A 72,089-nucleotide genomic window follows, 5' to 3' on the forward strand; every position below is an offset into this window, starting at 1 on the left:
TATTCCTAGCAGTATAAACTTCTAATCATTGATTAATACACATCAGCAGTTTCCACTAAATGACTCAACCTGAAGTTAAATAACTAATATTGTTTTCACAGCTCAAGGAAGAGGTGTACAGATTTAACGTATCAGGAAGGATCTCTGCAAGCTTGGAGGAGAGAAGCGGGTGATGGGATGTGACAGCAACTTTTGCACAATAAGAAGTGGTTTATTTCAAAGGAGGAGAAATGTTTGGACAAGAGGTCATAGTCTATAACGTGAGGGTCAGAGGCTCAGATATTATTGTGTCTGAAGTACAAAAAAGGCATGCAGGGCCTTTGAGAAACGAAGCATCGGGATATGATGCGCCTTTTAATGAAGTCTATGGAGGCTGCACTGAGGTGCCACAGCCGCCATAACCTAAATAGGCCGGTTTTGAAGATCAAAGATCTCCCTTGTAACCAACCCATTATGGTGGGACACAGGGGGGGTTGATCACCCAAGAGGGCAAACTGTCTAATACAGTGAATGGAATTGAAACAAGCAATGGATAGGCATAAAAATATACAGAAAGGAGAGCACACAACTTAAAAAGCATAAAGGGCATACAGATTCAGATTCCAGGGTTGCTGCTAGAATAATAATTACCAATGAGCAGTAGCGTACCTAAAGGGACGGGCAGCCTAACGCGGGCCCGCAGCTTATCACCATGGCACCGGCACACTGTGCGACAAAACTCTTTTGGCGAGGGTTTCCTCACACAGCAGTGAGCTGCGAGGCCACATTAGGCTGGCCCCCGAACCAGTGAAATCTGCAAGAGAGGTAAGGGGGTCCGGGAGAGTGAATGGGTGAATGAATGAATGAGTGTGAGTGAGTGTTTAGGAGCAGAAATGAGACAGGTAGGCTGTTTAGGGGGCAGAGGGGGCACAGGCAGATTGCTAAAGGGGCAGAGGTGGCACAGGCAGGCTGCTTAAGGGGCAGAGGCCTACTACGTCAATGTCTGGCTCAGTGTATAGTGATGGGAGTTACGCTGTACCACCATCAATGTCTGGCTCGGTATACAGTGATAGGAGTCATGCTGTACCATATCTGTTCAGTAAATGTTATTTATTTAAACTTATTTAAGTTAATAAGTTATTTTTTTTGTGGAGGGAGCCACATGGTCTGCCCTGGGGGCCAAATACTCTAGGTACGTCCCTGTCAATACAAAAAATAGGCAAGAAATCAGCGCATACCCACAGAATACCTAAGGCATAAATATTAGGGTTTCCAACATTATACCCCAATAGTGTTTTTTGAAATGTTTGAATGCTATTTGCTGAGCATGAGCTAATTCTTGCTTTGTTATGGGACAGGCATAAAGCTACCCTGAATCTAACACAGGACCAATTACTGATTAAGGTCTGAGTCTCTACATCAGGAAAACTGGGCACACTAGACGGGCCGACAGGGTCTTATCTGCCATCAAGTTCTATGTTTAAATGTCCAAGGACACCTCCTAATCGTATCTCCCAACTGGGAGCCACACATAAACGCTGCAACATCTCCAACTTACAAAGCTATACTAAAAGAGTGAATTGACCCCTTTCCTCCAGGTCAGGCGGTATATGTCTGAGGCATAAGTCTATATAGCGTTAATCCTAGTATAACATAGCTTGGTGACCTTAGATGACGTGTATAGCTATCCTAAGCTTACAGAATTAGGCTGTACGCTTAAGGAATGGAAAAGACGTGTATGCTAAATCCTAATTTTGGTGCTTAAACACTAAAATCAGATTTCGTACAGAAATATTTATTAATAACCAAAAAGTATAAAATATTTACTTTTAGAAGTCAAATACAAGCGTTAAGGAAAGAGCCTGGCAAGGAAATAAACAGCGCACACGGAATACATTGTTTCGGTTTGAATCAATAAGTATACGGCAGATGTGGTTACCGTGTAGCAGCAGGCTTTGTCCTCTCATTATCGTGTTCTCTTCAAATAATGAGGAAATAGGGCACAGATTTCTGGCAAGTGGATCTCTCAGAACTCGGACTCCTAATTGGAATCTCACAGCAAATTCACAAATATTTTAACAGACTCCGCTTTGATTTCGCAATTAAATAGTGGGATCTGCGAAGCCGGAAGCGCCGGGGCTCTCTTCATTAGCCGTGTATGTTAGGTTGGAATGTTCTGCTGGATACCCCGGCGGAGTCATGGTAACCTATCAGATAACTCTATTTATTTGCAACATCCACCATGCACTCAAAAACAGGAGAGTGTGTGGCTTTCAATGGACTAGCAGAGAAGAAACACCACTTGCATGGTGAAAATGTCATTTAACCTGTTTAATGCCAAGCCAACGGACAACCAGCCGATCAGAAGAGAGAACTTTTTTTCCCCAAGAAAACAGACACTTTCTCTATTTCTGATCTATCGAGGCAAATATGCTATTAATTTCCACACTGATAAAAAAAAAATAAAAAAAAATCAAGATGTGGGATTTTAAAATATAGTGTACTTTAATCCAAAATAATTATAATAGAATTTATTTTTCTTTGTTAGGGTTTTAATGAAAAATGCAAATTTTTCATTACGTTGAGATAAATAGAGGAAGAACTCATCGAAAAAAGGAGAAAAAAAATAAAAATATCGGGGGGGGGGTCAGGAAAGAAGCTTGATACTGCATACTAGTAACAGGATACATTTAAATAAATATACGTTCCAGAATCACAAAATTGGTAAAAAAAAAAAAAAAAAAAAAAAAAAAAAAGGAGAGACCAAAATAAAAATTTTAAATAAAATAAAAACTCTAAAGATTCAAAACTCTAAAAAAAGACAATCAACAAGAGCTCATATAGCTTCTCTCTTTTGGAGTTTTGTATATGGAATTGTTTAGTTTATTTAGATTTTTTGGAATTTTTAATTTTTTCAAAACATTTGTTTTTTTTACAAATTTTGGGAGTGCCTTTATTTACACATATCTATATGTATATCTATAAATAATTTATCATATCCATAGAACTGATAATATTGTCTTATGTAGCATACTGGGGTATAGCGGGTGACCCAACTGGAAGAAGGAATATGGTATTCCATCAGTCATTCTTCTCGTTTGTATCATATATCATATAATATATCATGTATCATATAAGAAAACTGCAACAACATTTCAAAAACAAACAAATCAACAAATAAAAATCACCATGACAGTAACATTACAGGGACCGGTGATGTGTGGGTGGTTGTATAAGTACACACACACACACACACACATATTTTATATATATATATATATATATATATATATATATATATATATATATTAAACCTTTTTAAATATTCTTTCTCAAGGGGGATCAGCGGGATTCCATTAAAAGATTTTTTGGTGAGAAACAGCAAAGGTTAGTTCATTTAAAAAAAAGGTCACTTAATTCAGCAGCACCTTATCTAATGTCAGTAGGTAGCCGCTGGCTTTGAAGCTAAAGCAGAGATCAGTGGAGACGGAGCCAGAAATCACAGAGGGTTCTCATTAATATTAACAGCTCGGTATCCTACCCGTCTCCATCAGGGCTGAAATACACCCGGGGAGCGGCGCACCGGGATGTCAGCGAGCAAGAAACTTTCAAGATCTGCGTCTCATCCTCATTAACCTCTTCACGCCCAAACAACAGGTGGCCAGGAGGGTCACAGGAAGGCGGTGGGGGGTTAACGGGCCGCTGAAAGGATGTATACCGATAGGATACAGGTATCCCGCATTACGCCCAAAGGGGCCGAGCATGGCAAAGCTGCGGCGGGCACATGTTACATGTTAAGTCATTCGTATATGTCATACATTCCATAAAAGTTTGAAGCGGATTAATGTTTCAGGCGCAGATGGTATGTATTCCATAATGTGAAGACCAGACACACCCAAAGGAAAGAGAACTGTCAACATACTGCCATGTTTTAAGTCTCAGAAGGAGAAAGGACAGATCTTCAATACACTACTATATATATATATATACACGTTTGTATTCATATATATATATATATATATATATATACACACTACACATATATACTTTTTTGTATGTGTATTATAGATGTATAATATAATTTCTATCTAATATATATATATATATATAAAGACAAGCATTACATGTATCGACATATATATATATGTATTTTTATATATATAAAAAGTATGTGTGTTTGTATATAATATTTTATATACATATAATAAACACACATTATATCCATAGGATTCAACACGTTGTATTTACCTTTGAAACAATGCAAAGCACCCCACGGAGAGCGCCTTCCTTACCCTGCGCGTTCTGCCCGCAACTTCTTCTTCTGTGAGGACGGGAGGGAGAGGGTCACAGAGAAGCAAATGATCCCAGAAAGTGACCCTGCAAGGGGGATCCCCGTTTGCGTGGAGCCGGGAAGGAGCCGGGAGAGAGCCGGGAGAGAGCCGGGAGAGAGCCGGGAGGGAGCTGTCCGCAGCCCGCGGTGCTGAAGCGATTCTCTGAGGTGTTTGGCTGAGGTGGAGCCCCGAGAGGTGGAGACAGACACATGTACAGCCACGGAGCTTCTTTATGGCTCGGACTCTTCCATCTGTATACTGGAGGAGGAGAGGGGGGAGTGAATGAAGCCTTCACAACCCTCACAAACTGTTGCTAACAACTTCCCTGCCCCTCTCCCCCCTTCCATGTGGAACGATCCAAATATATATCAGCCTCTTACATTAACCCATTGATGACCTATCATACCCATCCTTCATATAATCCCCTGCTTCACTCCTCATGCAGAGGATTAACCTCATATATTGTATAAGGCCTATTAATAGCTAATATATCAGTCAGTCAAACCCCTCAATGTATGGACTGTAAGAAGCACTGCGGAACTTGTTAGCCCCATATAAGTAAAACTTAATAATAATAACTTAGATCGCCGTAACAGCGCAAGATAAAATGTGAAGTGAAATACCTTTGTGCCTTTTGTTGGGGCAACATAGAAAAAAAAAAGCCTCAGAGGTCTCTTCTTTAAAGAAACGTAAACTTTTGAATGCTTACCCAGGGTCCAATTGATATTAAAGATGGCCCTTCATGAGGTTTATATATATATATTTCATTAAAGATGCATAAGATCAGCGTTAGATAATTTAAAATAAATGCCTCTCATTGGGCCGACACAGAAATACAAAATAAACTTACTAAGTTCTTGAGATCTCAGAGGTCTTTTCTTCAACCAGACGTCAGCTAATGACTCAATTTTCTCTTGAGCTAATACAGCTATATCTTCTCTTTTATTATATATATATATATATATTTTAACACTATATATATATATAGAGAGAGATAAATATAATATATATAATATAAAGATATAAAATATAATATATATATCATAAAGATATAATATATAATATAATAAAGATATAAAATATAATAAATATATATATATCAAAGATATAAAATATAATAAATATATACAATATAATAAAGATATAAAATATAATATATATAATAAATATATAAAATATAATATATATATATATATATATCATAACGATATAAATTATAACATAATAAAGATATACAATATAATAAATATATAAAATATAATATTTGTGAAGTTTTAACTGAATTTCTGTTTCGGACGTGCATTGCATGAAGTTCAGAAGAAGTGAAAACTGGAAATGATAATACAGTACTACACAATACTGATAATATACTAAATAAGAGGTTTTAGTCGGGGGAAAAAAAACGAGAACAGTTGGACTCCCTTTTAAATTACTGTTTCGACATTTTATTAATAAATTACATTCAGTGTACATTGTAATTACTGGGAGGGCCGAACGAAAGATATCCTTACAATTAAAGACGTGACATTTAAATTATAATGGATTCCATGCCCAAGTGTCGGTGCGTCAGGAAGGGGGTGTCCTCCCTCTTCTTCTGAAGCCAGAACAGATCGTACAAAATATAATTTCCTTCTACAGTAAGATGTCTCTATTCTGGAAACGTTTTACGCCGTGAAGATCTTTAGAAAATCTCCAGGTTCATTCAGGAATGTAAGGAAGACTTGCTTTACTGTGAGGGTGGTGGATACATGGAACAGCCTCCCATCAAGAGTGGTAGGGGACAATACAGAGAGGGAAATAAAACAGGCATGGGATAGGCATATGGTTCCGGAATCAAGACCAAACACTGATTAAGATTTGAGTCTTTACATCAGGAAAAATGGTCTCATCTGCTGTCAAATTTCTAGGTTTCAGAAGAAAACCCCCGCTGCTGTGACCACATGGTCCCTTTTAAATAACTCTTTCCATCTGCAGAATTTCGTGACAATCTGAGGCCATCCATTCGTTGGTGATCAGAATTCATTGTAACCAACACCTGATGTATCTAGATAAAAAAAATAAAAATATCATTTGAAGACAGTCCAGACAAACATAGTCACCTTTTCCATATCGAGAACCTTTAGGAGGATCAACAAGTCCAGGAAAAAAATATTTGTATAATGAAATTTGTTATTAGTCTGTGAAGAGGCTCCGTTGTGAGCTAGAATCCTATAATCGAGATATAATTTTGCCTTCTCGATTATGTTCAGACAGCCAGGTGTCCTCCAGGGACAATAGTTCCTAAGGTGATAAGAGCAATGTCTGAGAATTACCATCAGGGATGGGCAGCCTCGGATTCTCCAGCTGCTGTGGAATATACTCCCGCTAGGATCGTCTTGAGTGTTGATGGCCGAATACAGCTTGATAAAAGAAAATACGTTTCTCCGAGTTCTAAGAGCTTCCATAGAACGTGCAACTGAGAATGCAAAGGGACCCTGAAGTCTTCTCCTCAGCCGTGGTAAAAGTAGACCTTCATATAGTACAAGATGATAAATCGTTCCCCCCGTCTTGCTCAGAAAGGTTCTATCACAACCCAAAAAAAAGAACCAATCCAACCTCACGTCAGACTATCAAGCCCAAGACACGTTTTCTACAACCCTGAAAGGCCAAAACCCAAAGCTGAGAGCTCATAGTAGGGCACAAAGAGGTCTTGGACCAAGACAGAGCCTAATTGCTATGTCCAACCCATGCACATGCAGAACTTGTGCTCGTACTTCTGGACCTATTGATGGAAGGACAGAAAGAGCTTTAGCTTCCTCCTTCTGGAATGTCCGACCTTGTCAGGGAAAGAGCAAGAAGAGCATTTGAACACGCCAACTCTATATCTAGTTAGTTAGTGGAGATAGACGAGCTGGTGTGAACCTTCTGGTTCTTCTGCAGCTCACTCTTCTCTCCAGACGGCCCACGTTGGGAGAGCCCGGCCCTGATACAACTAAGAAATCCTAGAAAGCTATTTACTAAAACAGAAGTTTGTTGATGACTTCAGACATTCCATCTGATCAACTTGGCTATGACTGCACCATGCCACGTACACCCAAGATGTAATCATTAAGCCACCTAACTGGGAAGAGGAGGGGGTTCCTCGGTATACGGTCCTTTTAGCCTTTAGACGTTGGTGCCTCTTGAAGGCAATTATTCTTCGTTCTGTCCAAGGTTGTTCTTGCCACGTTTAGAGGCGTTACTGATGTTACCATCAAACTGGAATATTTTACCACCTTTTTTATTACTGGCTTTTAAATGCTTATTGGAAAGGGGGAATAAACAAAGCAGTGCGTTGTGATGCGTTCATTAAGAGTGGAATATTAATCCCTGATTTTTTTGCAGAAAACTGCTTTTTTTTTTTTAGTTAAACAATAGAATGCGTTGCAGCGCCCTCTTCTGGTGAGAAAACATGGCTACAAAAACAATCTTCTGCGGAAGAAGATGATGTTTGAACATATTTGCGAGCTGTCTCCTGTGACTTCTCATAATCATCACATCATCTGGGCAACGTCTCTGATTATTTATAATGCATTTGCGGTTAACAATTTAATTTGGAGACTAATACTTCCTCAGCTCTATAACCCACACATACATAGGGTAAGATTATAATCCCTTGGGACAATGTCATGATACAATATATGCCTATGGGCTATGTATACTATAGATTAGGTGCCGTTTAAGATCACCCCAACGCTCAAACCCATAAACAGCAAAATCTTGGGGAGGAAAAGTATTTTAGGACTAAATTTGAAGGAAACAATAAACAGCGTTATGTTATTTTGTCTCCAATACACACCAAGTGTCCTAAACTAAGGGCAAAATGCATTGTGTGCGTAATTCTACAATTTGTATATAAAGGTAAAATTGTCCTTTGGTCTTTTAGTCTAACAAGCATGTCTGTTTCTTTGCCGCATTTTTCATATCCTTCCTTATTTCATGTTATTCTTCATGCACAGCCGCCATTGTCTGATAATCACTGGACACCGAGCCTGAGTCATGGAAAAGAGCCCCGCCGTATGGGGAAGTCAAATAGAGGAATACGGCAATTTAATACAATTTTCAGACGTAATTATGCATTTGGCTGGAAATAAAAGAGACGTTTTCGGTCCGACGTATCCAGAGGAAATTGCAATCGTGCCACAAAAGAAATGAGGTTACTATAGTTAAGGACGTAGTAAACAAACATGGCGTGTGTTAAAGGCAAGCCGCCACTAAAATGTGCCAGACGTACATCTGGATGGAGTACAAGAGGGGCGTTTATTTCAAAGGAGGAGACGCGTGAGGACGGGGGGTCAGAGGCTTACACGCAATGTAAGGAAGATTTACTTTACTGAGAGGGTGGTGGATAAGTGGAACAGCCTCCCAAGGACTGATTAATGAGCAGACTAGGTGGACCGAAAGGGTCTTATCTGCCATCACATTCTGTGTTTCTACATTTCTATGCAGTCTTCCTGCTTCATGAACTTGGATTACTCAATAATTCTAACATTTACAGAGATGTTACGTAATAGATTTATGTTTAAATGCAACCCCATTGATAATGCATATTGTGCCATTTCATGACAACATGTAGCAGTTTGATATTAGACATAGAATGCCTGGGCTTCAGTACCAGAGGAGGACCGTTTGACCAAGTAAGGAGCATGGGCAGGTGAGAAGCACATTTTAAGCACTGGGGTAACTACAGGCAGCAGCGATGGGCCCCAGTGCGCCCCTGCGCCCTCTCCTCATACCGGTTCACATTAGTTTAGAAAGGGCCCTCCCTGAACCGCACCGATCCAGGACGGAAGGGCCCTTTCTGAACTATTTTGACCCAGCAAGGGGGGACAGGAGAGCATCAGGGGTCACATGACGTCACGTGAACTCGCGGGGAAACCGGATAGCAAGCTGCAGGAGCGGTAAGAGGTAAGCGGGGGCGGGAGGGTGTATGTATTTGTATATATGTATATATATATATATATATATATATATGTGTGTGTGTATGTATGTATGCGAGGAAGCAAGCAAGCATCGGTGTGTACTTGTGTGTGTTTGAGTATGGATGTGTAGTTGTGTTTGTGTGTGAGAGCATGGATCTGTACTTGTGTGTGAGCATGGATGTGTAAGTGGGGTGAGATGGATTGTGTGTTAGTGAGTAAGTGTGTGTAGTTCGTGTGTTGACATATGTTGTATGTTGGAAGGGGGGCAAAGAAGGCACAGACCAGTTGTGTAGGGGCAAGGATGGCACAGATTAGCTGTTGAAGTTGGGGGGCTCGGGGGGAATTTTTGCACCAGGTTACATAGTCCATAATCCTCCCATGCATCTATATCAACCCTGGGCCGGCTATCTGGCACACCATGCAAATGCTGCAGCAGAGACCATAAAAATGTATCATGTGGCCACAATACAATTTACTCACAAAAATAACAGACATCAATCTACTAGACAAACACCTCGACTTGTTATCTTACTGTCTTGAGATAAACAATAGAATCAGTTACCCAGCCAGACTCTCTGACTAATAAAAGTCAATGGAGGAACGGACTTCATTAGCATGGCCATAAAGCATCAGCTCAGTGTGGTGTTTCAACAGGAAAGTCACCCAAAATATGACATGACTGACAACAATGGTGGCCTCCAGATCTGCAGATAAAGAGATATTATTGTACAGAGCGCTGGGGGATTATTACTGTATACAGCATTGGATATTATTATTATTGTACAGAGCGCTGGGGGATTATTACTGTATACAGCATTGGATATTATTATTATTGTATACAGTGCTGGGGGATTATTACTGTATACAGCATTGGATATTATTATTATTGTATACAGCGCTGGGGGATTATTACTGTATACAGCATTGGATATTATTATTATTGTATAGAGCGCTGGGGGATTATTACTGTATACAGCATTGGATATTATTATTATTGTACAGAGCGCTGGGGGATTATTACTGTATACAGCATTGGATATTATTATTATTGTATACAGCGCTGGGGGATTATTACTGTATACAGCATTGGATATTATTATTATTGTATACAGCGCTGGGGGATTATTACTGTATACAGCATTGGATATTATTATTATTGTACAGAGCGCTGGGGGATTATTACTGTATACAGCATTGGATATTATTATTATTGTACAGAGCGCTGGGGGATTATTACTGTATACAGCATTGGATATTATTATTATTGTATACAGCGCTGGGGGATTATTACTGTATACAGCATTGGATATTATTATTATTGTATACAGCGCTGGGGGATTATTACTGTATACAGCATTGGATATTATTATTATTGTATAGAGCGCTGGGGGATTATTACTGTATACAGCATTGGATATTATTATTGTATACAGTGCTGGGGGATTATTACTGTATACAGCATTGGATATTATTATTGTATACAGTGCTGGGAGATTATTACTGTATACAGCATTGGATATTATTATTATTGTATAGAGCGCTGGGAGAATATTACTGTATACAGCATTGGATATTATTATTGTATACAGTGCTGGGGGATTATTACTGTATACAGCATTGGATATTATTATTGTATACAGTGCTGGGAGATTATTACTGTATACAGCATTGGATATTATTATTATTGTATAGAGCGCTGGGAGAATATTACTGTATACAGCATTGGATATTATTATTGTATACAGTGCTGGGGGATTATTACTGTATACAGCATTGGATATTATTATTATTGTATAGAGCGCTGGGAGAATATTACTGTATACAGCATTGGATATTATTATTGTATACAGCGCTGGGGGATTATTACTGTATACAGCATTGGATATTATTATTATTGTATAGAGCGCTGGGAGAATATTACTGTATACAGCATTGGATATTATTATTATTGTATAGAGCGCTGGGAGAATATTACTGTATACAGCATTGGATATTATTATTGTATACAGTGCTGGGGGATTATTACTGTATACAGCATTGGATATTATTATTATTGTATAGAGCGCTGGGAGAATATTACTGTATACAGCATTGGATATTATTATTGTATACAGCGCTGGGGGATTATTACTGTATACAGCATTGGATATTATTATTATTGTATACAGCGCTGGGGGATTATTACTGTATACAGCATTGGATATTATTATTGTATACAGTGCTGGGAGATTATTACTGTATACAGCATTGGATATTATTATTATTGTATACAGTACTGGGGATTTTACTGTATACAGCATTGGATATTATTATTGTATACAGTGCTGGGAGATTATTACTGTATACAGCATTGGATATTATTATTATTGTATACAGTACTGGGGATTTTACTGTATACAGCATTGGATATTATTATTGTATACAGCGCTGGGGGATTATTACTGTATACAGCATTGGATATTATTATTATTGTATACAGCGCTGGGGGATTATTACTGTATACAGCATTGGATATTATTATTGTATACAGTGCTGGGAGATTATTACTATATACAGCATTGGATATTATTATTATTGTATACAGTACTGGGGATTATTACTGTATACAGCATTGGATATTATTATTGTATACAGTGCTGGGGGATTATTACTGTATACAGCATTGGATATTATTATTGTATACAGCGCTGGGGGATTATTACTGTATACAGCATTGGATATTATTATTGCATACAGCACTGGGAGATTATTACTATATAGTATAACTAAATTTAGTAATTTTGGCTTTTTGTTTAAAATCATTATAATTGTTTTGGAAATATGTAATAGAGCCGGCCAAAGGGTGCGGAATGTCAACTAATGAATGCCCCAAGAGATTTTCCATCGCAAACATGTTATAACGTTTTTAATTTAGTCACCGCAAGGAATGCGTTTTACTGGTGGAAATTTCAAAGAGTCATAAAAACCTTGAAAAAAACTGAGTCATAAAATCCTACATCATTTTTCTCGAAACGATCGTCTATAACTAAAGCTAATTACAATATGGATGATCTGCCATAACTTCAGCATCTCAGGTACATTAAATTATGCAAATCTTTTAGCCCATTTTTTATTACAAAATGTAATTGGTGACATTAATGTAACTGAGTCATGGAAGCAGCATTATTGGTGCAATAGTGGGACTGAGCTTTAAATATTACGCCATGCAGAGAAAAAAGTAAGAACACAGATTAATGTATATATATATATACATATATATATATAATACTGTATGTTAGTAATGGGGTAACTCAAGGATCAGTATTGGGCCAGAAACTTTTTAATATTTTAATTAGCATTATTACAAAAGATGGTTAGCGGTAAGTTAAGTCTGTTTGTAGATGACACAAAGGCCGGGAACAGGTTGGAGCAACTCAAATGGCAAGTGATTTAAGTAAGCAAGGAGAATGGACATGAGTGTGGCGGCTGCAGTTTAATGTTGCTAAATGTAAAATAATGCATTTGGGAAGTAAAACTCCCAAAGCAGAATATAGCATATACAATATAGTGACAACAGAAGAGATGGGCTTAGGAGTAATTATTTGTGATGATTTCGAGGTAAGCAGACAATGCAATAAAATTTTCAAAAAAGTAAGTGGGGTGCTTGGGGTGAAAGGCATAGTTTTTTGTAGAAGGATCTAGAAGGAGAGAGGGAGAGTTCAAAAGAAGGGCTACAAATTAAGATTTCAGTCTCTACATCGGGGAAAAATGGGCAAACTAGATTGTCCGAATGGGTCTTCTCTGCCGTCCAATTCTGTCTTTGTAGAAAAAAAATAGCAGGGAAATTGGAGTAAAAATAGAAAAGCACCGCCAACTAAACCACGAGGTGTTTTATGTTTAGAAGTTAGTCCAATGCTGTACATCCAAGTAGATGGTAAAATGAGGTTTTTAGGTGTTTTCACATAAATCACAGGGCGAAAGCATAAATATATGGTGATGTCATATTAGGAAAAGCTTTCTTCTCACTCTAATGTCACTTTCCATCAATCATAGCACTTTATCTTGTAAATAAACTAATCCCCGGGGGTCTGTTTATTCCCATTCAATGTGAGCATTAACCTCATGGAGAATTATGTTGACGTACGGGAAGCTGTGGATTTAGAATATATATCGGAAATAATAGGATTTCTTCTAGCTTCTGGCCGAGCATAAAGGACCCTTAAGGGCAGATGTCACATTTAAAGAGACAGTAGGCTGTCTCTTTAAAAAAAAAGAGTAGTCAAAAATATTTTGGACACGATTCATCGGATGAAGTTGGTTTAACGCCTCAGTCCACGTCAAAGTATTATATTTTAGTTTAACCCCTTAATGACAAAGCCCGTACATGTACAGGCTCAAAATGCATTGGTTTCAATGGGTTTAGGGACCCCCCATTGTCCTTAAGGGGTTAAGAAAGTACAGCTCACTCAGTAGGAAGCAGGTTAGCCTTAGATGTCTACGCTTTCGGGATTGCCTCTGGGTTGGAGCGGTAATTCACCCATCATCCTTCTCGTCTTCGGTACAGTTATTGCTTTGTTTTTATTTTTCTGTCCAAAGCACTTAGCATCCTTTTGTTATCTGTCACATTATCTTTTTTTTTTTTTATTGTTTAGAAATCATACATAACCAGGAGCAAAAATGTGTCTTTTCTGCTTTTCATTGATACTTTTTGATATTTTGATCAAATGTTTTTATTACTAGTATCACATTAGAAAATGTTTTCTTATTGTTTTTTATTCTATTTTCTCATAATGTATTTTTTTTTTTTTTTTAATTGTGTTCTAGTTCTTTGATTGTAGCCCGATCTACCCAACAAAAACACTGTCTTGAGAATGACTTAATCTTAATCACCTAGATAGACCCTCTGTTTAACAGCGGATTCTGAAGAGACTGGCACATGGCAGCGGACTCTGAAGAGACTGGAACATGGCAGCGGACTCTGAAGAGACTGGCACATGGCAGCGGACTCTGAAGAGACTGGCACATGGCAGTGGAGGCTAGGGAGACTGGCAGAAAGCATCAGAGAAGGACAAATGGCAGTAGAGTCTGGGGAGATTGGCAGCGGAGACCGGCAAATGGAGGTGTAGTCTGGGGAGACTGGCAGATGGCGGTGGATTCTGGGGAGACTGGCAGATGGAGGTGGATTCTGGGGAGACTGGCAGATGGAGGTGGAGTCTGAGGAGACTGGCAGTTGGCAGCGGAGTCTGGGGAGACTGACAAAAGACAGCAGATTCTGGAGAGACTGGCAGGAGGCAGTGGAGACGGGGATGACTGGTAGATGGTTGCAGACTATGGGGAGACTGGCAGTTGGCCGCAGACTATAGCAGACAGCAGAGCAGACCGACAGGTGACAGTGGAGTCGGGGGAGACTCGCAGAGGGCAGCGGAGAGGGGCAAATGGCACCTCCTCAGTTTATCCAGGGATTTTCTACTCAAGCGGCAACGCAAGCAATCAGGAGTTCTGTCTCCAAAGGTGGTGGAAGCACGGAATCCGGCTCAGGGAGATCACACGATAACAAATGCTGATAACACAGAAATAATACACAATGCAATGGAAAAGCCTCCCAGCAGAAGTGGTAACGGCTAAAGCAGTGGGGGAATTTAAAAGAGCATGTCAATAGGCATGCGGTCCCTGAATCCTGAACATAAGATCAAAGACTGATTGAGGTTTGGGGTTTTTACTCCAAAAAGTAAATGGGTTGAACGGCTTTCATGTTTTTTTGGGTTTCATTATTTAAGCAGTTGTGGTGCTGCCGGTACTTATCCTGCAGCGCCTTCATGTGGCCATAGCTTGTAATAATATTCATTTTATTGGTAAAGCTGCTCTGGCATTGTCATTTCTTATCCTATAGCACCCTCATGTGGACATACTCTGTAATTGCATCCTGTTTTTAACGCGCAGCTTCACAGGGTGTAGATTTAGTGTTGCTTGTGTCTAGATGGAAGGCTTCTGTGACATTTAATGAGCAGCAATGTCCTGCGCATGTTTATTTAGCTGTTATATGCAATTTTTTGTTTATGTTATGTTTTCCGTTTTTTATCTCATTGCACTGATCTTATCTGTCTCCCGACATTTCCTCATTTGCCAACATTATGTGGGATTTACGATACCGGTACATGTGACTCTGTGTTGTCGAATATATATTGCCATGTGATGTCTGGATAATATTTTGTATATTGTTCTGTTTCTTGCTCTACCCGTCATGTTTACCTAACATCATTGTACTTGCTTTTCCGTGCTGTGTAGCACGATGCGATGTATTTCATCCCTGTGTTCACATCCTTTTTTCTACATTATGGAAATAAACGGAGATTTAACTATTTAGCTGTTATATTATTACCTCACAGACCCAACGAACGAACGAAAATTAATAAATCACATATATTGTTTCTTCATGTGGAAGGCCACACTCCATCTTGAAACCCTTAGTCCCGGTCCGCCCTCTTGGAACACACTGTTCCGGTCCAACGTGTTCCGGCCTGCCGCCTTGGAGCACGCAGTTCCGGTCCGCCGTCTGGGAGCGCGCAGTTCCGGTCCGCCGTCTGGGAGCGCGCAGTTCCGGTCCGCCGCCTTGGAGCACGCAGTTCCGGTCCGCCGCTTTGTAGCGCGCAGTTCCGGTCCGCCGTCTGGGAGCGCGCAGGTCCGGTCCGCCGTCTGGGAGCGTGCAGTTCCGGTCCGCCGTCTGGGAGCGCCCAGTTCCGGTCCGCCGTCTGGGAGCGCACAGTTCCGGTCCGCCGTCTGGGAGCGCACAGTTCCGGTCCGCCGTCTGGGAGCGCTCAGTTCCGGTCCGCCGTCTGGGGGCACTCAACTGAGAGCCGACGTGGAAGGAAAATGAATGAAACACATATGCTCTAGTGAATTAACAAAGCTATTTATCCACTAGGGGAAGATAGTGACAGCATGAGGATAAAGCCGTGAGGGAGGGATTGCAGAATGTGAGAGCATGAGAGGGGACGCAGAGCGTGAGGGAGGGGACACAAAATGCGAGTGAGAGCACGAGAGGGGACACAGGATGTAGCGAGGGGACGCAGAATGTGAGTGAGAGCATTCATTTTTTTTTTAAAAACGTAAGCTCCGCGGTCTAAATTTTTTCAGGTTTTCTGCTAAATCGGTTACCCCAGATAGCGTCCAAAGCAGGCCTCCAATACAAGTCTAAATTTTTTCAGAATACAAAAAAATGACGCGCAATATTCTAATTAAATATAAGTATTACACCTTCTGGAGAGGTGTTGCTGCAAAAACACAGGAACAAACTCCCCAAAATGTTCCAAATTAAATACAATCAAAACATACTGTGTGTGGGAACTCTCGCTGGAAGGGTATCTTTGTACATATTATTTTTGTGTTGCACATATAATTTACTCACTTATTATTTGGGTGCGCTGACACTTGTGTGGTTTTGATTACATTTTTTCAGGTTTTCTGCTAAACGGTTACCCCAGATAGCATCCAAAGCAGGCCTCCAATGCAAGTCCTTTTAACTGGGATGTTATTGGGGGTGCAGGAAGAATGATTTCCTGAAGTTTTTTCTATTTTTCAAATTTTTCATTTTTTGGAAAAAACATGAGGTCCGCGGTCTAAATTTTTTCAGGTTTTCTGCTAAATCGGTTACCCCAGATAGCGTCCAAAGCAGGCCACAAAATACCACTCCTTTTAACTGGAATGTTATTTGGGGTGCAGGAAGAATGATTTCCTGAAGTTTTTTTAGTTTTTAAAAATTTTCATTTTTTTGAAAGAACGTAAGGTCCGCGTTCTAAATTTTTTTAGTTTTTTTGCTAAATCGGTTCTCCCAAATAGCGTCCAAAGCTATGATATTTTTCAAATTTTTCATTTTTTGAAAAAAAAAACAAAAAAAAAACATGAGGTCCGCGGTCTAAATTTTTTCAGGTTTTCTGCTAAATCGGTTACCCCAGATAGCGTCCAAAGCAGGCCTCCAATACCACTCCTTTTAACTGGGATGTTATTTGGGGTTGGAAAGAATGATTTCCTGAAGTTTTTTCTGTTTTTAAAATTCTTAATTTTTTGGAAAAAATGTAAGGTCCGCGGTCTAAATTTTTTCAGGTTTTTTGCTAAATCCGTTACCCCAGATAGCGTCAAAAGCAGGCCTCCAATACCACTCCTTTTAACTAGGATGTTATTTGGGGTTGGGCCTGGGAGAGAGGGGAGAGAGGGGAGAAACAATGGAGACTGGTGAAACTAGAGGATAGAGCAACCCTTAAAACACAACAAGCTAGCGTCACCTAATGGGATAGAAGAGCTGTAGTAACCAGTGAGACTAGTGGAAACTAAGGGATAGAAAGGCATGTTGAAGCCATAGAGATAAGGCCAATTATTTGGATAGAGTGGCCTTGAGAAACCATTGAGACTAGAGAAAGCTAGTGGATAGAAAGTACTAGTGAGATATATGTGGGCCTTGCTGCCCTCTGGTGGGGATGGATGATCATTGCACTGAGAGAAGCTACTGGTAAATGAAGTAAATAGTGAATGTGTTCTTTCTGCAGCATACAGATTATGGAAACAATAACGTCACGGGGTAAAAGGCGATTTAAACCAGACTCCATGAAATATAATTCATAGGGTGTCATGCAGTATATGGTGTAATATTATATCTGACATGTACTTTACTCACGCTCACTCCGCACGATGACGCCAAAGGATAACAAATCACAGCATCACACCATTAAAGCTGATATGTAATTACATAGCATGTCCACACGACGGCGCCAAAGTATAACAAATTCTAACAATACTGTTAAAGGAACTGTCATGTGCACCAGTGACCAGCAGGGGTCAGCATTTTCATGACATACAGTTAAATACAATATATTTGGGCCTTGCTGCCCTCTGGTGGGGGTAGATGATCATTTCACCGAGAGAAGCTCCCGGTCATTTTAAACTTCGCCCCATGTCTTGGGCCGGCCCTGCATACAGATTATAGAAACAATGACGTCACGGGGTAGCAGGCGGTTTAAATCAGACTACATTAAATATACATGTATTCATAGCTTGTCTTATATCATGTTATATAAATGGAACGGTCATGGGAACCAGTGACTAGAAGGGGTCCGCATTTTGTTTGTTCTTGTTAATAGTTTACGCAGACTAAGGGTTGTTATTCTCTGCAGTTCTGAGCATTCCTTCCTCCCCATGAATGTGCCGATGATTTGTATGAAATTGGTTGTGAAGATAAGTAGAATGCCTGTTATCATATCTGGACCAGATGACTGGCCACTTTCTTGCTGTGCATTCTGGGAGGATATGCCGGAGCAATGACTGGCCAGGCTGTTCGTGGCACGGAGCCAAATGTGATTGTAGTTGCCACTAATAAGCCACCTGCACTGTTATCTAGCAGTGAAAAGGTCACATTGTTAGACATTGAATCTTAGGAAACCTTTACTCTCCTGAGATGTTTCTCAAAACGCAGGTGAGAGGAGTGTCCCCGTGACTCACACACAGTTCTGCGTGGCCCCACAGCTTTAAGGGCCACAGTCCGTGTGAAAATCATACAGGGAGGGTCATCCACACCGACGGTAAGATTACACAATGGAGTCTATTCACTGAATGTAAAGGGCAAACCGCAGCGACATCCCCAGCTAGAAGGGTTGAGCTCTCCCTGCATGATGTATAGTTCAACAGGTGAGTAGACTATAATTATAAATTATACAGGCCAACTAAGCTCTCCCTGAAGCAGTTTAGGTGGGGGGTCAGCAGGCATCCTACAAACGCTACTGTCAACCTTTCCTCTCGTCACGTAAAGCAGCCTTTCTCTCCCCAGTTCCTTAGTCGGCGCTTATTGGTGTGAAGATCCTACCCACGATGGGGGCCGCTGCCAGCTGCAGGAAGGGAAACTGGGGGCAGAAGATGAAGCCAAAGAGCACCGGTGCTGCCATTTCCCCCCATAGCTGCCTGAACATTAACCAGGCCACCGAGGAAGAGCTAATGACCCTTCCTGGCATTAACCGGACCTTGGCACAAAGCATCACGGCACACCGGCAGACGATCGGTGGATTTCGCAGAGTGGAGGACCTGGCTCTGGTAACCGGGGTGGGAGCAGAAGGAATGCTGGATCTGCAGCCAGAAATATGTGTGGAAAAGGTGATAGAGAGCAACGCTTCAGGAACAGTATCTGATGCAGCGAGCGCCACAGATGGAGAACGCAACCCGGTCCAGGGATCATTTACAAATGGACGCGTAATCTCATAAGATGTAAACGTCTGCTGCTGGCTTCGGGAGGGAGAGAGAAAGACAATGGGAGTGAGTGTGAGCGAGAGAAAGAGTGTTCCACCAGAAATGCTTCCATATAATAATCATTTTTTTTATGCCAGACACAAAAATGTGAATTTTTTTTATGTAGAAATAAATTAGAAACGGTTTCGCTTCATTGTGTAAAGAATGATTGTCACTAACGTAGAACACGGAACATCAGGTGGTCTTTGGAAAAGATTTTACCCTTTAGAACTTTTAGATGAGGATATGGGGACGGCTGCCAAACAGAGAAGAAACAATGCCATGTATCAAAGAATTTCTGTATTTTTTATGGAGAGAAAGGACTTTAGAAGTTGTGGAAAACCATAAGTTAGAAACCCTTGTGCATAGCTGGGAACTTTCTGAGCCCCCTTGCAGGATTCGAGTTGACGTCAGTGAGCGGTCTCGTTGACGTCAGTAGGTGGTCCTGCCGGTGTCGCGGGCCAAATACAATTTTTAATGTCTCAGCAGAACAAATGCATATTGATTGCCTTTGTTTGAACACAGTTCCATGGAAGTAAATAATTGCCATCTCCCAGATGATTCTCCTCCTTCTCAATCACTACAGCCCCCTTAAGTAGACTTAGGAGTGGTCCAAAAGTTGGTCCAATGCCTCCATCCATCTCTAGAAGTTTAATATATCTTGGAATGGTGTTTGCATTAGTTGGTGACAAGATGTCCACACAGAACTGTATCGTGTCCGTCTCTTTGGGTACTAGAAATAGCTACACCTGTGTAACTCAACAACTTTACTGTAATTAGCGTACCTGGCTGGACATAAATATTGGAGTCATAATAGTTTTTAAAGGTGACGATAGTTATAAGGAAACCACCCATTTCTGTCATCCATGCAATCAGCATTTGATAAGTTCTACATGGATGGTACTTAATGAGGCAACGCAGGATAATTGGTTCATGCATGCTGATTGTGAAATAGGCTGTCAGACTCTGGCTGTAGTGTTTTTTCACATTTATTAAAAGAACAACTTAAAACTGGATCTATAAACTCAGCTCTAACCTTCAGTTAGTGTCCACATGTCTGTCTTGCTCATCAAACAATAACATTCTGCAGACTGCTGTGTGATACCTATTAAACTGGAACCAAAATGGAAGTCACTATCTCTTTAGTTCACGTGAGGCACGGAGAACACCCTGAATAGCCGCTCCCGACCGCCGGTCTTTCCGTGGCACGGCCCCACTGCTACGAGGCAGGCTGCATCCCCAACCTCGCGATCTATTTGTATACACGTTTCCAGTGTTAGATCCACTTGTCTCAGTAGGTGTTCTCTGAGTTTAGAGTCTCTTGTTCCACAAACAATCTGTCTCGTATTAATGAGTCTCAGATAGTTACACGTGGCTGCCATTGTGCGCAGCTCTGTGACATACCGTTTGGGGGCCGAATTTTTTTTAAAAAAAATATTACATAAAGTTATTGTACTGGCTGCCTGGGCATGATATGTGTGTGATTGATGTTAGCTGCTAGCAATTGCTAGCAATCACACTCCTATCATGCTCAGGCAGCCAGTACATGCACATCACTTTCAGCCTCCCTGTGCCCCCTACACATGGATCCATGCTATCACACACACACACATATATTAATTTATTTACTCCCCCACCTTACCTGAACTGCAGATCTTCTGGTGCCGCTCGCAGACTCTCGTGGGGGCCGCTGTTTCCCTCTGCCTTGCTCAAACAGGAACAGGAACTGAGTGGAGTCATGTGATGTGATGCGCATTCACGTGACTCCACTGGGTTCCTGTGTCGCCGCGACCGATCAAGAGACGCTGCTGAGCAAAACAGGTAAGCAGCAGGTCCCCTTTCCAGTAAAAAGAAAAAATGTACCACCACCGTATAAGACGCACCCAATTTTTAGACCCCAAATTTTTCTAAAATTCATTCTAAAAAAATGCGTCTTATACATGGAGAAATACGGTATTATCTATTCCTTCTTCTTCCTTCTGATCATAAGCTCATGGGTGCAAACCTCAAAACAGTACGGTGCCATCTGCATTCAACAAACTTTACTTTTCCTTATCAAAGGTGTATACTCGCTGCTCTCACATGTCCTCTGCGCGGGAGAGCATGTTATGAGATGGAAGGGGTAATAAATGCTAGTTATTCATAAATTGTATTATACTGTCCCCTGCTGGCTACAAAAATACTATTTCTTTCTACATCGAGACGTTAATGGCTGTTATGTATTTTTTTCTGGGTTTCATCCGGACACGAAGCGCCATTAATGCTACAGCATACCGTGACATTTTAGACAATTGTATGCCTCTTGCTTTGTGGGAACAGTTTGGGAAAGGCCCTTTTCTATTCCAGCATGACTGCGCCCCAATGTACAAAGCAAGGCCCATAAAGACATGGTTGGATGAGCTTGGGATGGAATAACTTGACCGGCCACACAGAGCCCTGGCCTCAACCCCATCGAACACCTTTGGAATGAACTGGAACGGAGATTGCGAGCCGGGCATCTCATCCAACAACATTCCCACAGAAACTCTCCAAAATCTTGTGGAAAGCCTTCCCGGAAGAGTGGAAGCCGTTATAGCTTCAAAAGGGGGCAAACGTATTGGGTTAGGAATGGATTGTCCAACAAGCTCCTATAGGCGTGATGGTCAGGTGTACACATACTTTGGGTCATTTAGTGAATATATATATATTTTTATTGTTTATTCATTTTTATTTTGTAACTTTTCATAAGTCTCTGCTTTTTTTTGAGTCACATTGCAATTGAACATTTCCAGAAAAAAAAAAAAAATATCTAAAAAAATTTACACCATTAAACAATTATTTCTAGGAAGATTTCGGCAGGTAGTAGTACAAAGAATGGTGTTCTGTATGGTTACTGTGTTTTACAGTCATCTTGCACCAGAACTAGATTTACAGAGCACATGCACCACTTAACACTAATTTCATAAATTAAATACATGTTACGCTGGCATTTACAACATTAATTTAATATAGAATATAGAACATCAGTATTTTTTTAGTATACATATTTCATGTACATCCAGCACAGATACAAATACTAGAAAAAGCACAAAATTATATATATTTCATTATTGGTTCAGACTTATTGAGAGTGCATCAGAGGTTTTCAAAATCAGTCCAATTTTATACATGTTATATTAAAAAAAAATGCAATATGATTTTCATATAAACACCTTACCCACTTACTAATTTTGTTTCCTTTTGCGGTGTTGAAAATAAAAAAATAATAAATCAGGGCATTTAAATGGGGTATATAAGGTGCACATGCAATTAACAAAACCGTTTCATTATGACAGCATATTTAATTAATAAGGGCCTTGGATGATGGGCGATGCTGTTAATGTATATGAAGAAATACATGCTTGCATTTTAATTACATGGGGAAGAGATACGGAGAAGTAGCAGTGATTATTAATGAATATTCATTTATTGTGGTTATTATTTATTGATTATTTTATGTTACCGACTTGCTGATATAATAATAAACCATTCATTTCCATATGCTTGTAAATACCATACATTGAAGTTATTTACTAAAACCCCAGGGGGATCTTGTTGTGATTTTGGGTTGAATAATACAATTATTGTACAGCAAAGAAAAAAAACAGAATGGATATTACTAAATTAAATTATTATAAGGGTTATTTACTAAACTACTGATCTTTTGCAAGCAGGTCATGGCTCCACATAATGCATGGATTTATATAATTTAGTGAATAGACCCCATCTTATTGAAGCTCAACCTGATTTAACCCAATTATACTTTAAAATGGATAATATTCTGCCGTCTCTGTAGTCAACAGTATATTAAGTTATGATTGTTTCCGAATCAACATCCTTTTTTTTCTGGAATATAATAAATATTATCATGATCGCAAAAAAAGAAAAAAAAATAGTTTTGTATAAACACAGCTGTCAACTACACTAGAACAAAACAAAAATCATTTGAAGGATGATATATAATGAAAATTGTGTACTTATTTGATCCATACATTTGAGAGCACAGGATGTTTTAACTATAGCCAGGTGGATAAAAATAGTCCCCATTTTAGAAAATGGTCAGAAAGTAGCATTTTCCGTCCCAGGGAAATCTTTAACTCACATCTGAGTTTCCGCCAATGTATATGTCACATGACTATACATTTATACTCAACCAGTTACTGCTTTTTACTCCTGCAAACAATATTTTCGCCCGGCTATAATTGTAAGGAAAACACTGAAATGTTATTTAAGGAATGCCATACATATTACTTGTATGACTGTATAAAAATCAAATACTAGGGAGTGATGCATAAAAATAGTTTTTATTAAGAATTTTTAATTTTATCCAGAGTTGGTTAAACTGATGTCAGTTTTCATTTCACAGATTTTTTCCTACTTTCTTACCTGAAATTAAACTTTTATTATTATTCTGCGCAAATAATTATTTGTGATTTACATATATTTCTTTCCATTTTTTTTTTCTTCTTCAAGATTTGGTAGAGTTGCCTCTGTTTAATGATGTGCAACGGCGGTGCTTTTTAGGAGATGGTTAGGACCTTCTCTAGGAGTTTAAGCACTGTAGGCAAACAGTGTCTCCATCGCCCCATAAGAGGAGGCGGTGATGCCCTCTACCAGCTGCTTGGGTCATCTGCATTGTAGGTCCAGCTAGAAACTGAAGGTCTTGCCATCATATCTCTGAATTTGAGCCTTGGGAGGGTCATTGTTTCAAACGAAATAGTTGCTCTTCTAAAATTCAACAGTTATAGTTACCTTTGATAGAGATTGTCATACTGACCGTAGTTTGACTTTACCGGTAGCCCTGAAAATCAATGACTAAATAAAACACTGCAGCAGTAGAGTTTGGACATTACGGTATAACAAACTAAGCACTTTTAAGCCTTTCTGTAGAGGACCTTTAAATACATGGGGATCTAGGCACGAGATTTAGGTGCCATAGGTACAATCCGGTCCTTCTTGTGAGCTTTGTGTAATTGATTGGTTGGCCCAGGGGTCCCTAGCTTCTCAGCACCGTCAGCGTGCATGCACTTGTTACCATATGAAAGAACCTCATGATAGCGCCCCCTATTATCTCGCAGCACTAGGCAGGTACCTGGTTTAACGATACAGTAGGTCAAGCCCTGCGTAACGACCCAAAGTTTTGTGCAGTGCATTAGGAAGCAGCCGTCTTTGACATATCGCCCATATGGAGCATTATGGTGACGTCATCAGGTCTAACCAGAGTTTCGCTATTGTTCATGACGGGAGTTGTGGTCTTTTACCAATGGTGTGAAAATAATCTAACTCTCATCTAAAGAAATCTTTATGTACTTTAAAAAAACCTGTAATGAAATAAAGATCTGAAAACATTCTGATAAAATAACATTTGCACATATTTAAACAACTTTTTAACCGTTTTAACATCTTCTTGCTTCATAACCTACGTTGTTCTCATTACTGCACAATAATCTGAACTGAATAATAATAGAAATCCAGCTTTCCTGAGCTGGGCTTCCCAAATGAGTCCTGTAACTTGTAACTGTAGTTCGAATGGACCAAAAACATCCCATTTTGCCAACAAATCCCACATTGGTTATATTGGTCAAATAAGATTGAAGAGGACACATGTTTGATTCCAGGCGGTATTGCATACACCAGAGAGACACTAAAAAATAATGTCTGAGAAATGCGAGGCCGGGTGAAGGTACGTGGGAAGTGCTTGAGTAAGATAAGTCGCTTGTTCTTGTAAAGTTCATTATTTCAAGTTCGGTTTTGCCAGGTCAGGCGTTTTCTCTCTGGAAATTTCGTACCACGTTGGCATTTTCATATATGAGGTCAGTGATCTGATTCTCATAGATGTTCTCTTCGATGGGTTCTTGGATCAAACTCAACATGCACTTGTTCAGAAATATATATTGCGACTAACGAGCCAAAAAAAGAAAAAAAAAAGAATGTCAAGTCAAGACACCAAAAAGAGTAACCAAGATCCATACCTTCTGAAACCCGTCAAAAGAAACACATTCTAGTAAATCACAGGAAAACTGCAAGCAATGGGTTGCCCGATAATATGAAATACATCACTGCCAATGTTTAAATAAATATCTACATTGAGTGGGATCCCCAGTATGTAAATAAATATCTACGTTGGATTTTATGAAATTTGGCATTATGAGGAATCATTTAAATTGAACACACACTCCAAGTGATACATTCAGCGGAGGATGTGGGTCAGGACTAGACTTGTGCATTCGTCTTCGGGCGAACATGGAAATGAACACGAAGAGTGCGTTTTCGTGTTCGTTCCGAAGACACGCCGAAGAGAAGACGGCGGCGGTAAAACGTAGGCGAAGACGAAGACACACACCACGAAGATCTTCGTGATTGTCTTCGTCTTCGTCTACCATTCCCCCCCTTCATCTTACCTTGTCTTGTCTTCGCGGCTTCGCGGCAGTTCCCGGAAGTGGAAATCCGCAGGTTCGCCGTCACGGGTTACAGGGCAGTGCGAATGAGCCTATTGGTCACCTACAGGGACCTCCTCTGGCATCAACCAATTGGTTGATGCCAGAGAAAGACCCTGCAGGTGACCAATAGGCTCACTCGCACGGTCTTTGTAGCCCCTGACAGCGAACCTATGGATTTCCGCTCCCGTTAACCCCTTCGATGCTGCGTTAACACAGCATCGAAGGGGTTAACGGGAGCAGAAATCCATAGGTTAAAGGGCCGTGCAAGCGACCAATAGGCTCACTTGCACGGCCCCTTAACCCTTTAAAAAAAGTTAACCCCTAACTAATTGAACAGGGAGGGAGACTGGTCTCCCTCCCTGTTCAATTAGTTAAATGTCCGTACGAGCGACTTTATTGGTCGCTCGTACGGACATTTAACCCGGCACAGACTAACTAATTGAACAGGGAGGGAGACCAGTGGCATCGGTCTCCCTCCCTGTTCAATTAGTTAAAGACCAGTGGCATCGGCAGGGCAAGTTGCAGCATTGGGGTTTTAAAACCCCAATGCTGCAACTTACCCTGCCGATGCCACTGGTCTCCCTCCCTGTACAGAGTTAAATGTCCGTACGAGCGACTTTATTGTTCGCTCGTACGGACATTTAATTAATTGAACAGGGAGGGAGACCAGTGGGATGTGCCGGGTAAGTTGTAGCATTGGGGTTTTAAAAGTCTGCACGAGCGACCAACAGAGTCGCTCGTGCAGACTTTTAAAACCCCAATGCTGTAACTTACCCGGCACATCCCACTGGTCTCCCTGTTCTATCAGTTAAATGTCCGTACGAGCGACTCTATTGGTCGCTCGTACGGACATTTAACTCATAGAACAGGGAGACCAGTGGGATGTGCCGGGTAAGTTACAGCACCAGGAGCCTAAAAGTCTGTACGAGCGACCAACAGAGTCGCTTGTACAGACTTTTAAAATCCCAATGCTGCAACTTACCCGGCAGATCCCACTGGTCTCCCTGTTCTATCAGTTAATAAATGATAGAACAGGGAGACCAGCGGGATCTGCCGAACAATTACGGCACCAGGAGTATAACAGTCTGTACGAGCGACCCTATTGGTCGCCAGCAGGGGGCTCGTCTGCCATCAACCAATGGCAGACGAGCCCCCTGCTGACGACCAATAGAGTTGCTCATACGGACATTTAAACTCCTGGCGCCAGAGCGGCTTTAACCCCGTTTTAACCCCTTAACCGGGGAAAACGAAGAAAACCCGAGCACGAAGAATGTCCGCGAATATTCGCCCGAAGAGAAGACAGGACCACGAAGTTTTTTTTTTTGCCGAAGACGAGCACGAAGACGAACACGAAGAGCCCCCTGGTGCCCAAGTCTAGTCAGGACTGTTAATGGAAGTGCATGTGATCCACTCACCTCGGTCTGTACCATTAAGGGTCGGTTTATTCTCATCTTTTCCACAAAACCATAAACTCCGATCCGGTGCTCCCTTTCCATCTGCTGGATTAAGTAATCCAGCGCAATGAGTGTCCCTGTCCTCCCTACACCAGCGCTGCAAAACACAATTCAAATGAACGGGACTGAAGATAAAAGAAATGACATAAATCAAATTATTTATTTCTACGACAGGAGTAAAGATGTTTTCCAGGGATCCAAGACCCATCGGTAGATAGAGACGTAGAGCTAGCAGGGATAAGATTATGGTCTATTCTGGATACAATACAGACGTAAGAAATGAAATTGGGTACTCCTGCTAACCTCTATGAAGGACACAACACTGTGGACCAGGACTGGTGAACTCCAGCCCTCAAGGGCCACGAACAGTCCAGGATTTAAGAAAATCCTTGCTTAGAACACAATTGATTTAATCAGCTCAAACTATTTTGATTGACCACCCGGCACTCATACTGGGAAATCCAGAATATCTGGTTCTGGTCCTCAGGACCTGGAGTTTGATACCCCTACTGTAGACCAATTCAGAATAATACGGTATCATTTTTACCATCTATCGAATATTAAGACCCAAAGGGACATGGACCCGGACCCAAGGTGTGGAATAAAAACAAATAGAATAAAATGTGTTAAATTTAAGGGTAATAGAAAATGTAAGATTTAATTTCTGATTCATGAGAAGGTTTTCTGAAGGTAGAAAGGAGATACTATGTTATTTACTCTCCTGCTGAAGATGCAGAGAACCCGATAAACTGGCTTATTGTCCCTACTGACACAGATAAATAAATTAATGAGCATCTCCTACCTGCAGTGGACAACGGTGGGTCCTTTGCTTCTTCGCTGATCCATGTACTCTCGGACAAGATCGCGGAATTGGATGATGGTTGATGTGTTCTCTGGGACGCCGTGGTCAGGCCAAGCAGTGAAATGAAAGTGGCGCACATAATTAATACCATCTTGGTGAGCCTGTAAAAATTAAACAGTGCAGACTTTAATAGTTTTGTAACTAAATGCTGCATAAGAAACATCTTTTTAATACTATTAAATGTCCAAAGCCTCCGAAGGCTGAAAAATATGTGTTATTCAGACCTCATTCTGCTGTGACTTACATGTTTGAGTGAAAAGTCCCGTATCGTCCATTCCGGCAGGATTGTTTCTGAGCTGACGGTCACGGTAATGTCTCCATAAGTACAAGGGGTATAATCCAGGGGCCAATAATGCTCACATTTTACCTGAACAGACAAAGAGAAATGACCTGAAGCAGACATCACTGATATGTATAGAAATAAGTGTTTTGTACAATATGATTTACTAATATGAAACAGGCAAAGACTGTAAATAGGCAACTAATAGGAACTTCATCTTCAGTAATGAATTTAAACTTTGTACTATAGTTCTACTTTTTACACGACCTCCAATATCTCACGTTAGTACATATATTCATTTTACTCAGTTTATGTTGGTACATGTACCCCCTGTCAGAAAAGGCTTGATAATTTCATGATGATCATTCATTGAAATGGAATCAACAGAGATGTGAGAAGGAGAATGCCGATTAATTCCCAACATGTCTCCTAAACATGAACTCTTTAAGTGGCCGGGACATCTGCAGCATATATATATATATATATATATATATATATATATATATATATATATATATATATATATCCTTCTCTGGTGATTTTAGGCTTATGATGATTCCATTTTATAGATCTGACACAGAAGATCTTAATTGTGCGTAATCGGGCCCTGGGGCTTTAAGCCCCTCAGCCCACAATTGCCTCTATATGGCCACCTGAAGGATGCAATTGGTCACCCACTACACCGTTACATCAGTCCCCTTAGCACAGCCATGTGTATTACATCAGCTTACATGAGCGGCAATAAAGGTATTGAAGACATCTGGAAGGAGATATTAAACATTGGATCAACGATTGGATCAACGTGCGTCACCCTGATGTGGACTGGACATTAGAGGCTTGTATAATGATTTTATTTAACATACTCTGCCGTTCTCCACGCAGTTTGTCAGCATTACAATGGTACTGACGTGATGCTCCCAAATCATCCTCCAGAAGTCTGCAGTCGTGTTCTCTAAAGGTCCTTGAGTGGCTATGAATTCTTTAGTAGAATTATAACCCTACAGGAAAAGAAAGCATATACAAAATAAATTGGTTATTTCGTAAATTCAGCATACCAATACATTTTGGACAATGTTATGCATTCAACTTTGTGGGAATAGTTTTTCTGTTCCATCGTGACTCTGTCCCAGCGCACAAACAAGGTCCATAAAGACATGGTTGGATGAGTTTGATGCGGATGAACCTGACCGGCCGCACAGAGCCCTGACCTCAACCCCATCGAACACCTTTGGGATGAACTGGAATGGAGATGGACCTTCTCCTCCAACATCAGTGCCTGACCTCAAAAATGCTCTGGTGGATGAATGGGAGAAAAATCCCCACAAAAACGCTCTAAAATCTTATTGAAATCCTTCCCAGAAGAGTGGAAGCCGTTATATCTGCAAAGGGGGGACCAACTTCATATTACTGTCTATGTATTTGAAATGGTAAAATGGTCAGGTGTCCCAATACTTTTGTCCATTTAGTGTATATGGTAGTTTTATCTACAATACCCCAAAAATGGACATTTCAAGATAACTTTTTTATCTCAGGTAGTAGGATTTATCTCAGTGTTTTTTATTTATAAACTACATTTTGCGAAATACCCGGGCATCTATGTCTTAGATATCCTATTATTTGAGGCATATACTAAAGCACCAGGCAGATTTAGGCATTGTTTAAAAACCTTAGGGTATCTTTGAAGGCACCAGAATGATGCCATATGGCACATGGTCATACTTACAGGCATGTAGTTGGCATTAATGTAATCCGTGCAGGGATCGTCATCAATGCAGCTCAGTTTAACTCTAGAGTGGTCATCTTAAACAATAAGAAAAAAAACTGTAAATAAACTATGATGGGATCTTAGGAGTTTATTTACAATGTATGAGGAGCATTGACATAACATGAGAGGAGAACGGAATGGATGGTGAATGGTGAACATGGCAGAACTTGGATAGAACCCCTATCACTTTCCACAGCTGTTCTTAATAAATGGTGTTCAAGCAACATGATTTGTACTGAAATATAGCCGTAGTCCTTAAATAGCACCAAACTACAATGTTGGCTTGGGCAACATATTGACAACCAACCTTATATTATACCAATGTGTGCAGATTAACAATGAAGCTACCATATTGAGATGGATCATCTATGTCTATATTACGTATTGTCAGCATAAGCATTGTTTGTGGGAATAATACCCTGAAACCACACACAGGAACAGTTGATTACCAGACCACCACGGCATTGCATTATTCTATGGCTGGTGAGGTCGGAGTGTTGTTTAGTCCTTCCGTCTCCCCTCGTCTTGCGACATTATATTATATGGGTTAGACCGCCTCCCGTGATTTGGGATTTTCCAGAATCTCTTTGCCTGAAAACTACTAAAGTATAAATACAGAATGCAGCTTTATGTTTAATACTCACATGGCAAGACGTTGGTGAATCGGTTCTTCACTTTGTTATCGGGAAAGTCTGCTGCATTTTTGGACTGCTTTATACCAGCAGAGGCGAGCTCCTGTTGACGTATAAATAAACACATAATACAAAACCTAACGGAGAAGGAAGAGAATCGTAGACTATTGGTATATAATGATTAAAGTAATGATATAGGAAAAATATAAAATTCTCATTTAGGGGTGAAGACAATTCGAGCTCCACTGGTTAACAGGGCTGCTTGTACGACTCCATCAACATTCATAAACATTCATTTTTGAAACATTCAAAAGAAAAAGAATTGTCAGAAAATCTCTGTAAGTCAAATTGTTTTGTTACATACTACTTGTTTTGTCCTGTCCACCCATTGTACAGCGCTATGGAATTTGATGGCGCTATACAAAACAATAAATAATAATAAAATGACTAAACAATGAATATTTTATAAATAATGAAATATACCTGATACGCCTCAGCAAATCCAAAGTCGCTGTCTGCGTGTTGCGTCTGGAAATAAGTCGGAAACCTTTCTTTAGATATAGAGTGATATCTGGAAAATAAATCATGGAACAAACGTATTAAATATGAGGATTTTATGGCAAATAATTAAAGAGGGAATTTTTCCCCCGTTTTAAAGCACAATTGGAAATCGCATTAGAAAGGGGAATCCTCTGAGCTACCAGAAACATATTTATGTATATTTTTTATTAATTAAGCTCTAACCGATGTACTTAGCACTTTACAGGTAATTGTACAATAAGGTACAATAAGTGAAGTCATATACAGGCCTTGACTAGGCTGTCTCTGCTTCAGAGGCCAGCAGCTAAATATAATAAAGCATAAAACCGTAGGGTATATTAACGATAGCAGAGGATGCGACAGATTACCTGTTATGACCGGTATCGAAGGCTATCGGCGTTTCTGGACTTTTCGTTCTGTAAAAGAGAAAATGGTTAAAAAAAAAAAAAAACGTAATTCAAGAGAAAACATCACGTTGCCTCAGGATAAAGGGTCATGTGTGCTTCATATGGGCTATTAGGGATCATTGACGCGATCTCTACATTCACTTTATTATTAAAAACTAAACACGCTAAAATAAAATGAACAAGAATCCCTTAAATGGCTCATGAATCGTAGGGGTTGGGTTGAAGAATGAATGTTGCAGTACCTTTAAAAGAAGCTGCAACTCAGAACCTCCTCTGTGGTCTAGTTTTTCAGGCCACTGATTGGCTGCTTGAAGCAGCCAACCAGTGGCAGGGAAGTGCTGCCATTGAAATGGATCAGGATGCTTTCTGTGCATGTAGATGGGTGGTCTCATTAGACCCCCAGGAACTTTTGCTGAGCCAGCGCTAGAGCCGTCAGGCGGTTACTATACCATGTGGTAGCAAACACAACAAACTAAATAGCTGAGGGCCTGAGGAAGAGGCATTCTGCAGATCCCCGATAATTTTTTTTTTCTTTTAATTATGTTTTTATTGTTTTCAAAATACGAAAAAAAGTACAGAAAAGAAAGACAATAAACATATAAACGAAGGTAAAAAAATTACAAATGAGGGATTGGTAATCGCCCATAAGTACTAAATACTGTATGTATTAGTCATTCATTATTTTATACTTAAACTAAAGCATTTCATGCGTAAGTATTCAAGATCGCAAACAATCGTACCTTAATTTGCTTATATATACATCAAATTCAGAACGTCCCATGAGAAAAAAATAAAATAAAAAATAAATAAAAGAATTTTTTTTAAAAAAAAGAAAGCCGGGGATATATGTTGATTAGTATTTGGTTCAGAGATTCTTTAATTTAATAATCAGTTTAGAAGCCGCAATAATGAATAATTATTATATTTTTTTTTTTTAAGGATAATTTAGATGGGAATATGTGGAGGAGAGCTATTTCTAATGTTTTATTAATCTTAATATTGTGTTATATTTTTCCAGAGAAGCCTTACTTCTTCACAAGTCCACCATATATGTAGGAAGTCTCTATATGCACTTATTTTAAGGGAACTTTCAGCTATATTATCCGCTAAAGTGCATTTAATGGCTGAAGTGTCTCTTTAAAGAAAAGGTTGAGATCTCATGTATTTAGCGAGCATTTTCCGAGCGGTAACATCCAGATTTTGCTTACCTTCTCTTTTTTAGGATAAAGAAGGCGATCAGTCCAACAAGAAGCAAGAACAGCAGAACTCCAACTACAGCTCCAACAATAACCCCTAAGCATTAAAAAAAAAAAAATGAATATTTTATGTACATAGAGAAAAGCAGATCTTAGAAAATAAGTGTTTAATCCCAAAATTATGCAGCTTTCTGTGATGATGCCATCGATACTCACCCACATTATCAGTGTTACACGTAATGATGTCAGATTCCGTTGCCCTTACACCTGCCAGTGTTTTTATTTGAATCTTGTACCCAACCGCTGGTTGCAAGCTTGTTACTTGTACCGTTTCAGAAAACGTACAATTTGTTATTTGGTTCCGGAGCTTGTCATTAACCAAAAGTTGGATTTCAGAGAAAAAGCCCGTGGGGCACGTTATGTCCACTTTCAGTGCGTAGCCTCCGCTGACTTTAGAACATGAAAAAGCTGAAACAGGATCTGGGACTGAAACAAACACAATAAATATATGTTAGAAAAAAGGGTGCAACGGGAATAATGGAAGCAATGATAGGGGACAGATAAAATAAAGCAAAGGCAGGAATTAGGAAACGGCAAGATTAAAATTGTGTATTTCCATAATTTATTCTCTTTCTGTACATAATAATCAGGATTTCTGATGACTGCTTTCACCCCTTTAGAGTTTATTCTACCCTTCCTTATTTATATTGTAATAGAAAGATACAGTAAATGGTAAGATCATGTTTATACTTATGGTTTAACCATTCTTGTGTTAATTAGTAACACATTATTATTTTTTAACCCCTTAAGGACAATGGGCGGTCCCTAAAGCATTGAAAACAATGCATTTTGAGCCCGTACATGTACAGGCTTTGTAATTAAGGGGTTAACACATTTTTGGGTCATATGTATACATTACATAGGTTTGAGTCTTTACCACAAGAAAAACAAGCAGAGCAGATTGACCTGAATGGCCCTGGAATCAAATTCTTAGTTCTGCAAGCAGCCAGAACTGAGAAATGGAGAACCTACACTTGGAAAATATAGTTAAAACGTGCTATTGTTTCGTAAATGGTATATATAGCTCTTCATTTTCTGTTTATAGTACAATGGCCCAATTAATTAGCCCACCCAATGGGAAAAACATGGGGGGAAAAAAAACATTTAGTAAACTAGAAAAAAATAGTTGCTACATATGACACAATCATTAAAGGAAGACATCGGAAGGTTTTTCCAACAAGCTATATTGCCGTACACATGCGTTCTGTTTTGGAGATGGGATCACTGTAAGTTGTTATCTCAGGAGTCGATGAAACTTCCCTCCGTTGAATCCTGGAAGACATGGCCATGATCTTACTGACCGTGTAGCTCCGCAGATCAAAATCGTACAAGTTCCCAGGGATCAGACCTTTCAGTTCAAATTCATTAAGTGAAGAATCTGATAAATTTACAACTTTAGGAGTCCCTCCTTGAAAAGAAGCTTTGATCTGAAAGCCACTGAGGACACTATTGGAAGCCGAAGGACGAGTCCATTTGAAAAGAACGCTGGTGCTGGTAATGTTCGATATTGTTAGCTCCGTTGGACTTAATGGGTCTGAAAGACAGAAATTGTCATATTAGCTTTTCTGAAGGACTGCTACGTTGGTTAATATCAATCTCTAGCGCTAGAGGATCTAGCGCTGAAACAATTCTGTTAGAGTTTAGGAAGTGGCTTACAATGACTAGATTTTTTATGAAGGCCTTATCGATGGATTATGGGGAAATAAAAATAAAAATTCAATCAGGCAAAACCATAAATAAATGCATTAAAGTCAGGGATGGTTTTCTTTGGTAGATTTAATTGTGGATTTGCAAACACACCTCTCCAAACGGGGCCCTAAAAACTTAATAGATGTCAGAAATATCATGGACCAAAGATCCACATACATTGATAACCCAGTTATGGATTAAATATTAGACCCCATAAACAACTGTCTAGGGCAGGGGTAGGCAATCTTTGGCTATCCTGATGTTGTGGACTACATCTCCCATAATGCTCTTACAGTCATAATGCTGGCAAAGCATCAAGGGAAATATAGTCCACACATCTGGAAAGCCGAAGGTTGCCTACCCCTGGTCTAGAGCTTTGGGCCACAGAAGGCAGGTGCCAATGCGTTTGTACTTGAGAGCTATGGGCTGGAAGGGAAGACCAGATGATCTTCCCAAGCCTACTTGCCTACAGGCATCATCGCCCTGTTTTCTGTGCACTTCTAGAGATGTATTTTGTCGGGATATGATATATCTTGGCACCTTCTGTCGGGCCACGTACATACATACATCCTCTAGACAACTAGGGATGAAGCATTGTCCACAACAATTGTCTTCTACAACTAGGTAAACCAGTACCAGTCATATAGATAAACACTATCCAAATAGTTAATAATTGTGGTCTTACTTGTCTGGAGCCACTTTTGGGCCATTGCACTAAACGTATCACTGATCACAGAGCTCACTGTCACGTTGTACGTATTGCCTGCATTTAAGTTTGGAATGGAAATGTTTGTTTTGTTAGTAGTTTGCGTGTTGTTACTACTTCCATCTTCTTCGCTCCACGTCACTTTGTACTGATAGTAGTCTTTATTGGGATCATTTGGTGCTTCCCATGTGACGTCTACTGACGATGTACTAACGGGGTTCCCACTGACGTTAGCAGGCTGGTTAGGAACTAGTGACAATAAGGAGAAAATAATTTTTTTTAATAATGTCCGCGGGCATAAAAAAGGTAACACAAAGTTAAGTCAAAATTAATATAGTACTAATACAAAAATAAAATATTCATCTGATGAGGACAAAACTACTTTCTTTTAAATGGGGGTGTTTCCAGTGATGTCAGCGGGAACGACCCCAACATTCCCAGGAACGCCCACCGACATAACGGGACCGCCCCCGCTTACGTCAGTGAGCAGTCCCGCAAAAGGAAGGCAAAGGGAAGGCTCCGAGTAGCCAGAGCTAAGACGTTCCCAGGTATGAATACTCGGGAGTCCATATCCACTGATCCGTTCATTTCATGTGAATTATTTGTCAAGATCTTACTGGCTAGAGTGGAAAATATGGCCGGCCGAATACAGAAAACCTTCTTACCTGAGTAAACTGTGAAGGCAGCACTTTTGCTATTCAGATTATCTATCTCTGAGCGGACTTCAAATGTATATTGGCTTCCGGGCGCCAGTGCGTTTGCTGTAAAGTTACTGTTAAAAGTAGTAATCATTCCCTCTGGTTGATTCATAATAATTAGTTTATACTTATATAATGAAACTCTAACATCATTTGGTGGGGTCCATTTGATGGTTATGGAACTATTAGTCCGACTGACAAGTACTATGTCCGTCACAGCAGAAGGAACTGAAAGAAAGCAGACGTGAATTAAAAACAAATATTTTGCGATTTATCTGCGATATTACCAAACAGCGGTGGTATTAGAGCCTACATGTTTCCCTTTTTCGTAATACATTATTATAATGGATGATAATAAATACAATGAATAATAATAGTTCATTTGCAGCATGCGCCGGATACCAAGAGGCTCGACAGCTCAGCTATTAATGCGCCCACTTTTGACGCAGAAAACAAAAGAACTCCTCTATCTAATCCAAATCTGGACAGTTTTGAAAAGGTGAAGTCACCAATGGCAGAAGGCTTCTTCAATATTTCCTTAAAGGTAACGTATGTAGACAGTTTTGGTTTAGAAGGTCTCTCTCAATGTATGGATTTGAGTTGCTGTCGATCTTCTGTGATCACCAGTCGGGTTGTCTCCTTGGTAAAGGAACACCTTGCCAGAGAGTGTATGAATTATGCCTTAATTTGCTGCCTGGGATTAACATAGTTAACAACAAAAAGCTCCTCTGTAAATCCATTTTAATGATTTAGATAAGTACCCATTAGTCCTACAAGACCTCTTGTCTGTGTATTTATAAGGAGAATCTTTTTAAAGAAGTAACCATCCTGCGCTGGCAATACTCAACTACAGTCTACACTTATGGTCCTGTACAACACGCAGAAACTACAATATCTTGCCCTGCCCAAACACACTTAATATATTGGCCAGAGAAATCAGAAAAATGACCACAGAGAGGATCCAGTAAGGATGTTGCTCCTGACAAATAAAAAACACACAAGCCGTCTCTCGGAAATAACCTCAATTGCTAGGGAATGGATGAATGGACGCAATGGACATTTCTAGGGCTTTTCCGACAGCTCTCCTTATTGGGTTGGGGATAGGCTTAAATGCACATGATGCAGGGCTAACCTTCAACAGGCTAAAAAGGGGGCAGGAATTGGGTGTTCTGTAACCATACGCGAACATTACCCCCTTACACTAGCAAATCAATGGCCACCATGGAGCTGTGGTAACCAGCTGTGATTCCTGGAGCCTTCAAACTGAGAGAACTCCTAGATGGTGTGGTGATGGTGTAGCAGCAGAGTCCTTCCAGGCTACTGTGGCCATGATAAGGGTGCACACCGGGTCATGTAACATTGACCCACAGTGTTACAAAGTAGAGCCAGGCACCTAAAAGGTAAGGATCAGTAAATGAGGGTGTAGAATAGCCTTTATGAGGTGAATGCTTTCTATTGTACAGACTCAATGTGCACAATGATGACCAAAACTCCATTAAGATAGTGAATGTTATAGCATATGTCCCATATAATAACATCCATATTGTATGTGTCCATGAAAAAACGGCTATGGAGTGAACTCATTTCCACATAGTGATGCATTTCTCATTAGGCAAAACACAGTTCTAAGTAAAAGATACTGAGATTTGTATAGATAACTTCTAACAATATAGAGGAGAACTTACTTGTGGTTCCTTCAACAGATTGAGAGGCAGAACTCAACACATTATTTACTGTTTGAGTATAAACAGTAAATGTATAATTTACTCCGGGTAGCAATTTTTCCACTTTTTGACTATTAACACTTTGGTTTGTAGTGACGTTAGAGAAAGAGGTCCCGTTTATCACACTGATTATGTAGGAATATGTTGCTGTGTTTGTGTTGTTCGGTACATTCCACAATAGATCCACTGTGGTGGTTGTCCGGTTAATTACGATCACATTATTAACCGCTGAGGGAACTGAAAAAGAAGAAAAAAGAAGGTGCATGGTCAACATCGACTCAAAAATAATCTTTTCTTCAAGCGTTATACTATATGACCAAATGTGTGTGGACACCCCTCCTAATGATTGAGTTCAGGTGTTTCAACCACACACATTGCTAACAGGTGTATAAAATCAAGCCCATAGGTTGGACCCCCTTTTGCCTTCAGAACTGCCTTCATTCTTTATGGCATACTTTCTACAAGGTGCTGGAAACATTCCTCAGAGATTTTGGTCCATATGGACACGATGGCATCACGCAGTTGCTGTAGATTTGTCGGCTGCACATCCATGATGTAAATCCACCACATCCCAAAGGTGTTCTATTGGATTGAGATCTGGTGACTGTGGAGGTCGTTGGAGTTCAGTGAACTCATTGTCATGTTCAAGAAACCAGTTTGCGATGATGTGAGATTTGTGGCATGGTGCATTATCCTGCTGGAAGTAGCCATCAGAAGATGGGTGCACTGTGATCATAAAGGGATGGATATGGTCAGCAACAATACTCAGGTAGGCTGTCGCATTCAAACGATGCTCAATTGGTACTAAGGGGCCCAAAGTGTGCCAAGAAAATGTCCCCCACACCATTACACCCCCCCAGCCTGAACCGTTGATACAAGGCAGGATGGGTCCATGCTTTCATGTTGTTTACGCCAAATTCTGAACCTGCCATCTGAATGTCGTTGCTGGAATCGAGACTCCTCAGACCAGGCAAGGTTTTTCCAGTCTTCCATTGTCCAATTTTGGTGATTCTGTGTGAATTGTAGCCTCAGTTTCCTGTTCTTAGCTGACAGGAGCGGCACCCGGTGGGGTTTTCTGCTGCTGTAGCCCAACTACTTCAAGGTTCAACATGTTGTGCATTCAGAGAAGGTATTCTGCATACCTTGGTTGTAACAAGAGGTTGAGTTACTGTTGCCTTTCCATCATCTCGAACCAGTCTGCCCATTCTCCTCTGACATCAACAAGGTATTTTTATCCACACAACTGCCGCTCACTGGATATTTTCTCTTTTTCGGACCGTTCTCTGTAAACACTAGAGATCGTTGTGAGCGAAAATCCCAGTAGGCCAGCCTGTCTGGCACCAACAACCATGCCACGTTCCTTCCCCATTGTGATGCTCGCTTTGAACTTCAGCAAGTTGTCTTGACCACGTCTACATGCCTAAATGCATCGAGTTGCTGCCAAGTGATTGGCTGATTAGCTATTTGTGTTAACAAGCAATTGAACAGGTATACCTAATAAAGTGGTAATTGAGTGTATATATATATTATTATTAATTGATTAATTAATTGGTTACAAAAGTATATCCGACAAAAGTAATTATACTAGCAAGAGGGTAGAAAAAGACAATTGTTCCTTAAGAGGTATGTGTTTATCTTGATCATTACATTTCCAGACAGTTCTTCCTTGGTGGGTAGAAAAGTGTCCAACCTGCTTTTCAAAAATAAGCATTTGTGTATTCAAACAACTTCACTTAGTAATCTATGTGTCAGAAAGTGAACTGGAAGAAAAACAATTGGCCATAATTATAGGCTGCTTTAAATTGGGAAGAAATGGCTGACTTACTTGTAGTTGTTTGTGTTGATGGGTTCCCAGTGCTGGATACATTGTTCTGAGTCATCGTGGTGATGGTGAATGTATAGTTATCTCCAGGTTTCAGATCGGTTATGGTGGCGTTCTCACCAGTATTGATAATTCTTTCCTCACCAGGTGACACGGATATTTTATATTTATAGCTTCCTTTATTCAGGTCTGAGGGTGCTCTCCATGATAATAACACAGTAGAAGTTGTTCGACCCTTTACTATAAAAACCGAAACAATGTTGGGATCTAGGAGAAAAAAAGTTCAAATGAATCGTGGCTGCCTCCATAACGCCAAATAAGTAACCTGTCTGCATTAGACAATTCCATCAATGTTATGATCATTAATATGTATTTTTACATCTTTAGCACAATTGAATTAAAATGTAAAATGTAGGGGTGTACAAAAGCTACTTCTGCCTGGCTACATATTCCCAACTCAGCCCATCACCTTCCTTCTTCCATGGAAAGGGAGACCTCCATGTGACCAGTACTGGAAAGTCCCCGGGTTAGCATATATTTAGGACAGTTTCTAGATCGGACTATATTGGTTACCAGATTTATGACTCTGAAATCAAGTTAATTTGGATTTTAGTAAAGACGATGTCCCTTTTTGTGTTCTGCTTTATCTTCAATGCATTTGGAAGGGCAATTATTGGAATCTCCATTCAAGGAAAACATATTTTCCTCTCCATTGAGATAATATGTCTATGTGTCTTGGCAATGAAGTTTGAAAAGCGGAAGATGGTAAAATGTTTTGATTTGTATAGATAACTTCTAACAATATAGAGGACAACCTACTTGTGGTTCCTTCAACAGGTTGAGAGGCAGAACTCAACACATTATTGACTGTTTTAGTATAAACAGTGAATTTATAATTTACTCCGGGTTGCAAATTTCCCACTTTTTGACTATTAACACTTTGGTTTGTAGTAACGTTAGGGAAAGAGGTCCCGTTTGTCACATCGATTATGTAGGAATATGTTGCTGTGTTTGTGTCGTTGGGTACATTCCATGATAGATCCACTGTGGTGGTTGTCCGGTTAATTACAGTCACATTATTAACTGCTGAGGGAACTGAAAAGGAAGAAAAAAGAAGGTGCATGGTCAACATCGATTCAAAAATAATCTTTTCTTCAAGCGTTATACTATATGACCAAATGTATGTGTAATGATTGAGTTCAGGTGTTTCAGCCACACACATTGTTAACAGGTGTAATAAATCAAGCCCATAGACAGCCACCTCCATAGACCAACTTTGGCAGTAGAATGGATTGTACTGAAGAGCTCAGTGACATTAGACGTGGCGCTGTAATAAGATGCCACCTTCACCACAAGCCACTTTGTGAAATCTCTGCCCTGTTAGATCTGCCCCGGTCCACTGTAAGCGTTATTTTGTTAAGTGGAAGCGTCTAGGAATAACAACAGCTCAGCCACAAAGTGGTAGACCATGCGCGCTCACAGAGCGGGGCTGCTGAGTGCTGAAGCCTGTAGTGAGTAAAAATCACCTGTCCTCTGTCACATAACTTACGACATGGCCGGGCAACTGCATAGATATTTAGGACCTTTCAAGGTCAATCAGCATTGGAAACATTGAGTTTAAGAGTTTCACTGAAACAAACTGATACATCTGCTAAAGGAGGCAAAACATTTTCTGGTACACTAACTGAACCAATCAAAAACAATCAGCAACTTATCAGCAGGGGGGTATTAATATTGAGAAATAATAATGGAAATTAAGACAGCTCTCATTGTATATGCATGAGATGGGTTTCTGGTCCATACATGTTGCATATTAAATATTGTTAATAAAAAATATTTATTTAGTAGATTTATTCGTGAAAGTACATACCAAAAATAAATAAAAAAGGGTAAAATAATAATAATCATCTCAGATTTTTAGGGGGGTCCAATTAATGTTTGGTAACAAAATGCAGGAGCATCATAATAAAAAAGCTGATATTAAGAAATCTGCATTTTATGTATCAGTTTAAACTATAGAATAGTATATATTCATGGCGACAGAGGGGAAGATGTACAAAAGGGTCTCTTTGATCATAGCAATATATTTGTGATGCAATGCATTTCTACGTATAGATATAAAAAGATAGAAATACCACTACAACAGCCATGTAAGTGTACATGGGATCTACACATATAAGATTAATCCACATAAAATGGTAACGTGATAAATAAAAGGTTGCAATGCCAAAAAGTTTAAACTGTGCCTGGCTGGATTATGCATTAGGCACACTAACCATGGCCCCAGTGCTTTAAATGATTGTCTAGCCATTAGTGGTGTACGCTATGGTACCCAGGACACGGGTGCACAGTGGGTCATGTAACATTGCTTCGCAGTAGTAGAGAGCAAGCTTCACCTGTGTGCAAGAAGTGGAGCCAGGTAAGGTTAAGTAAATGAGGGTTGAGGGTGAAAGCCATGTGCCTAGGGGCCCTGGAGTGTTTTAGATATATTTTCTAAGTAGAAGGTATTGGTTGTAAGAACACAGAGGTGTGTAACATCCATATAATATGTCTATGTGTCTTGGCAATGCAGTTTGAAAAGAGGAAGATGGTAAAAAGTTTTGATTTGTATAGATAACTTCTAACAATATAGAGGACAACCTACTTGTGGTTCCTTCAACAGATTGAGAGGCAGAAAACACATTATTGACTGTTTTAGTATAAACAGTGAATGTATAGTTTACTCCGGGTTGCAAATTTCCCACTTTTTGACTATTAACACTTGTAGTGAGGTTAGAGGGTGAGATCCCGCCTGTCACATTGATTATGTAGGAATATGTTGCTGTGTTTGTGTCGTTGGGTACATTCCATGATAGATCCACTGTGGTGGTTGTCCGGTTAATTACCGTCAAATTTTTAACTGCTGAGGGAACTGGAAAGGAAGAAAACAGAAGGTGCATGGTCAACATCGATTCAAAAGTAATACTTTCTTCAAGCGTTATACTATGTGACCAAATGTATGTGGATACCCCTCCTAATGATTGAATTCAGGTGTTTCAGCCACACACATTGTTAACAGGTGTAATAAATCAAGCCCATAGGCAGCCACCTCCATAGACCAACTTTGGCAGTAGAATGGATTATACTGTAGAGCTCAGTGACATTAGACGTGGCATTGCCATAAGATGCCACCTTTACCATAAGCCACTTCGTGAAATCTCTGCCCTGTTAGATCTGCCCCGGTCCACTGTAAGTGTTATATTGTTAAGTGGAAGCGTCTAGGAATAACAACAGCTCAGCCACAAAGTGGTAGACCATGCGCACTCACAGAGTGGGGCTGCTGAGTGCTGAAGCCTGTAGTGAGTAAAAAATCACCTGTCCTCTGTCACATAACTTACGACATCGCCGAGAAACTGCACGCAAGCCAAAGACCAATATGCTCAACGCCTGGAGTTGGCTGGAGTGAAATAAAGCACATTGCCGCTGGACTCCTGGGTCAGTGGAAATGTTCTCTGGACTGATGATTCACAATTTACTTTATTTGAGTCTGAGCTTGGCAGATCACAGGAGAACACTACCTACTGGAACGCATAGTGCCTACTGTAAGGTTTGGTGAAGAGGGGTAATAGCCTGGGGCTGTTTTTCAGGGTTTAAACCCTTTGGTATAAGTGAAGGGCAATCTTAATGCTACAGGATACAAACACATTTTGGACAATGCTATGCTTTTTTATTCCAGCATGACTGTACCTCAGCGAACAAAGCAAGGTCCAGACATGGTTGGATGAGTTTGGGGTGGAAGAACTTGACCGGCCGCACAGAGCCCTGTCCTCAACCCCATCGAACACCTTTGAGAAGAACTGGAACAGAGCCAGGCCTTCTCGTCGAACGTGAGTGGCTGACCCCACAAATGCTCTACTGGATTAAATGTGGGGGTTGTTAGAGCCACAAAGGGGGGATAAGCAACTCCATTTTATTGCCCATGGTTTTGGAATGTCCAACAAGATCATAACGGTGACAGGTAGGTATCCACATAATTTTGGTCATGTTGTATAAGTCCATATTTTGATCATTAAAATTCAGACAAAAAATACTAATTTGAATAAAAAGTATAAAAAGTGCCCAACCTTCGTACCATCAGTGGGGTACAACCAGGGTCTGGTCTCTCTGCTCCCTCATAGGTCCCTCATTTTACCAAGCATGGGACATGGGAATGGGATAGACAGGCTTGTGGAAGGGGCATGAGGGCCCAGACATTAAGTCTGTTATGGTCCCAATGATTTCAACATAACAATACATATAAAAAAAATATATCCAGAAGAAATGGCTGACTTACTTGTAGTTGTTTGTGTTGATGGGTTCCCAGTGCTGGATATGTTGTTCTGTGTCATCGTGGTGATGGTGAATGTATAGTTATCTCCAGGTTTCAGATCGGTTATGGTGGCGTTCTCACCAGTATTGATAATTCTTTCCTCACCAGGTGACACGGATATTTTATATTTATAGCTTTCTCTATTCTGGTCTGAGGGTGGTCTCCATGATAACAACACAGTAGAGGTTGTTCGACCCTTTACTATGAAATCCGAAACAATGTTGGGTTCTAGGAGAGAAAAGAAGTATCAAATGAAACATTCTTTTTTTTCTATATTTATATAAGATCAGCTTTATCGAAAACGATATCATCCATTTTAGATTATAGCAAGTGCATTTTGTATCTCCTTAGTAGCACAACATACTTAAATATAGAATATGTGATGTAAAATGCAGGGGTGTTTGGGAACTGGCAGAATAAAGAAGCAAAAACATCATAACTGAAGTCTAATTAGGTTTCTACCTAAGTCAGAAAACCTTTTAGAATACAGTAATTGATGTAACGCCATTGAACGATCCCTTGAAAGAAATGTAGACAGTTCTTCTTCAAGAAACATTTTGAAATGAGGCATCCGGTAATTTATTAAAAAAAATAAAAAATACAAATATAAAACTTACCTGTTGTTCCATTTGTTGATACAGGACTGGAGAAGTTGCCAGAAGAGTTAGTGGTAATGGTGAATTCATAGTTAATGCCAGCAGTAAGTCCCTCCACCACAAATGGACTTTTATCTGTTGTGCGCTCTTCAGTTGTTCCCGTATCGGATAACACCGTTATATTATATGTATAGTTCCCTGCGTCCGAAGGTGCATCCCACGATAATGTCGCACTTGAATTTGTTGTATGAGTTACTTTGAATTGTGTTACTTGGGACACTGAAAGAGAAAAGCAAACCTTTTTTTTTATATATATAATTTTACTATATTACTACTCCTTAATAAAATGCCTTTAAGCACAGAATAGATTTTTCTTGTAAAATAAGGATAGAAATACACGGATTGATATACCGATGTGATAATTGCTAAATAATGTGTTATAGTGTGCCTATGTAAGAATGTTCTATTTAAGGCGTTAGATTTTAGATAAAGAAACTTACAATCTTGGTTCTCGAGCTATTTTCCATATATTCTATTGGAACTACAAATAACATATAGCCCTTATACTATAAAAGAGAATCATAGACTACTGAATGAACATTAGGTTTCGTTTACCTGATTGTGCAGCTGCCCCTTGGCCCCCGTGCCATACCAGAAGTGTCTGAAAAATCAAATCAAACAAGTGATTCTATAGTAACGGTATATCATAATGCAAAGTCAAGTAACAATGCACTGGCAACCTCAAATCCAAAATGTATAGATGACTGCTCATGCCCTCCCCCAAAACACGACTTAGTTGGGAGCTGCCTATGGAACTGGTATCATAAAACTTCTATAGAGAATAGAAAAGACTGGCGATGGTAGAAAATAATCTTTCACATGGAACAGCAACCACTACTGATATATCTCTGCTGATGACAGGTTCATCTGAGTATGTTTGTTTGTGTGGGTGTCTGGGTGTTTCTGTTAGTGTGTGCGCATGTGTGTTAGTGTCTAGTGTCTGTGTGTGTTAGTGCTGAGTGTCTGGATGTGTGTATCAGTGATGAGTGTCTAGTTGTGTTGGTGTGAGCGTCTGTGTGCGTGCGTAAATGTGAGTGTCTGCATGTGTGTGTGTCTGGGTGCTTGTTAGTGTGAGTTACCCTTATTCTGGCTCTGGATCCACTTCCGAAGTTGATGACAGTCAAATTTCTTTTTGCCAGCTTTTAAAAGCACATTCACATTCCTGTAAACCAGCCAGATGTGATTTACAAAATTAAGCTGTCTACAGTGTCATCAGATTTAACTGCTGGCTTTCTTCAATCGGTGGCATTGTAATTACTGTTATTGTATTGCAGAAGGCATATCACTTATATATTGCGTTTGCTCCCAAGCTCCTCCGTTATCAGTGGGCAATTTAGCAGGACTTGCTCCAATCTAAATACACCATTAGCTTGTCTTTCTATATGAAATAATGTTATGTTTTCAAAGTAACTACCAGATTATTGATGTGAAAATCAATTTTCAAGTAAAGTGAGGTAGAAAATGCATTTAGGGTACAAAAAAAGGACAGAGTAGACGGGCTGAATGATTAGAATTCTACGCCTCTACTTAGAATGCGATGTAGTATTGTTGCTGCATTCTGCTGTGTGATCAGCAGGTGGCAGTATTACGGCTTCCTCAGGAGTAAGCAACAATAGCTATGTCTTCTTATGCGTTAAGAGGAACAATCTGAGCTCATCCCATTCTGCATTTCTTTTCAGATATGGTAGCTACCATGTTTTTGCTTCTACAGCCTATTCTTATGCATGATGTCTGTAAATTCGTTGCTCAAACATAATATCTATTTATCCTATTGTTGAATGAACATAAAGTAAAAAACTTGTGGGCGTTTTTTTGGTTGTCGCGGGTGGGCGGTAATCCTGCGCAGTTCCGCATGGCTGCCTTGGCGTTGCTCCCTCACAGCCTCTTTTCTCTTTATTCCGCCCAGGAACCCAGCGGATTCACGTGATTTTACGTCACTTCCCGTGCATCTGCTGGGTTCCTGGGCGGAACAAGAGAAGAGATGCTGTGAGGGAGCAACGCGGGAGTGCACGGGAAATCTGCAGATCAGGTAAGAGGGTTGGCGGGATTGACCACAAATGTTGTGGGAACGGGTGGGATTGGACACATATGTTGCGGGAGCGGGCAGGATTGCTGGACACATATGTTGCGGGAGCGGGCGGGATTGGACACATATGTTGTGGGAGTGGAACACACACATTGGGGGAAAACATTCAAGACAGTTGCCAAAGTTCCCAGGAGTGGATGTCCCAGCAAATTCACTCCAAGGTTAGACCGCGCATTGCTCAGAAATTGCTCAGAAGTTCATGACAGTACAAAGAAAAAAGACTGAACAAGTATGGTTTGTTTGGAAGGGTTGTCCGGAGAAAGCATCTTCTCTCTAAAAAGAACATGGCAGCACAGATGAGGTGCTGGAACAGAGCCCTTTGGACAGAAGAGACCAAAGTGGAGATGTTTGGCCATAATGCACAGAGCCTCGGTAATGCAAGGACAATGATCTCAAGCACACCAGCAAATATACAACAGAACGTCTGAAAAAGTCCAGACTTCAACCCAATTGAAATGTGGCAGGACCAGACCTGTGCATAAACAAAAGCCTGCAAACCTCAATGAACTGAAGCAATGTTGTAGAGAAGAGTGGGCCAAAATTCCTATCTGTCACGGACCTCAAGCGCACTATACCTGAGGTCAGAACATACCTGGCACGTCCAGGTCCCACACAGAAGCCCTCTCTTCAATGCCTCCAGGCCGGATAGTCTCCACAATGAAGAAGCAGACACATGTGATACACCAACCAAGATGGCCAACGCATGCGTTCTACCATGCGTTCCACCATACAAAATGTCGGACGCATGCGTCCTCCAAAGTGGAGGACACAAATACACAATTAAGGAAAATCTAAACAAGTGAGGAAGATACACTCCCTTTGACATCACGGACTACGCAGCAGCTTTGGCGCCAGGATTTTAAAAGTCTGTACGGGCGACTCTATTGGTCGCCAGCAGGGGGCTCGTCTGCCATCAACCAACGAAGTACAGGCGTACTTCATTGGTTGATGGCAGAGGAGGCCCCTGCAGGCGACCAATAGAGTCGCCCGTACAGACTTTTAAAATCCTGGCGCCAAAGCTGCTGCGTAGTCCGTGATGTCAAAGGGAGTGTATCTTCGTACCAACCACCATACACCCAGAGTAGTGTTTGACTCTTACTACTTCCTGTCCAGCTCTTTGCACTTCCTGTCCAAATAATTAATGGAGGGGTCCAGCCCATACACAAATAGCCCTGCCTATATTTGATCCTGCACCTTGCTACAACATGGTAGCGGAGAGCAATCTCTTCCATTTTTCATTCTAAATGCATATTGGAGTGCATTTTGCATGGACTACAATGTATTTTATTGCAGTGTATTCCGCATCTTAACTGCCCTAACCTCCCATTGAATTTAATAGGAGGAGCAGCAGCCAATTAAATGAATAGTATCTGAACACTGATGATTTGATATCTCATATTCTAACTCCGATAATTAAAGAACGCCTGTACCAATCTGCATGTAGTAAAATGTAGTTTGGGGACTAATTTGGAGCTATTCAACTAGCATTAAGTGCAACATTTATATCTAAATCTATTGATTTTAAATGCATAGAGAATGTGCGGCTCAAACTTTCATTAAAGTACTTCTTTTAGGGCATAGTTGAAGGAGATCATGACTTAGACAAAGGTGGGGTAACCCAATTCATTGTTTGACATGTATGCTTAAGAAGGAATTTCTGTTGCCCTAGACAAAATTCTCTGCGGCCAAACGTTTCTCCGAAGAACAAAACAAACAGATGAATAACTTTTTTTCACAATGATGAGTATATGTGGTTTGTATGCCTAATAATTCACATTAAAACATAGTTAGAGTAGAAAGATACAAAAAAGTTATGTGTAAAGACCAATTCTGTTCGTAAGAGTAAAGGGTGCAGCAAACAGCAGGAGCATTGCGCTGGTTGCTACGGCGATTACTCCACTTTTACCATTTTGCACCAGGATGGCTTTCTTTCTCATGCTTCTTTGGTTACTAAGGTGATTGCTCCTCACATACAACTTTGCTCCAGAATAAATATGAAAAAGTTGTATTTTTTTTATATCAGTCTATTAATCCTAACACAAATACAAAATAGCCCAACCCTAATCAAAAATCTAGATGTAAATCATTCTAGTGATTCATTTTGATTGCTATTAATGGAATGTAGCTCAATGGTTTTCTATTTTTATTCATGACTCCTTGTGCATAGAATGCACCTTACGTGACCACCTTATTTACCAACGTATCACTCCCCATAATGATGTACAATTGCACCCAGGGTATAACATGTTTATTAAGCCTTCCCCCATTTATCTCATATAGGGAATACTTGCCTATTCGCACATTCCTGGAAGAATATTGCTGAGGTTTAGTAGAAAAAAAAAAAAGAACAAGGTTTAATGAGTAATATGTACGTAATCAATGTAATCCCATTCTGTGTAATGTAGACACAATCATCGAAGACTGGTCCTACTGGAATCCTACATGGAATCATTGAGGCTTGGTAAGCAGGTTGACAAAACTATATGAAGAGCAACAAGTTCATACCTGGTAACTCTTCAGGGTTGACCCAGAGTCTCCAGGTAAAGTGTTGCTTTCCTGTGTCTCCGGGCCACTCTTCTCTTTCTCAGGGGCAAGAAGTAGCATTTAACCACGCCCACTCCACACCCAATTCCCCTCCCTTCCATGTAATGTTATCCCCTCGCCTCACAGCCACTCCAGGTAGTCTACACTCAGAAGCTCCCCGGATAAACATTACCCATGCCAACGTTAAGTAATTATGACCCTGTGCAAAATAGAAAGAAATCCAATATTTTTGGAAAGTATCAACCAAATCCACCTAACACTGCCCTGTGTAGCACATTCCACATCTTAACTGCCCTGACTGTAAGGAACCATTCTCTTTTTCTTAACAAATCATCTCTTTTCCTCTAACTTTAGCCACATGAATAGAATAATATATTCTAGATAATTTATCAAACTGAATGACACTAAGCTCTTTAACCTTGTGAGTTTGATATATGTTTGATATATGATTGTGCGCAATATGTATTTCCACTTAAACACCACTTTCTTTCCCAGACAAAAGGAAACTGACCTGGAGACGCTGGAAAGTAGAACTTTACTTGGAGACTCTGGGTCAACCCCAAAGAGTTCTCAGATATGCCTACAGTATAGCTGGTCAAGTCAATGTTGGTTGAAGTCCATCACTTGGTTTGGCCCAAACTCCTTTTGTATGTTTTTTTATGTTACATGTGAGTCCAGCTCTAGAGTTGTCTACAGTCTAGGATCTGGCTCAGTTGACACGTTAAAATTTGGGGAAAATTTGAAAGGAGCCCCTGTTCGATTCTGCACCCACTTCAGACAAGGCTAAGCTGTATCACCAGAACAACAAATGTTCCAAAAATAATACCATATATTTTAGAAATGTATATTATCCCATCATATTAGAAGCCACGGCATAATCACCCATTTAGATGTTCACTACATAGTGTATTCATGAAATATATTACATGCTTTAACTGTTTAAAATGTCATCAGAATAGACCATGAAACATTGCTCATAGGTTAATATTTTCATGCTATATCATATGAGAAGATGAAACCGGACTCTTCTGAAGCTTCGTTTCCTTTGGGCACAGTGGGCACCTGATTCTTGCACCAGTTCTAAAAGATCACGAAAGCTAAATAACGGATGTCATCAGCTGAACGGGAAGGTGGGATCAGCGACATTCTGAGATCCACCATCTCAGCAGAACAGTCTTCGGGAGATGCGACCTGTAGCAAATATCTTTAAAACGACATGGTGTGTTGCAAATGTTAACGTTCTATACATTTTAACTGGATAGCATTAAGTTTATTTTTGGAAACTGTGACAAAGCACATACACCATAAATCTACAGCATACAGATACGTTCTTAGATCATTTACAAGAAACCCATGCAACAATGAATTATTTCGTAATAGCTCGTAAAGCACGTGACCGTGTAGAACATTTCTGGAAATCCAGAAGCAGGTGTTATATGAATTAATTAATATTGATCGCAGAGATGAGAGGATAGGGTATGTATGTAACAGAGATGAGTTTAGTGAGATCTTTAAATAAAGACTCTTTAAATAATTGCCCATCATGCGTCAAATTCAAGCATTCAAGCAGGGGTATCAACCATAACATACGTGGAGCAAGAGCATTAATCGGCCCATCTTAGATCAATGTACAGTATGAAGCAGCCAGGTCTAGATTGTGCACCCTGAGATTTTTGCCTCGTCAACCTAAGATCGGATAAAATACCCTGGGGGTCGGGGTCAACCCCCTAATAGTTCTCAGGTATGCACCATACCAACCAACATTTCAAATGACAGAGGGACACCTTTGGTTAAAGGACTTTGATTAGAGTGTTCGCTAGAAGGGCTATTTCTGTAAGAATTATATATGCACACAATTTCATTTACATGCACATTGTAGTGAATTTTTAGAACACAAGACATTTAAGAAGCAAAGGGGGAGAGGAGGATTTGGGTCCCACTATGGGACTGTGCCTCTAAAACATGGGCACTTGGGGGGTATGAGTAGAACACATACAATGAGCATTACAGTACTATATGGAATGAAAGTTATTTTTGGCAGATTTTTCTGAACATCATATGTAATGAACCGTTTCAGACAGGTGTGCCCGACGTCAGTGATCAGAGACTGGAACGGAGCAATTATTGGAATTACTACAATAGAGTTTCTACTTTGTCTTAGATACGTTTAATGCAAGAGACTAAGCCAGAAGATCACTTCGAGTATTTATACAATCAGCCTCTGGAGTGTTTAAATATTCTGTATTTAAAAAAAAAATAATAATAATAATAAATAGTTTAATTAATGTCTATGACTTAATGTCATGCCAGGAGCAGGTAGACCCCAAAAAAATGAAATAAATACATGAAGTACAATTCAACAGTTTATTGGTCTCCGCCGTAATATAAATCAAGTAAATGAAAACATAAATAAAAAAATCTATATATAAAAAAGAATCAAGAGAGAAAAAAAAATAATAGAGGAATATGCAAAATCTATAAATTCTGGTGCATGTGCTAGCTCCAAAACAAAGCGGAGTATAAAAATAATATATTTAATACATGCCTATTGCATGAATATTTAAAATACATAATTGACCATATAAAAAACAATTGATATAATATACAATCAATTTGCAAAACAAATACACAAATGCCAGTGGCCTGACGCGTTTCGACCTCAAGGGGCTTCTTCAGAGGATTTTTAGAGCTGGCTTAATACTATGGACACTGTAGCCTTTATAAGCAGTGTATAACTGTGTATATCCCTCACCAGGTCCAATTCTATTTTAAGAGTGGGGCATTCACAGAGGTCCACCCGCCACCCAGATTGTAGCGTCATCAAAGAGCAAATACATGAAAACCAACTTGGTTTAGTTTCTTCTAAGCGAGGGTGTACGTTTGAACATTATTCTCTCTTGGCAGTTGAACTGGTGGAACTTGTTTTGCTACAAGCAGAACAGACCCAGCTGAGCCTGACAAGCGATACGCCTCTTCTGTATCGCCATGACCTTTCAATCTGTAATTACAGAGCTGAGCTCTTTGACTTTAAGTGAATCGGTTTACTGTTAACCTGAATAGAGCTTGTGCTAAAAACCCTCATTCTTTTATGGTGCCTGCAGTGGGATCTCTATAACGCAAAGCACACCTTCCCACCCGAAAGCAAAAAAAAAAACAAACAATACAAGATACACACAAAAAAAAGATTTCTCAAAAGAAGTACTTTTAGTATTAAAAGGGAGGGTTTTCAGATCACCAATTACCTTTGAATAGTGTTTTTTGGCAAGGGGCTTACTCACAGTATATTTAAGTGCCTGGGAGCATCAAAGACCTGCAATATGTATAATTTAGATATGTCATATATTAAATGGTAGCCAGGATCCAGAGTACAGAACCCTGCATTGTTTCAGTACCGGGGAATCATGATGCTAATGTGAAGAATGGTAGGACACCCCCTTTTATTATGAAGCGTTTTGGATGAGGGGTTCCATAATGTATCTGATAAGAATTGTTTGCTTATGGGCATCATACACTTAAATTAATTTAAGCAGCTTTACCCACGGCGCTGATTGGTAAAACTGATGGGACAGTCTCATTCAGACTATAAAGAGACTAGAAAGAGTTCTGTAATGTAAAGTGAGTTTTCTATAAGAAGCTCCACGTCTCTATGAGCAGCCACCAAGTCATGCTTTTCCCATAAAAAAAACCTCTGGAGTACGATTGCTCTAGATCAGGATTTAGATATTAGGCACAAATCCTACAGTTGCCTTCAACCTGAGTGGGGTAGAGTTGGCATCATGGCGACATGAGACCTTTCCAGGAGCCGTGCCCATATGGTCCTGAGGAGCCCATATAAAGTGCTACCTCCAGATACTCGGCTGAACATTCCTCATACTGCAGGTCTCGTTATTCTAGGAGAACCTCTGATCTCTCCCAAACAGCCCACATAGCTGCAAAATCAATGGAGATCTCATACATGATCATCTCGAGGAGGCACTGCCAGGTGGCTATTTGGGTAATGTAGGCGGGTGGCCCTGCCCCGGATCGCACCCTTCTCCGGACTGCCCGCAGCCTAGGTGGGCACCTAAAACATTTGTGGGGGCATATTCTCTATCTGGGTATTTATAAGCAGGAAAAAGATAAGATTATTTCATCAGCTTGTTTGTATACATCATGTGGGTTTTTACTGTATACAGCGCTGGGGGGTTATATTACTGTATACAGTGCTGTGTGGTTATTACTGTATACATCATGTGGGTTATTACTGTATACAGCGCTGGGGGGTTATATTACTGTATACAGTGCTGTGTGGTTATTACTGTATACATCATGTGGGTTATTACTGTATACAGCGCTGGGGGGTTATATTACTGTATACAGTGCTGTGTGGTTATTACTGTATACATCATGTGGGTTATTACTGTATACAGCGCTGGGGGGTTATATTACTGTATACAGTGCTGTGTGGTTATTACTGTATACATCATGTGGGTTACTGTATACAGCGCTGGGGGGTTATATTACTGTATACAGTGCTGTGTGGTTATTACTGTATACATCATGTGGGTTATTACTGTATACAGCGCTGGGGGGTTATATTACTGTATACAGTGCTGTGTGGTTATTACTGTATACATCATGGGGGGTTATTACCGTATACATCATGGGGGGTTATATTACTGTATACAGCGCTGTGTGGCTATTACTGTATACATCATGGGGGTTATTACTGTATACAGCGCTGGGTTGTATGCTGAAGGAGAAAAATATTTGTTCTCCTTTAAATAGATGCTGAAGTATAAGTTAAATATAGGATTAGCTACTTTTTAGTACAAGGTGCTGAGATTTGTGATTTTCTAAAAAGAAGTTGTTTTGTTGTTTTTCGGCTCATTTCGTGTGCCGTAGCAGACATTTGAATGGCGTCCACCTTTCAGGTGCCTGAAAAGGTGACATCTAATAATCGTCATGTCTTTTAAAAACAGAAGCTGATCCCTATTTACTTAGCATTTTTTTGTGATTATTTTGTGGATTTGAACAGAATGTCGCTTTTCTGTCACCAGCACATTCTTGAAGAGGAACAAAGTAAAACGAGGGGGCTTTGCACCAAAACTTTTGCTTTCGCATTTCTGAAAGCAAATAATCACAACCCTGTACCCTTCGGTACAAACTATCTGGAAGCCTGGAAGTTTCCGATTTTAGTAACACTAAGTCATACCTCCGAAGCATCCCAGCTATTATAGGTCAGTCCCGATTCTTGGGCACTGTCCCAAGTAGCTGCCCCACTAGCACATAATGAAACATATTTTGAGCATTGATCAAGGACTTTTATTTTGCCTTGGGTTTGATTTTATGTGTTTGTGTAATATATAAAAATAGTTAAAAGAACACAGCCCTAAATGTCACAATAATGTGCATATAGAGACATGTATTATATACTGTATATTATCATGTAATAATATGTATTATTATTGTGTAAATATATACCATTCTTGTTCTATACATATAGGTATCATTAGGTCACAAGGTCCAAGGTCTGGGGAGAGCCCTGCCCCCAGCCCCATAATAATATCCTTGTTACAGTAATATGTAATATTATATATATACCGTACCTATGAGCAAATACGAAATATACCTGACTTCCTGACAGTTGTGACCGCGGGTCTTGGCAGGTGATTTTGTTTTGTTGTGTGATTTGGGGAAGTGAATAAAAAGGATATATTGTTCTGAAATGCCAGACAAAGAGGTCTGTGATGGTCAATGTTTGGTGACAAACACCGGCGTGTTTACGAGTTATATATAGGACGGTGTGTTTGGGTTACTTTATGTTTTTGTTTTTAGCAAACCCAAAAGAGGAAAGAATGAGCCATTTCTTACAGCCCCAACATTCCCACAATTCCACGGCATGGAGGATCCCCTACTCAGACAGCCAACAACGGGCAATATTCATTGTGGGCACAGCTGCCAACTCTCTTGCAGTCTAACAGGGGCAGTATTATTGCCAGTGCACCTAATACCGGCACTTGAGCCAAGATTAAAAACCCGGAACCCTGTAACCAGCACATTGAGCAGCAACACAGTATGGAGGCGGATCACCGAATAGAAGAGACTGCCCACCCGCATTGTGAAAGCGGACTGCGCCCCCAGACCTGCCTGCCTTGACTGGATTACGTCGCTGGTCACATGGTGTCAAATTTGACATGATGATAGAATAATTTCTAGACACAGAGAACAGTTGGGAACTAATATGTTCATTTGGGGTAATGAAGAGTCTGTAATACTATATTTGATTATAATTTTAAGTAGGTAGGTACATAGGTTCTGTTACCCAACCACAAGTAACATTGTACAAGGAGAACAGGTGAAGAGGCATTTAGAATCCCATCATATAAAAGATGAACGAGATGCGTATTGATAGACCGGTGTTCATTCAATCTGACTTGCATTCACAGGTCATCTGCTTTTTGAAATACAATCACTGATGCACAGACTCATATAGGTTCCTTGTTTTGACCCCCTCCGATAGTATATTGTCCTACAGGCCCAGACCTTGCTTATAAAATTGTATCACGGCAGGGAAAGCTGTGCCATGGAGGCTTGGGAAATGCTATCGATTAAGATAGCATTTTTGAATTCACTGGTACAGTAGAGCTGAGAAAGCCAACATGAGATTCAGCTGGTCTTGGGTCTAGCACCTGGGTAAGGTCAACTTGTCAACGAGTGAGGAACATGAGCAGAAGCGAGCTGGCTAAGAATATATATTTGTCTTCTGTCTCAAGAGCTTCTCAAATGTCCAGAAGGACTTTTTGTGTCTGACAGAGTCTAGCCTCATGCCTTTCCTCAACCCTCCATGCTTCATTTGGGTGCATAACAATGTATAGCTGCCCTTACAGGCCTTCGATAACATACAGAAAGGTGGTGGATATATCAGCAGCTGGAGTTCTGGTGGCAGCCTCTCTTTAAGCCTAAGGTGAAAGTGTGCAGAGCTTTCCCCGTCTCATTCATCAAACCTTAACCAAGGTTGTGTGATAAAAAATTATATTATTCTTAATGGTCAATGAGAAAGTCATGACCATTCCTCTCAAAAGTCAGTGTCCCCCCTTCCCACCCCATGCAGAGCTCCTCAGCTCTACTCATTTATCTTGATGATATCGGAGATCGTTCAGAAGCTTCTGTGCCGGTGGCTATTGACTATAGCAAGGTTTCAACAGAAATAAATGGTATGCATCGGACGTTTCAGTTCCTCATAGGTGCATCAGATGAAGACGTATGTCTTGCTATCTGTCATGTGAAATACCTTCACTGTTTGATTAGGTTTTATTGTCCAATAAACATAACCTTTGCATTCTTGTCAAAGGGGCAACTAGTTCTCAGGAGGACGTTGTAGAAATTAGAAAGTATCTTTTTTTATAATATGGTAATACTTCCTTTATGTTTTTCTAGGAAGGGCAACCCATTCGGCCCCAAATCCCTCAGATGTTCCTTTTTTTTCTGGGTACTCAGAATATTTGCTGAGTGCATTAACATTTTTTCTAAACTAAATTATTATTAGCTTTTATTCAAACACAAAATCTCAGCAGCCCAACAATGAGTGTCTATCCTCTCAACACCCTAAAAGAATATAAATGAAACCCCAAAAAATTGGAGCATTTTATAAATTATGTTTCGCCTAGAGTGGCAAAAATCCTTGCACCAGCCCTGGACACACGCTATGACATAATGAAGCTGGTTGCAGATTTAATGACATCATACATTTTGGTTTACCCTGCATACTGGCTCCCTGTTTGTCCACAAATCTCATCAGACTTGGCATACAGGAGTGGGTGTGATGGGAGTTGTAGCGTCACAGCAATCCAAGGAGTGAACAATGGTTTACACTTCACACAATCATACCCATAGCCTCGCGGCCATCACATTCCCGCTGCAATTTTTGATTTAAATTAAATGACTCCACTACTATTTTTAACTTCAAAAGAACACCCGGTTCCAAACGTGTATCTTTTTTTGTATGAACAAGAGTTTTGTGTAACATTTCTAAAATAAACATTGGAAACAAACAATAAAAATGATCCCCTTGCTAAGGTATTCAAAGAGAGGAAATCACTTTCTGCAGAAAATCCGATAAGGTGCATTCATTAATAATGCTATTATGTAAAAAATATTATTATGTTAAATATTATGTTCTATATAATCTTAAATATTATATTCTATATTATATTAAATATTATATTCTTATAATATATTAAATATTATATTCCTATATTATATTAAATATATTCTATAGAATCTTAAATATTATATTCCTATATTATATTATATATATATATATATATATATATATATATATACACACAATATATTATACAATATTCTTATATTGTGGTTGAATGGTTTACACGTCTACACAAATGTTACATTTCGAGGGATGGTCTCTCTTTGAGACCCCTCGTCTCTTTTCTCTATCATGGTATTCTTCTGGGTATATCATGGCGGAACCTCAAAACCTTATATTAAAATTTACAAGGAACTCTATTTAAATCAGATGTTAAGGACCCTAGAGGGGTTTATTCACTAAGTGGTGTAGGTGAGCCAAGTGCCAACCCAAGTTTCTAAACAGTCTGCTCATTTGCGCTGCTGTAGAAGCTCAGACCTTGGTCTCATCTTAGATATGCATATCCCTCTACCACTTCTGCTGGGAGACTGTTCCACTTATCCACCACCCTCTTAGTAAAGTAAACATAATGCAAGAAGGGTTGAGCTGACCCTACATAATGCATAGTTCGATTGGAGGGGAACATCTCCCCTTGCAGGAAAAATTCTATGAGGTTGTCCTTTCACAATATGCCACGAAACCAGGAAGACGGAACCACAGCTCTCCTGAAAACCCTAATTTAGTTAATAAATCCCAAAGAGATTATGGTGAATCTGTTCTGTACAAATGCAGTGTGCAGAGCACAGGGGTGCAGGGGATTTCAACAACATATGGATAATAAAATACATAACATCTCAATAAATCAAGAGAATATATTGTTATTTGTGGCTACGACAAGCAACGTGGAACTGATCGTACGCAAATAACCGAACCTTTTAGTTCTGCTTTCTGTGGGGCTGTGAAACAAGAAGTCGCTTCTCAAACAAACTCCTGAGCAATGATGGGTGGTGCAGGATGTAACTTCTCTCGGGTTACTGGTGGTGTTACCACATAATGGCTCCCCCATCTATAGATGAGCATTTACTTGTGCCACACGGTTCCCTTTACGCAACATGTCCTTACATTCCCAGGGCCCTGCATTACCGGTACATCCTTCCCCTTTTATAGGGCCATTTACTTGAATTACTTAAATTTCTTAATGGCTGGAAATGGTCATCAAAGTAAGGTCATAAAACACTAGTTCACTTTAATGATCCGATTAGTACTCAACATGTAGTACTTTTGCCAAGAACGTGCATGACTTTTACAGAAATAAGCTTAATCGATCATTTCCGGACTGCTTTAAAGGAGTATAATTAAAACAGCAAAGCCACCAAAGTTCCTATACTAATGGAACTTTTTGTAGTACTTACCCCATGGCTGGATCCTATGTGTGCTCCTACACTGGGTGCAGGCCCATCCTTAAGAAAGATCAAAAAGGGACAACTACCTAGTACTCCTACACTCTTTAGGGGACCACAACGGGTCCTTTATATGTCCAGTAGCCACATAATTTGGTGCCCAAAGCTCCCTAGAATTTATAAAGTGACACAAAAGCAGACACTTGCCACGGAAACTAACAAAAAGCTTCTTTTTTTTCAACACATTTTGTGTTGTTTTTACATGACTAAGCCTCCAAGAAAGAATAAAATGACAGATGTGATGAGGTTCATTTGCTTAACATACTAGAGAGTGTGATTAATGTTCGTATGAAGTATGACGCCACCCTGTCAAGCAATGATTCTCGTCAGTCTCTTATAAAGAAATGATAATGTTACCATTCTGAGAGGTGGATAACTGGAACAGTTACTTAGCAAAAGTGGTAGAGGCTAATAAAGTTAAAGGATTTTACATGAAACTCACATAAAGCTGCTCTGAATTTAAGATGAGACCAAGGACTGATTAAGGAAAACTGGGCAGACTAGACGGGCCGAATGGGTCTTATCTGCCATCAACTTTTTTCCTAGGAACTCACACAGGATGAAGTTGCGGGATGCAGGTAGAAGGTCCCGCTGACGTCGGTGGTTGATAGTGAAGTGGAAGGGGAGTGGGGCGCCACAATGCTGCTCCCGCCACCCAGAGTCTCCCCGCAGTGACCCAAAGAGCTAACTCTTAGATTCCCCTGGTATTTGAGGCTGTCACAGGTTGATCCTCAGCTTGCTTAAAGACTACTCCATCATTGACAGTCTCATGGAGGAAGACCAACCTCCACACCACCTCTCATCTGATCCCCTCAACCCCCGGTGTCCCTCCTGCCGTAATACCCCTGTGCCCCGGAACTGTTTCCTTTATTCCCGCTTTGTTGTCTGTTGCGTCCTTATAATACCTTACAGACTGATGAGTAGATATTTGGGGCAGCACAGCAGATGAATGAGTGTTTATTATGTTCTGTAAAATGTATATCCAGCCCACGGATCGGCAAAGGGACATCAGAGTCCACAGCAAGGTTTGTGAAGGTCCAGAGAACATCATTAAATTCTCCACCACAGACCTCAGTAAAAGTCCACCATGACCAATGCTGGTGCCTAACCCTGGTCTATGAATAAACTCAGTCGAGCCACTAAATTCTATGAGTTCTGGTGCGCCTAGAAATATACAATAGGTGGTGAGCGTAACCTTAATCGTTATTTGGATCCATGCCACAAACACCCGCAGGAGTTTATATTGGCCGCGGCTAATCCCCATCTCAATGAACTGTTTACATAGATGTACATTACATGTATATATTCATTTTTACGTAGCGCTGCTCATGGGTAATCCCAGGTGAGACCACCATTACAGCGCTGTTTCCAAAACAGTAACTGTGGCAGATTACGGGTCACACAAGCAGAAACACTTAAAAACATAAAGGGATTGGAATCCAAGGGAACAAGCGATGCGTTGGCCACCCAGCGGCACTTAAAGAGTTAACCTCTCTGGTTTCTTAATCATGTCAAGGCAGCACGCCCAACTGATTCGATAACCGTGCTGTGTGTGCTGGGAGTGATGAACGTGTCACAAACATAGGGCAAGGCAAATTTATTACTGTTAGGTCCTTTTTTGCATGTTGCCATGGCGATATCACCTATTTCTAAATAGCCGTATCTCTGTCTGAAAGAGGAAGTTTGCGGTTTCTGCTTTGCAGAGAGAAATACTAAGTGGAATCTTGTAGGCCTATGATAGGGAGAGAAAAAAAACACTGGGGAGGACAAAGTCTATTTAAGAAAAGAAAAACCCTCACGCTTGTGTATTGCTTTATTATAGTCAATAAAACTAAGTAATTGATCACCGTATTTTCTGTCATGCTTTCCTTCCTTATTCTATCTTCTGTTACCTGCCACAGTTAAGGAACTGGTCGTCTTAAATGATATGGGGGTTTATTCACTAAACGGTCAGTTGTGGGAGCGTTGCCAACATTCGCCAGTTCCGTTTGGAAGAAGGGCCAAGTTGACACTTGACATTTCAGAGTAAAAGCCGTGACAGACAATAGCTGACAGGAGAACTGGTGTTTCTTCTTAAAACAGGTAACCGCCATATTGGGGTCCGGCCCTGCTGAGATGTCAGACCAGGTATATGAGTAAAGAAATTACACGAGGGTAGACACCACAAATAAAGAGCTTGATGTTCCCTGACTCTGGAAGTCTCTCCTAGGAACAGCCATTTGTAATCCCCCTGGGGTTGCATACCTCCCAACCATCCCGTTCTTTGCAGGACTGTCCATCAGATCCTCTGGTCCTCTGATTTCCATGACTGGCCCAGCTTTTGCAGCAGAGGCATCAATCACAGCTCCCACACTTCAGCCGAGCTCCACCATGGTGGCCATGTTCATACTTCCCAACATTTACTTCACATGCGCATAATTCTTCATATGCACGGTTTGCATCCTTCTGTGCCCCAGACCCCGGAGAACAAAAAGTGGGAAAGAGACAGGGCAGCGAGACAGAGCGGCAAAATTGGGCCATAATAAAGTTTAGCGCTCGTCAACCCTCTTTTCGTTCCTCCGTATATCTAGGTTGGTCCCCTTGACTATTACGAGGTTCTCTGATCTAATCGGCTAATCATTCACGGAAGCGATAAAAAAAGTGAAAAGTGCTTGTCGGTTCAAAAATAACTGGCTAATTTGCATACCTGCTGAAGGTTATATTACTTTATACTCGGAATAAAGCACTGCAGATCTAGGAATTACTGGACTATGGAACTTGTAAAAATGTCTACCTGGATTCAGGAGGGCTGGAGACCTTCTCAGCTCTATCCACAGAAGCTAAGTGTGTCAAGCATAATCTCGTCCGTAGCAGTGATGTATTTACTGCCCGGGGTTAGGCAAGACCGCCTGCCACCCCCTCCGCGATGCTCTGCTTCCTGGTGGGCATCGGGATATCATATGACATCATATACTACATTGTATGAACTATGGAGGACGATGACGTCTCTGTACAGACTTCCTTAGTGTTTATGGGGTGGTTGGGGAGATCGGCATACCTGGGAACTCTCTGGGTTTGACCCAGAGATTGCCGGGTGAGCACTGCTTCTCCGGTTCTCCGGGTCAAGGCCCGAATCCTCCGGGTCGCTGGGGCAGGGTCTTGACACGCCCCGCCCTCCGCCCATTTTTCCTTTGGGGCAGTGGACAGCGGGCAGTCCTGCCCGCGTCCCGCAAGGGTAGGCTCCGGGTAGCCAAAGCCCACAAGTTCCCAGGTATGCCTGCTAAGCGGCAGAGGGGCAGCTGCCCCCCAGAACCTGCCACCCTAGGCCTGTGCCAAAATGCGCCACTGATCCAAAAGCACATTGTGAAATGGACATGTATAGTGTATCAACCACCACAAAACGACACGCGTCTGCTGTACAATAATAACACAGGGTGTCCCGGGAGATGCCCGAGGAGTCTGAATAAGGTAAGCAGCAGACATTGATATATTCCTAACAAAATTGGGCTCAGGTCCCTTATTCCTCCCCTGATGCTCCTCTTTTTTAGAGGCTCAGAATGTTCAGGGAGTATGAGTGGATCACCTAAAATCCACAATAAGATTTCTATAAAACAATAAAGCAATGCAGAAAATGTTTATAAACAAACGCGTGTAAACACACAACAACTGTACAAAATATAACGCGATCTAAAGGGCAGCGGGGCATCGGGACGCAAAAGGGCGCTAGTCCTCAAACACCCCGAGCGCAATAATACCTCCACCGGTCCGACCCTGGCCTGGAGGAAATAAAACTTGAAAGATCAGCCCCAGTCTCCAAATGGTTAAAAGAAGGAGACTCTGACATCATAAAATACTTGCGTGTCAGAAACTATTGCATCACACATGCCAAAGTCTAAACTATTCAGCCGTGAAACGCTTACCACAGAGAGAACGTCTGAGTTCTGTTACTCCTTCCCGTTTTAAGTTGATCATTGAAAGATGATGTCGGGAATCGAATGCATCATTTTGATAGGTTACCGTATTTCACTCAAGGATAATGCATTGCCCTGAGTCCCAGCAGTGAAAGAGTTAAAATACCCTGGGCTTTTATTGGGACGGGGCAGTGTGCGCATGCGCTGCTATTTATCAAGTAGCGTATGCGGGACTGACATTTAGTTTCGACCAAGATCCCGTTGTACGGCGCTACGGAATATGATGGCGCTATACAAAACAATAAATAATAATAAGATAATAGAGAAAAATTTATTAAAGCCAATTGAATGGAATGACTTATAAGGATATATCCAGGAACAGGTAACCCGTAGCACCCCAGCAGCTGCGAACTACAAATCCCATTATGCTCAGCCAGCAATCAGAAATCCTATTTTGCAGCAGCTTCGGTCCCTTAGCTGTTACCAATTACAATAAATAGCTTTATTAAGTTAATTTTATCACGGCAAGTATTTGTCATTTTTATTTTTTTATATCATTGTAAATATGCAGATATCGCTGGAATCGAAATAAAGAATAATAATAATAATAATAATAAATAATGATAAATACTGATAAACAATATAATTTAATGATTCTTTTTTGTATATATGGTATTGTGGTCTGGCTCGAATTGGAAAGCCTTGCTTGTTTCTAGTGAAGAAGATCATAAATAACTCATATAATATTGAAAGTATAAATAATGATATAACAGGGGCGTAAAGTTTACTAAACAAAGCATATCGTTTTTTCAGCGACTTCTGAAAGCTCTTGGTTCTGCAGAGAAATATCTCGTGGTCTCGGCGAAGGAACGGCATTCTAAATAGGGCCGTTTCCACTGGAAACTTATCTCGGAGGAAATAGTTGCAGGGCAGTTCAGACAGGGTTCCCCGAAGCAGAACGAAATCAAGTCTCATTTTCCTCTATATTCAGAGCACAGGAAGGGGCTGGTAGATTTGTTTAGAGTTAATTTCTAATCATCTGGAAGCCAGCAATCGTGGACTGACACTTTGTAATAGAGATTAGCACTTGGACCAGACAGAAGTCATTGTGTGAACAAATTATAGAATGTTCTCCAGCCACCTGCTATTCAGGGATGTTATATTATCTGTATTAGAACCGTACGTCCAGGGGGTTCCATTCTGATCTGTAACTCTTGTACTGGGAGCCAGGCCCGGACTGGGACAAAAAATAGGCCCGGGCATTTAAGCCCAAGCAGCCCATTTTTATTTATTTATTTATTGTTAAAGCCCACCCTTCATGTTCCATCTTTGCACTTATTCATTCACACAAATCATTAACACATTCATTAATGCAGTCTCACAAATCATTCAAGCAATTCATCCACACATGAATTCATTAATTGTCATACGCATTCACACAATTCATCCACACATTTATTCATTCTCATACGCATTCACACTACCCCCTCTCCCCATCTTATCTGCCCCTTCTCACTATGTTCCCCCTTTTCACTATGTGCCCCCTCTCACTATCTATCCCCTCTCCCCATTTCTCACTATCTAACCCCCCTCTGCCCCTTCTCACTGCACCCCCCTCCCTCACCCTACTTACCTTGTTGCCGGAGCAAGCAGCAACTTGGAGGATGTTAAATAAAGTTTAAAAAAAAACAACCAATGTTTTAATGTAAGCCCTGTGCGGCCGCAGACCCCTAAGGCCGGCCCTGGTGGGGGCTTCCCGGCCCCTTAGAGTGGCGGACCCGGACGCAGTTGCGGCGGGCTTAAGGGGCAGGTGCCCCTTATGCCCTGCGTTAATGCAGCCGTAGAGGCCGCATAGACCCAGTCAGTTCGGTCCTGACTGGGCCTATTTTAAGGTAGGGGCCTGGAGCTGCAGCTCCATCAGCCCCTAAGTCAATCCGGCCCTGCTGCGGCCCGGCCCACCGGGCAAACGCTCGGTTTGCTCGATGGCCAGTCCGGGCCTGCTGGGAGCCCATTCCATGTATATATTACTCCTTTTAAGAGGCTTGTGTTATTGTCTGAGCCCCGGATGCTATCTCAACCCCTTAAGGACAACAGGTTGTCCTTAAATCCATTAAGAACAATGCATTATGAGCCTGTCCATGTACAGGCTTTGTTGTGAAGGGGTTAAAGGTGACCCATGAACCTGGATATGGCTTGGCAAGCTATAAAGAGCCGAGCCACACGCACAGGGAAGAGGGAACATCAAAGCGAGTGTCCGCATGTGTGCTCTCAAAGAGCAAGAATGCATGGAGAGGCTCTTGTGGGGCTCTTCTCACAAGCCAGGGCAGAATGAATACAATGGCATCCTTTATAAAATGATTTTGGACAGAGGGACGGCCAGAGGAACAGGATTCCAAGTCTCAACAAACGTGGGACAGTTGGCAAGTTCCTAGAAAGTGGGTAAACCACCGAGCCCCAATAGCTTGGGCCAGCCATAAATCCAAAGTCAGATGTCCAACTGGCCACCGGACCAGGAATGGTAGACTTCACCAGACATCCTTCTGAACCTCAGCGTAGAATACATTTACAATATACATGTTCTGGTCATTCAGCTTGCATAATGTATACATGAAAACAGGTGCCACGAAGTTCCCAGATACTGAACTACTTATATTACTCAACAATGTGACATGTATCATCAGGTCACCCCGAGCGCCTGATGTTCCACACCAATTACCTGGAACTATTTAAGGCCGTCGGTCGTCAACAACCCTAAAGCTTCTAAACGAAGCAGTGCTTTAACCAATCCGGTGTTATTACTTCCAGCGCTGCATCGGGACAGTTGTCATTATAATATTTATACTGTACACTGGTAAATTATAATCACCACGTCCGCAGACATCATATATGATTCATTGGTAATTTGGAGAGGTAAACATTAGAAAATATAGACCCCGAGGCTTAGTGTGATCTTTTTCCCCTAAAGCTAGCATTATATTTTTTACATTTTTAAAAAAATATATATATTAACTAAATACACCATTTATGGTTAAATTAAAAACAATAACCAAAGGATAGGACGGCGCCCATCTAATAATTCATTTAGACCACGCATTATGCATGTCGAACCATCAAAAGAATGATGGGGATATTCCTACCGAAGTCGCTGTCCATACAATAACGATGGAAATGATGCCCAGGTGAGGTGCTGTCCTTTGATAAAGGTGTTCTTCACCATCACGTAAGGGTCAGGTTCAGGCTCCTTCTAATGTGTTTGGTGACAAAATGTACCGCCTTATCCAAGCCTCAAGGCTGTAAGGACCCTGATGACCCATATGAAACATATTCATGAGTACCGTCATGGCATTGGGGTAAACCGGCAGAGTTTGTGTGGCCACGGCCATTATCCTGCTGAGCCCCCAGCCCCCCAGTATGCTGTCAAAACATCTCACTCCATCACTAACTAGAAAATACAATGTATGTTTCCTCTTCTAAATACAGCAATACCATGTCTGCTGAAGGAATATGGGTGAATTATATATATATGCTGTATATATATATATATATATATATATATATTTCACTAGATTTCTACAGATGTTATCATCATTTTGACTTCTTATTAGATTTCCAGATGGATCAAATTCCTTAATAAGGCCAAAGTGTTTATAAACCAAACAGAACGCATGCATCGGGAGTGTGCGTTACAAGACCTGATAGCAAAGCGAATGTTTGAATGTCAATTCTAGAAGTTGGACGCTCGATCATTTGGCAAACCCAACCTACGTTACAACAAACTCTGTTTTGACTTCACCGGAATGACCTCATGCTAACACTTATCGGAATGATTTCCTTCTAGCAGACACAAGAATATCTCTTGTAGTGATCCTGGTTTTATCGCGGTTCTGTAAGTTCAGAATTTGTGGGCATTTAGATATATTTCAATAATTTAAGGTTGAAACTCACTGTAAATATTGATGTGCAGCATTTGGCACCCTTAGTGTTAAGAATAGGAACTAGTGGTGGGGCGATTGACTGAACTATTCTGCACCGAAAAAAGGGAAGGGACAGAAAAGGTAACATTATCTTCAGGCATGAAAACCTCAAACGCTAGGATGACCCAAGTCTCAGGGTTTTTGCTCCAATCTCAGTGTGAAGGGGAAGATTCTCTGGGTCACGCAGTCTGGAGTTGGCTCCTTCCTATTCTCCCCTGCTGTGGGTTTTCAGATATAATGGGGACTATATATGGTTTATCACAAACTTTATGACAAAAGGTCATCCTATTGACTTGAACGTAAAATGTGAGAAAAAACACAGCAATACTTTTCATTTCAGTAAATTAACCCTGACCAATATATCTGCTTTTCATCTCATTTTTTTCCACCGCAGTCATTAAGAAAGATTGCTATTCAATGACATTGAAGAAGAGACATTACTAATAGATAAAGCATTGTGCATTCAAATCATTTAATCAAAGTCCATGAGAGATATGAAAAGATGCAGATCTCTAAATACTTTGCCATCAGTTCATGGGCATCCTAACCACTGGAGGAATTTAGGGATCCGCTCGCTCCGACACAGGAAGGTCTACCCTAAACTGCACAAAACAAAGCAAGAATTCAGCTCCTACCCTTCCTTTGATTTCTATATTTATTAGTCATTAATATTCTAGCGGAAGCCCCGGAATCTGTCACTGAAATATGACAAGGTGTCATCTTGTAGAAAGTAAGTTTCCCTGTAGTGACCGGGAGACCCGGAGACCTGGAGAAGTGGAGCATCAGCTGGAGTCGCCGGGAGAAACCCAGAGAGTTACCAGGTATGCCAGGGAGACATCTTAAAAAGTACAGGAATCGGCAATTTTAAGGTAGTATCATTTCTCATACAATGTATATACATGAATGTTCATATTTACCTGCAGAGCCACACATTAGTGGATGACAGGTACACGTTAAGCCTGACTATACTGAGTTAATCCAACTTACTTACGTTACATTATTCCTTAAGATATGTTGTAAGAGGCTGGAAGAATGCCCTGCATGACTTCAATCTTAAAACAAAAAATATATAGATTGATTCCCAGATAATTATTAGTGTCTCTATCACTACTAGATCACTACTGTCAAAATACAATCAGGGTCCAGAGATAAACCATCTATGTGGGCTGTGGTGCACTGGGGAGGGTGCAATGGTGCATGGCACCCAGGAGTCACAGTAACAAAGATGCAGAGTGGGTTCACGTAACTAGCTTCAAGTGACCTTGCAGTAGTAGCTGCATGGATGATGGGAGAGTGAGAGTGAGTTTGTATGTATGTGCAAGTACATATGGTGTATGGTGTTAGGGTGAGTATGTGTTACTGTATGGTGTTAGCATGTGTGAGTGCATGTTACTGTATAATGATATGGTGTTAGCATGAGTGCGTGTACGCATCTTGTTTTAGAGTGTATACACATATTAGTTTATGATTAGTTTATGATGTTAGAGTGCATGTGTGTCAGTGTATGATGTTAAAGTGCCAGGCGGGAGCCCAGTTATGTGCATTGTTTAATAAGATATTTAGGTCAGTGTATGTTAACTTGAGGAATCTGGCCTTTGTGAAATGGTGTAGGCATATGGTGTCAGGTGAATATCTTTAGATGGAAATGAATGACCTCAATGAAAACAATGCCGCTCCCCTCTGTCAATACTGCTTCATAAAGTGTATACATTGAAACGTCTTTCGGTACAACACGGGCTGCTTCTATTACTGAACAGAAAACAATTTATTAGGATCACTGCATGACGCGTTCTTAACATCAAAGAAAGGGGAACTGAGAAATGAAACTAAGTCGCCGATAGACAAGTGCGATGTACTCGTAAAAGGAACTATAAATACATGTGTATATGATAACAAAATTAATAAATAAATGGGAAAATCGAGAAAAAAATGCAACTTGTACTTAAACCGTTCATTCAGAAAATATTCAGTAGAACCTTTGTATCATATGTATCAGAATTCAAATTCTCAATCCAATACATAAATATACAAATATACATGAACATGTATGTGTAGAACATTTATATATGTAACGTTCCATTGGCTTTTGCTCACACTGTATGGCTACAATGCATTGGCTACAAAGAAGAATATCCACTCACCAGTGATAGGAGGACTAGTAATTTGCATTGCTTGAACGTGATGATGAAAAAAGCCATTGGCGCATTGGAAAAAAAACGACTTAATACAAAGTTCCGAAAGAGCCTGATGGTTTTTTTTTTCCTTTTCTGAGTTTTCTAACTTTTCTGGTTCTGTCACTTTTGCATGGTCCCGCAGAGCAGCGTTCAGGCTTGTTTAGATCGGTATACTGATCTTGTCTGGTAACAGGGAAGTAAGTGGCACAGATCACTAGTATCAGCAGTCAAACAATCCTCCTCCTCTATGTGAGGCAGGACTTTAACCTTCTATTCTTTATTGAAATGGTCACCTCCCAGTAAGGAAGTGAACTTTCTGTTTTAAACCGTGATCACTAGAGCTTTAGCAGCAAATAGTACAGTGTTGTGCAAATACTAGTGCAGCCTTCCCTTCGTGCAAATAGAAGATTACAAATGATGAGGTAGAATCTAATAGATTGTAAGCTTTCAACGGGTTCTCCCTCTTATTGTCAGTTTCACTGTCCCCTGTCGTAAAAGCACCATGGAATCCACTGGTGCTCAATACACCTTTAAATACTTCTCTGTAGTTGGTATAGATATTTGTTCTGCTTCATAGTCATTTTCTTGACTTTTAATTGGCAGGTGAAGAAAGTACTTGATTTGAGGAATGTAGCAGTTTGGGGATTTCTTCATTAAACGCCAGGTTTTAGGTACGGAGTTCAGGACAATTTGGTGTATAGTTGAGCAGAAGTCAGGAGGCAGATGTCTACAGATTAATTGGTCTTCAAGCGGATGCCAAAACCATACAAAATTGTCCCAAAATTTCATTGTGAGTTCTTAGCTTTGGCGTCGAACATAAAAGGAACCTGGTTAAAGACATTAAAGTTGATGTCGCTCTGTGAACCTTCAGCTAGACCAGCAGGGTCACTGAGGCCTTTAAAGTCACCCTTAAAACTTTAAATTTTACCGCTAAAGTTACAAACACCATCCTCCCAGAAAATTATACCTTTTGAATGATACTGTTGCCCTCATATCATATATATTTTTTTAAATTACCGCATGCTTTTTTTACCTTGCTTTTTTTGTGTTTGTGTTTTGGAGGAAGTTTAAAGTCATATTTATGAATTTAAATAATCATTATCAAATCAGTTTCCAGTTCTAAAGTCCATACCCAAAGAGCTACCTCGTGGCAGTCATTTACAGAGCATTGCCAGCATTGATCTTCACAACGGTCCCATGATCCCGGGACTGTCCCTCGAAAAAACTAGGACTATGGGGTGTTATACACCGACCAGGCCTAAACATTATGACCACCTGCCTAATATTGTGTAGGTCCTCCTTTTTCCACCAAAACAGCCCTGACCCGTTGAGGCATGGAGTCCAATAGACCTCTGAAGGGGTGCTGTGGTATCTGACAACAAGACGTTAGCAGCAGATCCTGTAAATTGCGAGGTGCAGCTTCCATAGATTGGACTGGTTTGTCCAGCACATCCCACAGATGCTCAAGTGGATTGAGATCTGGGGAATTTGGAGGCCAATCCAACACACTGAACTCTTTGTGTTCCTCAAATCATTCCTGAACTATGTTTGCTTTGTGACATTGAAAGTATTATGCTGCTCAAGAAGGCCAATAGCATCAGAGAATACCGTGTCCATGAAATGGTCTGCAACAATGCTTAGTTAGGTGGTACGTGTCAAAGTAACATCCACATGAATGGCAGGTTTCCCAGCAGAACATTGCCCAAGGAGTCACACTGCCTCCGCCACCTTGCCTTCTTCCCACGGATGCATCCTGGTTCCACATGTTCTCCAAGTAAGAGACACATTCGGCCATGCACGCGATGTAAAAGAAAATGTGATTCATCGGACCAGGGCACCTACTTCCATTGCTCTGTGGTCCGGTTCTTATGCTCACGTGCCCATTGTAGGCACTTTTGACAGTGGACAGGGGTCAGCATGGGCACCTCAACAAACTGCGATGTACTGTGTGTTCTGACACCTTTCTTTAAGAATCAGTATTAACTTTTTCAGCAATTTGAGCTCCTCTGTTGGATTTGACCACATAGGCCAGCTCCCCCGCTTGCATCAATGAGCCTCAGCCGCCCATGACCCTGACACTGGTTCACCGCTTTCTCTTCCATGGACCACTTTTGATAGGTACTGACCACTGCAGTTTTGGAGATGCTCTGACCCAGTCGTCAAACCATCACAATTTGGCCCTTGTCAGAGTCGCTCAGATCCTTATGCTTCCCCATTTTTCCTGCTTCTAACACATCAACTTTGAGGACGAAATGTCCTGCCTTATATATCCCACCCACTGACAGGTGACACAATAACAAGATTATCAGTATTATTCACCCCACCCGTCAGTGGTCATAATATTATGGCTGATCGGTGTACAGATAAAAAAAAATATTGCTTTTTTTTTTTTGCAGACTTCACACACTTATGTATTTTTCTCAAAAAAACCCGAGGCTTCATGGATATCTTTCTATATCAATGGAGATGTGTTCACAATAAGAACCCACTGAAACAGGGTTAGCATGGAAACGATTGTCTAAAATCTATGTTGAGGAAGCTGGTTAAACCATTGATCATCCTGTTGTTATGATCTTATTATATGTGATTAGAAATTAATTAGTAATCATTACAACAATTAATTACTCAGCTCATTGGCTGATAGCAAGTCCAAAGCCCCTCCTTCTCTACAAGTATGAATTTCTGTAAGCTTAATTCTCAATTTGCATATCGTCAGTCTTAATTTTATTGCTAATTTACATTGTTCCCCCTATTGTAATAGAGCTACGGAATCTGCTGGTGCTCTATAAATAAACGTTATTACCGCTGATTTGGTTGGTCCGTTGTAGTAGAAACAAAATAAAATGGCCACCATTTGATCTGGGAGTCACAGTTAGTGGTCCGATCCACTAATTACCATGTTCTGTACTTTTCACACATAAACATATATCTTCATTTTTTGTTGAACAGTCCTAATTTTGGGTGCTGTCTTTACCCAATCAAATCCCTCTGTCGGAATGTTTTCTGGGTACGCTGCCCATCAGGTTAGTCACATGAGGGAG

General features: G+C 40.5%; 1 protein-coding gene across 1 annotated transcript; it reads right to left on the reverse strand.

Annotated features, from left to right (window-relative positions):
* Positions 1–25,272: 25,272 nt before the first annotated feature.
* LOC149274405 (receptor-type tyrosine-protein phosphatase H-like) lies at positions 25,273–49,482 on the reverse strand. Its single transcript, XM_089505543.1, has 22 exons — positions 49,384–49,482; positions 47,471–47,528; positions 44,754–45,011; positions 44,101–44,364; positions 42,433–42,699; positions 40,608–40,883; positions 39,792–40,028; positions 37,928–38,203; positions 36,210–36,470; positions 35,524–35,793; positions 34,447–34,683; positions 33,306–33,575; positions 33,102–33,186; positions 31,855–31,902; positions 31,430–31,517; positions 30,959–31,049; positions 30,273–30,349; positions 29,413–29,547; positions 28,514–28,636; positions 28,210–28,370; positions 27,369–27,504; positions 25,273–25,413 (listed from the first exon to the last, which is right to left on the reverse strand). Exons 1-22 carry the CDS (start codon positions 49,480–49,482, stop codon positions 25,273–25,275), a joined length of 3,858 nt encoding a protein of 1,285 aa, XP_089361669.1.
* Between the last annotated feature and the right edge of the window lie 22,607 nt (positions 49,483–72,089).

The sequence above is a fragment of the Sceloporus occidentalis genome, unplaced genomic scaffold (assembly GCF_023333645.1).
Source record: "Sceloporus occidentalis isolate IW3139 unplaced genomic scaffold, rSceOcc1.0.p SCAF_333, whole genome shotgun sequence".
Taxonomy (NCBI): domain Eukaryota; kingdom Metazoa; phylum Chordata; class Lepidosauria; order Squamata; family Phrynosomatidae; genus Sceloporus; species Sceloporus occidentalis.

Excerpts from the sequence above, each read along its gene's own strand:
- LOC149274405 (XM_089505543.1), bottom strand. The coding sequence starts at position 49,482 with ATGCTACTTCTTGCCCCTGAGAAAGAGAAGAGTGGCCCGGAGACACAG. Across the intron at positions 34,684-35,523 it reads CCAAAAGTGGCTCCAGACAA|ACCCATTAAGTCCAACGGAG; the intron begins GTAAGACCACAA and ends TCTGTCTTTCAG. Across the intron at positions 27,505-28,209 it reads CCCACCGTTGTCCACTGCAG|CGCTGGTGTAGGGAGGACAG; the intron begins GTAGGAGATGCT and ends TGTGTTTTGCAG.